Source organism: Trachypithecus francoisi, unplaced genomic scaffold (assembly GCF_009764315.1).
Source record: "Trachypithecus francoisi isolate TF-2019V2 unplaced genomic scaffold, Tfra_2.0 Lachesis_group8, whole genome shotgun sequence".
NCBI lineage: Eukaryota > Metazoa > Chordata > Mammalia > Primates > Cercopithecidae > Trachypithecus > Trachypithecus francoisi.
In genome coordinates, this window is record NW_022681473.1 from 77,446,069 (window position 1) to 77,518,157 (window position 72,089).

A 72,089-nucleotide genomic window follows, 5' to 3' on the forward strand; every position below is an offset into this window, starting at 1 on the left:
CAGAAGAATTTCTGATAATTTACAAGTAATAAAAGCAACCTTTTATTCTGTGCTCACTATGGTCCCAGGACTATGCTAAGTGGTTTACATCAGCACAACAACCCTATAAGGAATAATTGGCTGACAGATGAGAAAATTGAATCCCAGATAGGTTGAATTAGATGTTCATAACTGCATAGTTACTGAGAGGCAGATTGGTGTTTGCATCCAAGTGTATTTCCCTTCAAAGATAAAGCTTTTAACCAATGTAGTATATGATTTTCTTTTTCATAAGACCTATGAATGACAAGTTACATATACATATACATGCATGTTATGTTTTTATATTATTTTATATATATGCATGTTATTAGATATATATTTTTATTTTTTAAAAAGATGAGGTTTAAGTTAAATAATACTAGCATTATAGAGAAGTTCTTTTAGAAATTACCATTTTCTTCCAGTTTAGAATTTTCCTTCTTTCTATTCTTTTTGTCAAAAATCCTGAAAGTGTATGTAGTACACATTTTGGAGGTAATGTAGGCAATAAAGGGAGTCATAAGATCACTAAAATTAAAGTTGAGAGGTTGATGATCTTTCTTATCTCTGTGTGACTTTGGTCTTGTTACAGGAAGTATAGGCCAATTTGTATGGATTTAACATGCATAGTGAGAGTAGAGCTTTTTGGACTCAGACCTAAATTCAAATCCTAGGTCTTGTATTTACTTGCTATGCGACTTTATGCAAATTATTTAACTTCTCTGATCTATAGTTTCCTCATCTATAAAAAGGAAATAATGTTATCTATCTCATAGTTCATTGTACAGATTAAATGGGATAATGTATATGAATGCCAAAAGTAACAGATTAGTGTCAATTCAAATGAACTATTTTTCCTATAAAAATAATTTAACATGATGTCCTTCAGGTTCATCCAGGTTGTCTCAAATGACAGGATTTCATTATTTTTAATGACTGAATATGATTCTATTGTGTATATATACCCAATTTTCTTTATCCATTCATCCATTGTTGAATGCTTAGGTTGATTTTACGTATTGGCTATTGTGAATAGTACTCCAATAAACATCAGAATGCAATTATCTCTTCAACATGATTTTCATTTTCTTTGGATATGTACTGAGTAGGGGATTATTGGATGGTATGAGAGTGCTATTTTTAGTTTCTTGAGAAACCTCCATACTGTTTTTCAAAATGGCTGTACTTATTTACATTCCCACTAGCAGTGTGTAAGGGTTTCCTTTTCTCCACATCCATGCCAACACTAGCTATCTTTTGATTTTTCAATCATTGCCAGTCTGACTAGAGTGAGGTAATATCTCCTTGTGGTTTTGATTTGCATTTCCTCAATGATTTTGATATGAGCACCTTTCAAATCTCTGTTGGCCATTTTTATATCTTCTTTCAAGAAATATCTGTTCAGGTCTTTTGCCCATTTTTTCATTGGGCTCTTTTGTTGTTGTTGTTATATAAGTTTCTTATATATTTTGGACACTAACCCCTTATCAAATGTATAGTTTGCAAATATATTCTCCCATTCTGTAAGTTGTTTGCTCTGTTGATTGTTTGCTCTGCAGAAGCTTTTTAGTTCGATATAATCTCATTTGTCTGTATTTGCTTTCATTGCTCGAGATTTTGAGGCTTCATTCAAAAAATCCTTGCCTAGACTCATGGAGCTTTCCCACAATTTTTTCTTCTAGGAGTTCTGAATCTTACATTTAAGAATTTAACCATTTTTGGCTGGGAATGGTGGCTCACACCTGTAATCCTAGCACTTTGGGAAGCCAAGGTGGGTGAATCACGAGGTCAGTGGATTGAGTCCATCCTGGCCAACATGGTGAAACCCCATCTCTACTAAAAATACAAAAATTAGCTGGGCATGGCAATGTGTGCCTGTAGTCCCAGCTACTCAGGTGGCTGAGGCAGGAGAATCCCTTGAACCTGGGAGGTGGAGGTTGCAGTGAGCCAAGATTGTGCCGCTGCACTCACTCCAGCCTGGCGACAGAGCAAGACTCCGTCTTAAAACAAAACAAAACAAACAAAAAAAAAGGTTTAACCATTTTGATTTGATTTTTGTAAATAGTGGGAGGTAGGGATCTAATTTCATTCTTCTGCATAGGATATCCAGTTTTTCCAGCATCATTTGTTGAAGAAGCTGTCATTTCCCCATTGTGTTAAGTAAAATAAGCCAGGCACAGAAAGTCAAATATTGCATGATCTCATTCACATGTGGAGTCTAAAATTTTGTTCTCATAGAAGTAAAGAGTAGAATAGTGGTTATCAGATGTTGGGGAGGGTACTAAAGAGGAAGGGAGGGTGAGAAATTTTGTCACTGATTACAAAACCACGGCAAGATAGGAGGAATAAGTTATGCTGTCCTATTGCCCAATAAGATGATTAGCGTTAACATATTGTGTATTCAAAATAACTAGAAGGGAGGTTTCTGAACGTTCTCATCTCAAAGAAATGATAGATGTTTAAAATGATGAATTAGCTAATTACTCTGATCATTACACAATTTATATATGTATTGAAACATCACATTGTACCCTATAAATAGGTTTAATAATTGTCAATCAAGCCTGTAATCCCAGCACTTTGGGAGGCCGAGATGGGCGGATCACGAGTTCAGGAGATCGAGACCATCCTGGCTAACACGGTGAAACCCCGTCTCTACTAAAAAATACAAAAAAAACTAGCCGGGCGAGGTGGCGGGCGCCTGTAGTCCCAGCTACTCGGGAGGCTGAGGCAGGAGAATGGCGTACACCCGGGAGGCGGAGCTTGCAGTGAGCTGAGATCTGGCCACTGCACTCCAGCCTGGGCGACAGAGCGAGACTCCGTCTCAAAAAAAAAAAAAAAAAAAATTGTCAATCATAAAAAGTCAAATTCAAAGAAATTCAGACCTATTTTATGCTTCTCAAAAATAACCTCTAAGTATTAGAGTGGTGGTGAAGTATATCCTTAGAACACAGGAAAATACCTTAAAAATCCCTTTCATTACTGATACTGTCAAAATCTGCCACCTAACAAAGAGCTGTTCCTCAAAATTCTCACTCTCTTGATACTAGAGAATATTTTACCTTTTTCTCCTGAGAGTTTCCTCTCTTTTTTAGTGTCATATCCCTTCCTCCTTCTCCCCTGCACGTTGCTTTAGTCTGAATCCTTTTCATAACAAAACTCATTTTCCCATTATCTGGATCAGCACAACAAGGCAGCATATTGGAGTGGTCAACAGCCTGAACTCTGGAACTGTTAAATTAATAATTTCTGGATTTAATTTCAAATCCTGTATGTTACCAGCTATGACTCATTTGTTCCTCTGTAAATTGGATAATAGCACCTACCTCATAGGGCTATGGTAAAAAATTCATATATTAAAAGTGACTGAGACTGAAACTTGTCATACAGTAGGAACCAATTAGGTATTATATTTATTTTCCAAAGGCACCTACTAATAATAAATGAGAAAGAAAAAATTTCAAAACATTTGCTGTGGTATGGCAATATCAAATGTAGAGGAAACCAGACACGATCTCCTTATTTCCCTGGTACCCTGTGTTAGAGTGCAAAGCTTGTGATGGAGTTTGAGCAGCGTTTCTTTCTTCTTCCCCTAATATGAGAAGTGAGTAATGGCTTATGCCAAGGAGATGGAGGTCAGTCTTTTGTCCTGATTCTCTTACAGCAGGCACAGTATTTCAATAGTCTGTCCAACAATTTGGCATTCCTCACACCCTTTCCTGCATTCACTGCAATAAGTTGTTTTACCTCTTTATCATGCAGCAATTAGTAGTCACTAATCTATCTTGTCATTTCCAAGATCTGTAATCATAGTATAGGAAAACCAGAAAAATTTACTTCTGCCAAGTTATTCAACTTATTTATTAATACATTCCATATACATTGATTGAGTACCTACCATGTGCCAGGCATTAAAGATACATGAAAGAGCAAATTCAACACTGTCGTTACTTTATGGAGTTGATAGGGTTTAGGATACATTTCCCCCAAATACGGTACATTGGCATAGTGAGCATTTTAGGCTGAAGGAATCTGAGAAAATGGCAGAAGCAGAAAGGTCACTTAGACCTCTTCCCTGCCCTTCCTCCCAGCTGGTCATAAAATCTAGGAAGGGTTTTCTGACCCTCACCTAAAGTACGCCTTAAAATACTCATGTGAGAGGTACCCTCCCTCTTAGAAGGAAAGGAGAATCCTTATCTCTGAAGACACAGGGACACAGAGTAGAATCTGAACATACAGTCCTTGCTAAGTTTCCCCAGTTTATTACCATTAGATCATACTTTTTACCCTACAATATTGCTCCATAACTAGTCAACTCTTCATCAAACTTACTATTAAAAACACCAAGGTTTAACAGTTTCTTCAGGTCTTCATTTCCTTATGGAGGCTCCTGGGTCACATAAAACTTAAAATTGAATGCTTTTGTTTTTTAAATTTATTTTTATTTTTTATTTTTACTTTTTATTTTTCCATAGGTTATTGGGGTACAGGTGGTGTTTGGTTACATGAGTAAGTTCTTTAGTGGTGATTTGTGAGATTTTGGTGCACCCATCACCCGAGCAGTATACACTGTACCTTATTTGTAGTCTTTTACCTCCACTTCCACCTTTCCCCCCAAGTCTCCAAAGTCCATTGTATCATTCTTATGCCTTTGTGTTCTTATAGCTTAGCTCCCACAAATCAGTGAGAACATACAATGTTTGGTTTTCCATTTCTGAGTTACTTCACTTAGAAAAGTAGTCTCCAGTCTCATCCAGGTCGCTGTGAATGCCATTAATTCATTCCTTTATATGGTTAAGTAGTATTCCATCGTATATGCACTCATTGATTGATGGGCATCTGGGTTGGTTCCATGATTTTGCAATTGCAAATTGTGCTGCTATAAACATGTGCAAGTATCTTTTTTGTATAATGACTTCTTTTCCTCTGGGTAGATACCCAGTAGTGGGATTACTGTATCAAATGGTAGTTCTACCTTTAGTTCTTTGAGGAATCTCTGCATTGTTTTCCTCAGTGGCTGTACTAGCTCACATTCCCACCAGCGGTGTAGAAGTATTCCCTGATCACTGCATCCACACCAACATCTATTTTGTGACATTTTTATTATGGCTATTCTTGCAGGAGTAAGGTGGTATCACATGGTGGTTTTCATTTGCATTTCCCTGATCATTAGTGATATTGAGCATTTTTTCATATGTTGCTGGCCATGTGTATATCTTCTTTTGAGAATTGTCTATTCATGTTCTTAGCCCACTTTCTTGATGGGATTGCTTTTTTTTTTTTTTTTTTTTTGTTGTTGTTTTTGTTTCGTTTTATTTTGGCTGATTTTTTGTTTGTTGTAGATTCTGGAAATTAGTCCTTTGTCTGATGTATAGATTGTGGAGATTTTTTTTCCCCACTCTATGGGTTGTCTGTTCACTTTGCCGACTGTTCCTTTTGCCATGCAAAGCTCTTTAAGTTCTGATGTTTATATTTGCTTTTATTGCATTTGCTTTTGGGTTCTTGGTCATGAAATCCTTGCCTAAGCCAATGTCTAGAAGGTTTTTTCCAGTGTGATTTTCTAGAATTTTTATAGTTTCAGGTCTTAGATTGAAGCCCTTAATCCATCTTGAGTTGATTTTTTTTTTTTTTTTTTTTGAGATGGATGATTCTCACTCTGTCACCCAGGCTGGAGTGCAATGGTGTGATCTATGCTCACTGCAACCTCCACCTCCCAGGTTCAAGTGATTCTTCTGCCTCAGTCTCATGAGTAGCTAGGTTAATAGGCACCTACCACTTGTCAGACTAATTTTTGTATTTTTTTTAGTAGAGATGAGATTTCACCATGTTGGCCAGGCTGATCTCGAACTCCTGACTTCAGGTAATCTGCCTGCCTTGGCCTTCCAAATTCCGGATTACAGGTGTGAGCCATGGTGCCCAGCTTGAGTTGATTTTTGTATAAGGTGAGAGAGGAGGATCCAGTTTCATTCTCCTACCTATGGCTAGCCAATTATCTCAGCACCATTTGTTGAAAAGGGCATTCTTTTCCCACTTTATACTTTTGTTTGCTTTGTTGAAGATCAGTTGGCTGTAAGTATTTGGATTCATTTCTGGGTTCTCTATTCTGTTCCATTGGTCTATATGCCTGTTTTTATACCAATACCATGTTGTTTTGATGACTATGGCCTTATAGTATAGTTTGAAATCAGGTAGTGTGATGCCTCCAGTTTTGTTCTTGTTGCTTAGTCTTGCTTTGGCTATGTGGGCTCCTTTTTTGGTTCCATATGAATTTTAGAATTGTTTTTTCTAATTCTGTGGAGAATGATGGTGGTATTTTGATGGGATTGCATTGAATTTGTAGATTGCTTTTGGCAGTATGATCATTTTCACAATATTGATTCTACCTATCCATGAGAATGGGATATGTTTCCATTTGTTTGTGTCATGTATGATTTCTTTCATCAGTGTTTCGTAGGTTTTCTTGTAGAGGTCTTTCACCTTCTTGGTTAGGTATATTCCAAAGTATTTTTTTTTCCAGCTATTGTAAAAGGGGTTGAGTTCTTGATTTTATTCTCAGCTTGGTAGCTGTTGGTGTATAGAAAAGCTACTGATTTGTGTACATTAATCTTGTATCTGGAAACTTTGCTGAATTCTTTTACCAGTTCTAAAAGCTTTCTGGAGGAGTCTAGGGTTTTCAAGGTTAACAATCATATATCAGCAGCAAACAGTGACTGTTTGACTTCCTCTTTACTGATTTGGATGCCGTTTATTTCTTTCCCTTGTCTGACTGCTCTGGCTAAGACTTCTAGTACTACGTTGAAGAGAAGTCATGAGAGTGGGCATCCTTGTCTTGTTCCAGTTCTCAGAGGGAATGCTTTAAACTTTTCCCCAGTATTATGTTGGCTGTGGGTTTGTCTTAGACAGCTTTCATCCTATAGAGTTATGTCCCTTGTATGCCAATTTTGCTAGGAGTTTTAATCATAAAGGGATGTTAAATTTTGTTGAATGCTTTTTCTGCATCTGAATGCTTTTGTTTTGTATTGTTTGTCTTTTATTATAAGAGCCAGGTATGAGTCCAGGATAGGTCAAGGGGAAGACATTTTTTTCTCCCCTATGAGTTTATACTGTGGAGAAGGAGATAAGACATTAATTAAATTATCTCCCAAATAAATGCATATTTACAATTTTGAATAAGAGCTGATACAAAGAAAACTATGTGATAAATGAATGTCAACATTAAGAGGACTTGAGCCACAGATATAGCAGTAGTAGAGTCTGACCTTTAAATTGAGCTGAGAAGAATGAATGATCCTGGGTCCAAGGTGAGGTTTGGTGCTCCTTTCTGGGCTATTTTGGGGTTTCCTGGTAATGGAGCAATACTTACAAGGAACAGTAGCCACATTGTGGATGACATACTACTTCTGCTGGTCACTGGATACTTACCCAGTACTCCCCAGTGCAAGACTTCTCTTGTACACTGTGTTATAGCACAAAGCTTATGATAGAAAATCTGAGCAGAGCTTCCCATTTCTTCCCCCAGTATAATATATGAGTTATGGCAAATACTGTCTTCACTACCCAAGTTAGACATATATGTGAGCTGCTAGAACTGGGAGCATAAATGAGTCATGAGCAGCCTCTGGAAGGCAGACCCTACCCACAACAGCTGATGCTATGAGACTTGGTAGCAGAAACAGAAGTAGGAATGAGTCTGCTATACTCGGGTGCAGTGAGTAAAAGATGAAAATGGCAGTCTCTGCTACAGTCAAATGCAGGAAGTGAAATGGGAGACAGTATGCTCACATCATCTGTATCCCTACCTCTCTTAAGAAAAACATGGCCACTTGCACCTCATTAGCCAGATTAGTCGTGTCTCTGGGATGGGGCTCTGAAGGCAATAAGTAGGAGTAGAAATGTGGGCAGTTTTCTGTATTCTAAGATGAGAGAATCTTTACTTCCCTCTCTAGCAACTAGAAGTTAACAAGGTAAAGTTGGAAGGGGATCAGGGAGCACTCTAGAGTGCTAGGCAGAAGAGCACATACAAAAGGCTGAGATGACGAATGTATGGACATTTAAGGAATGGAGAGAAAACCAGTGTACCTCGAGTGCAAAGGATGAAAGTGAGTGACAGTGGTGGACACAGGGCTGGAGAACAGACAGGGGTAGACCATGCAGGGCCTTCATGGCCAAGCTAAGGAGGTTAGTGTCCTATAAACAATGGGAATCTCTGCATAGATTTGACTTAGTTTTCTCATTTTATACAAGCAGACAAAAATGTCTGTGATTCATTTATGCTCTTAAAGGCATTATGCTATTAAAAAGGCAGTACAGGGACAGGGCCAAGATAGCTGCTAGAAGCAGTGCTGCTCGGAGGCGCCCATCAAAAAAACCATAATAAGCATGTGAATCCTTTACCGGCAACCAAGGTATCCAGGTTGTCTCATCAAAATTGAATAGAAGGCTGGCATGACCCACGGAAAGAAAGAAGAGCAGTGTGGTACAGTGGTCCACCTGAGGGCCACACAGGGAAGGGGAATCCCCTCCGCCCAGCCAAGGGAGGTGGTGAGTGAGCGTGCTATCCAGTCAGGGAAACTGAGCTTTTTCCACGGAACTGTGTAACACATGGAGTGGAAGGTTCCACTTGCGAACCCACACCACCAAAGCCTAGTGCCCCAACCCTGGAACGTGTGGATTCTTACAGCCTCTCAGCTGGAATCTTCTTAAGCCTACCAAACTCCTAGGGGGAGGGGCAAATAGCACCAGCTGCCACTGCCTGCTGTCTAAGCCTTTTGAACTCCTTGGGGGAGGAGCAGCAACCAGCAATGGGATTCGCAATTGCCTAACATGCTAAGCTCCCTGGGTTGGGGAAAGGCAGCACCCATTTCTATAGTTCCAGGCTGTGCTTTTCCCCTGCCAGAGCCAGGAAGACTGGATGACTTGGTCCCAAGGCTTGTCCCCACAGCCCAACACACCGGCTGTGGCAGTCTGTGGCCAGAGTGTCTCTTCATCCCCAACCCTGACCCATCCTTCCTCAGTGGGTGGGGCTTCCCTGCAGGATCTCCAATAATTCCAACCAGAGGCTCATGGACAGACTTTGGATCTCGTTGGGCCTGAGCCCCTAGGGAGAGGGGTGGCTGCAGTCTCTGTGGACCAGCAGTCTTAAGCTTCTCCTCCTAGTAGTTCTGAGAATCCAGGCAGCCCAGACAAATGAGTTTCCCTCCAGTGAAACACACCCTCTCCACCAAAGGACAAAATGCTTCGTTAAATGGGTCCTGCTTCCTTTGCCACCCAACTGTGTGAGACCCTTCAACATGGGTTGTCAGACACCCTATAAAGGAATGATCCTACTGGCATCAGGTTGGTGCCCCTTGAGATCAGAGGTCTCAGAAGAAGGAGCAGGCATCCATCTTTGCTGCTCTCCAGCCTCCTTGAGTGACATCTCTAGGCACGGGAGTGAATCAGATGAATAAGGCTTTAAGTGAACCCCCAGCAAACTGCAGCAGTCCTACAGGAGAGGGACCTGACTATTGAAAGAAAAAGAAATAGGCAGAAAGCAACAACAACAGCATTAGCAACAATAACAACAAAAAGGCCCCCATAAAAACCCCATCCAAGGATCAGCAGTCTCAAAGCTGATGGAGCTGAAAAACACAGCTTGAGAACTTCGTGAAGCATACACACGTCAACAGCCAAATTGACCAAGCTGAAGAAAGGATATCAGAGTTTGAAGAACACTTTACTGAAATAAGACATGCATACAAGAATAGAGAAAAAAGAATGAAAAGGAATAAACAAATTCTCCCAGAAATATGGGACTATGTGAAAAGACCAAATCTACAATAGATTGGTGTAGCTGAAAGTGTACCTGAAAGTGACAGGGAAAATGCAACCAAGTTGGAAAACACACTTCAGGATATTATCCAGGAGAATGTCCCCAAGCTAACAAGACAGGCCAATATGCAAATTCAGGAAATACAGAGAAAACCACTGAAATACCCCACAAGAAGATCAATCCCAAGACACGTAATCAACAGATTCTAAGGTTGAAATGAAGGAAAAACTGTTAAGGGCAGCCGGAGAGAAAAGTCAGGTTACCTACAAAGGGGGAAGCCCATCAGACCTACAGTGGACCTCTGAACAGAAACTCTACAAGCCAGAAGAGATTGAGGACCAATATTCAATGTTCTTAAAAGAATTTTCAACCCAGAATTTCATATCCAGCCAAACCAAGCTTCATAAGTGAAGGAGAAATAAAATTCTTTCTAGGCAAGCAAATGCTGAGGGATTTCATTACCATCAGGCCTGCCCCTGCAAGAGCTCCTGAAAGAAGCACTAGATATGGAAAAGAAAAACTGGTACCAGCCACAGCAAAAACACACCAAAATATAAAGACCAATGACACCATGAAGAAATTATATCAACTAGTGTGTGAAATAACCAAATAGCATCATGATGACAGGATCACATTTGCACATAACAATATGAACCTTAAATGTAAATAGGCTAAATGCCCCAATTAAAAGACACAGACTGACAAATTGGATAAGGCATCAAGACCTATCAGCATGCTGTATTCAGGAGACCCATTGTATATACAAAGACACACAAAGGCTCAAAATAAAAGGATGGAGGAATATTTACCAAGCAAATGGAAAGCAAAACAAAAAACAAAAAACAAAAACAAAAAACAAAACAAACACAAAAACAGAAAAAAGAAAAAAAGGGAGGGGTTACAATCCTACTCTCTGACAAGTTTAAACCAACAAAGATCAAAAAAACACAAAGAAGGGCATTACATAATGGTAAAGGGAACAATTCAACAAGAAGGGCTAACTATTCTGAATATATATATACACCCAATACAGAAGCACTTAGATTCATAAAACAAGTGCTTAGAGACTTATGAAGAGACTTAGACTCCCACACAATAATAGTGGGGGACATTAACACCCCAATGTCAATATTAGACAGATCAATGAGACAGAAAATTAACAAGGATATTCAGGACTTGAACTCATCTCTGGATCAAGTTGACCTAGTAGATATCTACAGAACTCTCTAACCCAAATAAACAGAATATACATTCTTCTCAGTGCCACATGGCACTTATTTTACAATTGACCACATAGTTAAAAGTAAAACACTACTCAGCAAATGCAAAAGAACTGAAATAGTAACAACCAGTCTCTCAGACTACAGTGCAATCAAATTAGAACTCAGGATTAAGAAACTCACTCAAAACTACACAATTTCATGGAAATTGAACAACCTGCTCCTGAATGACTCCTGGGTAAATAATGAAATTAAGGCAGAAATCCAGAAGTTCTTTGAAACCAATGAGAACAAAGAGACAATGTAACAGAATCTTTGGGACACAGCTAAAGCAGTGTTAAGAGGGAAATTTATAGCACTAAATGCCCACATCAGAAAGCTAGAAAGGTGTCAAATCAACACCGTAACATCACAACTAAGAGAGCTAGAGAGGCAAGAGCAAACTAATCCAAAGACTAGCAAAGACAAGAAATGACTAAGATCCGAGAAGAGCTGAAGGAGATAGAGACATGACAGACCTTCCAAAAAATTACTGAATCAAGGATCTGTTTTTTTTGAAAAATTAACAAAATAGATAGACCACTAGATAGACTAACAAGGAAGAAGAGATATATAATATATAATAACGAAATAGACACAATAAAAATGATAAAGGGGATATCACTACTGACCCCACAGGAATACAAACTACCATTAGAGAATACTATAAACACCTCTATGCAAATAAACTAGAAAATCTAGAAGAAATGGATAAATTCCTGGAAACATATAACCTACCAAGACTAAACCAGGAAGAAATTGAATCCCTGAATAGACCAATAATAAGCTCTGAAATTGAGGCAGTAATTAATAGCCTACCAACCAAAAAAGAAAGCCCGGGACCAGATGGATTCACAGCTGAATGATACCACAAATTCAAAGAAGAGCTGGTACCATTCCTTCTGAAACTATTCCAAACAATTGAAAAGGAGGAACTCCTCCCTAACCCATTTTATGAAGCTAGCATCATCCTGATACCAAAACCAGGAAGAGACACAACAAAAGAAGAAAACTTCAAGCCAATATCCCTGATGAACATTGATGTGAAAATTCTCAATAAATAAAATACTGGCAAAGTGAATCCAGCAGCACATCAAAAAACTTATCCACCACGATCAAGTCAGCTTCATGCCTGGGATACAAGGCTGGTTCAACACATGCAAGTCAAAAAACGTAATACATCACATAAACAGAACCGAAGAGAAAAACCACATGATTATCTCAATAGAAGCAGAAAAGGCCTTCAATATAATTCAACATCCCTTCATGTTAAAAACTCTCAACAAACTAGATATTGATGGAACATATCTCAAAATAACCAGAGCTATTTATGACAAACCCACAGACAATATCATACTGAATGGTCAAAAGATAGAATCACTCCTTTTGAAAACCAGCACAAGACAAAGATGCCCTCTCTCACCACTCTTATTTAAAATAATGTTGGAAGTTCTGGCCAGGGCAATCAGGCAAGAGAAAGAAAGTGTATTCAAATAGGAAGAGAGGAAGTCAAGTTGTCTCTATTAGCAGATGACATGATTTTATATTAAGAAAACCCTATCATCTCAGCTCAGAAACTTCTTGAACTGATAAGCTACTTCAGCAAAGTCTCAGGATACAAAATTAATGTGCAAAAACCACAAGCATTACTTTACACCAACAATAGGCCAGAAGAGGGACAAATCATGAATGAACTCTCATTCACAATTGCTACAAAGAGAATGAAATACCTAGGAATACCGCTAACAAGGGATGTGAAAGATCTCTTCAAGGAGAACTACAAACCACTGCTGAATAAAATAAGAGAGGACACAAACAAATGGAAAAACATTCCATCCTCACAGATAGGAAGAATCGATATTATGAAAACAGCCATACTGCCCAAAGTAATTTACAGATTCAACGCTATTCCCATCAAACTACCATTGACATTCTTCACAGAATTAGAAAAAAAAATGTTAAATTTCATATGGAATCATAGAAGACCCTGTATAGCCAAGACAATCCTAAGCAAAAAGAACAAAGCTGGAGGCATCATGCTCTCTGACTTCAAACTATACTACAAGGCAACAGTAACCAAAACAGCATGGCACTGGTACCAAAACAGACATATAGACCAATGGAGCAGGACAGAGACCTCAGAAATAGCATCACACATCTACAACCATCTGATCTTTGACAAATCTGACAAAAGCAATGGGGAAAGGATCTCCTATCTAGTAAATGATGCTGGGAAAACTGGCTAGCCATATGCAGAAAACAGAAACTGGACTCTTTCTTTACACCTTATACAAAAATTAAATCAAGATGGATTAAAGAGTTAAATGTAAAACCCCAAACCATAAAAACCCGAGAAGAAAACCTAGGCAATACCAGTCAGGACATAGGCAAGGGCAAAAACTTCATGACAAAAATGCCAAAAGCAATTGTAACAAAAGTTAAAATTGACACATGGGAACTAATTACACTAAAGATCTTCTGCACAACAAAAGAAACTATCATCGGAGTGAATACTCAGCCTACAGAATAGGAAAAAATTTTTGCAATCTACCCATCTGACAACGGTATAATATCCAGAATTTACAAGGAACTTAAACGTATTTACAAGAAAAAGACAACTCCATCAAAGTTTACTGACACTTCTCAAAAGAAGACATTTACGCACCCAACAAACATGAAAAAAAGCTCAATATCACTGAGCATCAGAGAAATGTAAATCAAAACCACAGTGAGATACTATCTCATGCCAGCCAGAATGGCAATTATTAAAAAGGAAACAATAGATGCTGGTGAGGCTGTGGAGAAATAGGAACACTTTTACACTGTTGGTAGGAATGTAAATTAGTTCAACTATTGTGGAAGACAGTGTGGTGATTCCTCAAGGATCTAGAACCAGAAATACCATTTGACCCAGCAATCCCATTACTGGGTGTATACCCAAAGGAATATAAATCATTCTAATATAAAGACACGTGCACATGTATGTTTATTGCAGCACTATTTACAATAGCGAAGACATGGAACTGACCCAAATGTCCATCAATGATAGACTGGATAAAGAAAATAAGGCATAAATACACCATGGAATACTATGAGGCTATAAAAAGGAATGAGATCATGTCCTTTGCAGGGACATGGATGAAGCTGGAAGCCATCCTTCTCAGCAAACACAGGAACAGAAAACCAAACAACACATGTTCTCACTCATAAGTGGGAATTCAACATTGAGAACACATGGACACAGAAAGGGGAACAATACACACCAGGGCCTGTTGCAGGGTGGGGAGTGAGGGGAGAGAACTCAGAGGATGGGTCAATAGGTGCAGCAAACCACCATGGCATACATATACCTATGTAGCATGTTCTGCACATGTATCCCTTTTATTTTTTTTTAGAAATAAAAAAAAGGCAATAGAGCTAGAATGACCACATGTCCTTGTTTGCCTGTGAACAAAGTTTCTGCCTGTTTTCCTAGCTTGAAAATATCTTGCTTTGGATGGTAAATTATGTGGCCACTACATGTGCCTCAGTGTTGTGATCACAAAAGCCTTTTAGATTTGTGACCTTTAGATCTGGAACTACATTGACTAAGTCAGTATCCAACTCTGACATTTCTTATTGGTGTGACATTGGGCAATCATTCTGTTCCTTAGTTATATCATCTCTAAAACGAGTTAATACTGTACCAACATTTACAGTTGTATAAAAATTGAATTATTGATATATATAAAACAGTGCCTGGAACACCATAGATGCTTAATAAATGTTAACTATCATTATTGTTGCATGTTTATTTACTTTCTCTTATTCTAATGGTGTTTTGAATAAGCATTTAGAAAATTCTTATTGCTTTCCACTGAGTTTGCATTTTACAATGGGATGGCAGGCTTGGTTCAGATGCCCCACGGTTATAATGTGGAATGTCAATTAAGAGAAGCCATCACCACTTCAGTGCATGCTGGGTGTCGGGCCCCGTGCTAAGTAGTTTACAGATGGTTTTTTACTTACTCTTCCCCAACAATCTCTGAGGGGTATGCATCATGGGTCTGGTTTATAGATGGGAAACTGGGTTCAGGGAGGTTAACAATTTCTCCAGTTGAACAAAGTGGCAAAGTAGAGATTTGATTCCATCTTCCAGATCCGTGATCCAGTCTCGAAACCATTTCATTCCATGCCCCTCTGATGCCAACCTTAGAGGCAAGGCAGTGTTAAGCTCTTCTTAGAAGCCAGCCAACACTTCTAATCCATTTGCCCAAACTTCCCCTCATTCAAACATATTTGTATTTTTAGTCTGTAGCATTCCCAGGGGCAAGAAGGGAGAAATACATTCTTTAAGTTTCCTATTCACTGTTTTACAGTAGGAAAGGCCTAGCTTAACTGACTCAAAACTACTTACTCTCACTTTCCTCAGGGGTCTTCTTGTCCTTTTTAATGAGAATTTGGTGAACCAGTTTGGGTTCTGTTTATGAAGAATAGTCACAATGTTATTGGTTTTGAGCATGTCCTCTGTTGACCTCCTCCTTTGCTTACTGAAGAGCTGAACCTTTTCCTTCTGTCCTTACGCGTCAGTCCCAGATTCTCAGCCCTATTTCTGTTCATGTTGGGAGTATAAAGTGTGTAGTTTACAAAGTACAAGACTGAACAGATGCACTTTATGTTTTATGCTCAAAAGGTTACGTACATGAGAGTATTAAGAGGTTATATCTTATGAACTCAGCTTGAGAATCACAAAATCACATTTCTTTTGCAGTGGCTCTTTAATCTATTTCCACTGAGCAATGGTGTCATTGTTCTTGGATCCAAGCAGACCGGAGGTGAACTCTTGGTTCTAGCATTTACTTACTGTATGTACTTTGTCAAGTCCTTCTACTCTCAGAGCCCTGGTTTCCCCATCTGGACACCCAGAGATGGGAAAGGGATGCCTTGTACCTGTAAAGTATCATTTAAAGCCACTTCACAGCCACTCTCTCAGTAGCCTGAGCTGTTGGGTAGGAAAACTGGGAAGCTAACTCAGCATTTCTGTTTCCATGTCCACAACCAGCTGGTACAAAGAGCATGGGTTTTACAAGACCAACCTAAATTTGGAACCCACCTCTAGCATATTTAGCTTTTTTAACCACTCCAAGCCAGTTCCTTAGTGTAAAATCTCCATACAAATATATTAGTCTTCAGAATAATGTTCGGCCAAATACATCTACATCTTAATTCCTAGAACCTGTGAATATGTTAACTTACATGGCAAAAGCAAGTTTGCAGATGTGATTAAGGGATGGATCCTGAGATGGGAAGATCATTGTGAATTATTCTCTTAAGTCTGATATAATCACAAAGATTCTTATAAGAATGGGGTAGGCAGGTCAGAGTCAGAAAGGAAGATGTGATAATGGAAGCAGAAATTGGAGTAATGCAAGGAAGTGGCATGAGCCAAAGAATGCAGGTGGAAAAGACAAGGAAACGAATCCTCCCTGGGGCTTCCTGAAGGAAAACAGCTCTGCTGGTACCTTCAGACTTCTGACTCCAGAGCTGTAAGATAATCAGTCTGTGCTGTTTTAAGTCACTAAGTTACAGCAACAATAGGAAACGAATACAGGACATTTATAATAATGATAATGCTGATAATGACAGTCATAATTGATAATAATACTTCATATGGTATATATGTCCCAGGAATTTTTCTAAGTTTTATAGATGTGTGTTTTACATAATATACACTATATATTATATACAGTTACATTTTATACATTTCTATTTTACTTTGATATATGTTTCATATGTGTATAGATGAGGAAACAGGCACAGAGAGGCTAAGTAACATTCTCAAGGCCACATAGCCAGGAATGGATGAAGCAGACATTTGAATCTCGTCAATTTATAAAGCATCTACAGAAGGCCTGGCACACAGTGCTCCCCAATATATGGAGGGCACTATTACTGTTATTCAATCTACTACATGACATTGCTTCTAAATCTGTAAGAATGCTCATATTGCAGCAATGACTGGCTATGCTAAAGTTTCTTCTCATGCTTACAGACACAGACTCCAGAGCTACGGGCCCTTCTAATCCCAGGCTCAGGTGAAACCAGTCCTGCCCTTTCTCTGTGAGGGCCCACCCAGGATAGAGGAGATGTGGGAAGGTAATTGTCCTCATCCTATGTCAGCTATTGTATTGCACTTGCATTCCTACCTCTGCATTCTTCCTCCTTTGGAAACCACAAATTACGCAGCAGAGTCCTAGTGACAGAATGATGGAACTGGGCTCGTGCCTGCAGCTGGGCTAAGTCAATAAAGGTGATAATGAACAGTAAGCAGAATTTAAAGAATGACTAGGAAAATTGCTGCTATTGATATTTCTGGCAGCCATCTGCTGTAAAACCAGACTGAAGTGGGTTGTTCCACATGGCAAATCCCTTTGAGACAAATGATGGCAATAATGATGAAAGTTCATATTTGTGCAACTTCTAAAAGTGTTTTAATATATATTACCTAATTTTATTTCTCAAAACCCCAGTGACATAGGACACGTTTCTTAGATTAAAAAAAAAAAAAAGACACTCAGAGGGGTTAAGTTCATTGACCCTGACTGCCTGGTCTGGTTGTGGCTACAGAAATAAAGTAATTTTTGAATTTTTAAGTAAGGACATACTTTGGGTAACCTTCATCAATATGCTTGGCTTGGGACTGTATGGCCAGTAGATGTTCCCTTTACCCCTCACCAGGATAGAGACCAAGATGGCTTTGGCTCCACTTCTGACAACCCCAGGTCAGAGCAAAACAGAGCTGTGTTTATTGGGAATTGTTCCTTCTCATAAAATTAGATACCAACATCCTACTCTGCACCTTTAACCTCCTCTCACTGCTCAGCTTACTTGTGCTGGCTCCAAGTTCAAGTCCTCCGCTGCACACAGCTGTGTATGCCCTACGCTCTTCATAGTTCCCCCACTGCTGGCTTTGTGCCCTGGCTGCCTCACCAGCTTCTAGACCTGTGTGCCACATGTGGTGGATACCTGATAAACATTTTTTGAATGACCAAATGGTCTGGAAGAAAAGAGCTCCAGAGATACAATTTTCTACTTATGATCCTGTTTAACATTTTTATGGAGAGCTATTTTCAAATCACTGCCCCTTTGTTTTAGTCCTGATTTGTAAGTTTTATTTCACAGTTACATAAGAAACTTGAATTTAGTTATCAACCTCGTGATGCAGCCATGATGTTCATCCTTTTAAAATCATAGCTTATTATAAGGGAAGGAAATCATAGCACTCAGCTTAGAAAACAAGCGCAGAAAAGATAAGTTCAAGGTCAAGCAATTAGTTATTGGTAGAGCCAGGACAGGAAACAATACATGTTTCTTACACAAAAAAGAAACTACCTTCACAGATCATATACACATACATGATTTTGTTTAATCTTCAACAAGCCTGTGAAGCTTAGAAAGGTTAAGTAACTTGTCTACAATACACGGTTCATAAGAGGAAGACAAAATGGGGGCTAGACTTGGGCCTTTGTGAGCTCAGAGTCTCGTTTGTTGGGGAACCAACACTCCTGATTTTTCCTCATACTTTTAATTATTTATAATTTGTTCTAGCTTCCCCCTACATCTTCAGGAATCACTCTTTAATTTATACATCCTGTTGTAACAGAACCACTCTCTTACTGTTTTGTTAAAAATATGATTTCTAGCTAGCAAATATGATTTTGAGCTACTTACCCCCTACCCTGTATATTCAGAAGTTTAAAATAAATTGCTAAGTTATTTGTTTGAGGTAATAAATAGAAAGAGTGAGGAAAAGCGAGGTGGTTTTGTTTGTTTGTTTGTTTGTTCTGAGAGTTCCACTCAGCCACCCAGGCTGGAGTGCAGTGGCGCGATCTTGTCTCACTGCAACCTCCGCCTCCCGGATTCAAGTGATTCCCCAGTCTCAACCTCCTGAGTAGCTGGGATTACAGGCACCCACCATCATGCCCGGCTAATTTTTGTATTTTAGTAGAGACAGGGTTTCATCATGTTGGCCAGATTGGTCTTGAATGAAAGAGCTAGTTTTATAAACTTCTACTATCAGAACCTTGCTACACTTGTTATTATTTCCTAGTTTATCTGTTTGTTTTGTACTCTACATTATAGATAACACTTTCATATATAGTGCTCTTTTGGATCCTTGTAACCCTTAGAGGTAGGTATCATATTATTATTCATATCATCCAGATAATAACACTGAGGTCCAAAGAACTTCACTGGCCAAGGTCATAGTGCCTGAGGTCATGATGCTAGGAAAGTGCAGGGCCAGGGCCTGCTATACCAGAGTTCCACTCTCCATCCTTTCTTGTAATGCCTGTGTTTCCGCATTGGCTCCTGATGCAGGTGTGAGCAAGGGGGATGGCAGCAAGTGTACATTCTAGGTATGGAGAAACAGTATGTGCATGCCAGGAATATGCATCTTGGTGCCTCAATTTACCCCAGTGCTGATGGAGATGCTGTATTCTCCCTAAACCCTTTAAGAAACACCAAGCACAGTAATCCACAAAGGGTACTGGGTGGGTGGGTATGTTCGTCACAGCTTGGGTTGTCATAACAAAATTCCACAGACTGGATAACTTAAACAACAGAAATGCATTTTCTTATAGTTCTGGAGGTTGGAAGTCCTAGATCAAAGTGTTGGCAAGGTTAATTTTCCTTCACTTGAAGATGATTGCCTTCTCATTGTGTCTTTACATGGTCTTTTCTCTGTGCATGTACAACACTTTTGTCTCTTCTTTTTCGTATAAGGACATCAATGCTAGCTCCAAATACAGGCACATTCTGGGTTAGGGCTCACCATATGAATTTTGAGAGGACACAAGTCAGTCCACAATAGTGGTCACACATGGTTGAAATGCATAATGTTCAGAAAGAGTACATCCTTCTTTGTCAATGCCTGTTTAAACATCTACAGCTGCCAAATTTATGGGCTTGGATGAGTTGTTTTTGAAGCCTCTAAGTCCCTTTACTTTTCCTCCCTAAATATTGTGCTTAAAAGCATACTATCTTCAAATTGAAAAGAGAGAGAAAGAAGAAAGAAATGCTGCCATACATCTCCAAGCAAAGGAAAAAAAATGGTCTATGGAGAAATGAAAATAAGTAAGCTAAGAATTCTCTCAGAGCTGGAAAAATCAATTGTTACCACATCGCCCCTGACAGTGATCTAGTTGAGATCAATTCAGTTAAAGTTAATAACACCTGCATGAGTTCCACTGTAGCAGATTGTCAGTTTTATTACCAGTCCTGTGAGCTATGGGTGCCAACTTCCAAGATGAATATAAATGAATGCTGGGATTTCAACCATTACAAGGAGATTTGTTAAAAAAAAAAATAATTCTCAAGTTCTTTAAACTGCTGAAGACAGTAGTCAGCTTCATGAGTCGAATCGCTCCCAGAGGCAGCTTATTAGAGTCCACATGGAATGTACTGCTTCCCCAGAGGTTAAACACACAGCACAGAAGGAGGCAGCATGGGCACTGTCTGACTTTGATGAATGATTCCAGCATGGTTTCACTGTTGTCATCTTATTTTATTTTTGTAGTTTACTGAGGACATGTTCCAAGTGGTAGAGCTTTTGTTGAGCCTATTTGGGCAGGTGTTTGAGTTGTACTCTTGTACCCAAAGTTGAAGTCCAGTGTTCCAGGTCAGGCTGCCTCAGCGTCCTAATTTTGTTCATTTCTTACTACGCATAGACTGCTACTTGTTTAACAAAATTCTTACTCTCTTCTTCTTGGGAAACAACTAGACTACACTTTCCAGCTTCCTTTATAATTTAATTATATGTAGACCTGTAATTGAGTTTTTGCCAATGGGTTGTACTCATAGAGTTGCCAGATAAAATACAGGATACTCAGTTAAATTTAAGTTTTAGATAAAAAGCATATTTCTAGTATAAATATGTCCTAAGTACTGCATAAGACATACTTGTATTAAAAGAAATTATGTTGTTTATCTGGAATTCAAGTTTAACTGGACAAAGTACAGGATGCCTGTACTGCATTTTTATTTGCTAAATCTGACAGTCCTGAATAGGAGTGAAAGTAACAGGCTCTACTCCCAGGTATGGCCCGTGCAAACCTTCTGTGTGTTCTCCTCATCTTTCTCCATTAAACCTGGCTGGATGGAGACAATATTCAGGAAAACTTCATAAGTTATATATTTGAAGATGGAAGGACACTATCAATCACTTTGGGTTTCTTCCAGAATGGGATCCTTTAGTTTGGTGCATTCATGACTACATGAAGGAGAGGCACCCACTAACTCTCTCTCTTCTATGAGCAAGAAAGAAGCATCTACTGTATCTGAGTGATAAATGTTGGATTCTCTTTTCTTCAGCAGCTAGCCTACCCAGCTGATACATTTAGTATATGACAAGAACCATGTGTGTAAAACAGCAATTAATCTTCCCTACAACTTCTTCAAGCTGGTATTGTCCTTGTTTTATCCATGGGGTTAATAAGACCCAGAAATATTAAACAACTCACCAATTTATCAATTGATTTGTTATCAGTTATCAATTTATCATTGATTTATTCTAAATATAATAATTATAAAACAGGTTACCTTTAGAGATTATTTGTGATTATTTGTGAATTTGAATAATAAATATTCCTTATAATCTGTAAGTCTTCACATTTAAGTGAGCCTCAAATTTTATTTTTAAATTAATTATTTGATCTGAGAGGACCATTCAAAAGATTCAAAAGGGAATACATTGAAAAATCAATCTCGCTGTTACCCCCATTCCCGAGCCAACCAACTTTCTATCTAGGAAGTGACATTTCTGGTGTGTGTGTATGTGTATTTTCATAGTCTGTGCATATATAAACATTACACACATACACACTCTTCTGTTTCAACACAAATAATTATATCCTATTGTGGAAATAATGAAAAAAATCCCACTATATTAGATAAAACAGAAGCTATTTATTCAGAGCTTGGAAATCGGTCACCATCATTGTGTTTGACAGAATCTCAAAGGCAGGGTAGTGAGAAAACTTTATAGTGAAAAAAGGGCAAAAAAAAAAAAAAAAAAAGGGCAAGGCTTCAGGTGTGCTCTGAATGGGGGCTGTTGACATGAGAAAGTTGGAGGTGAGGTAACTAGAGGCTAGGGTATCATCTGTGATTGGTTTGGAGAGCATATTTGACCTACTCTGGTTGGTCCTAAGTTGGAAGTCAGGATGAAAGTTTGGGAAAGCTGGTAGTCATTGACCAAGCTATGACTGTTCTAGGACTATTGCTACAGGAATTATGGTTTGGCTTCCTGGGATGAAGGTTGTAGGTAAGATTTTTAATTATCATATGTAGTCTGGCCATTGTCTATTTGTATATTCAGTATCTCACTATGCATGTTATCTGGATGTTGATTTTAAAAAATTTTTATTCGGCAGTAATACCTTGTTGGTGTATAATTCTATGATTTTTAATACAAGGATTGATTCATGTAACTATTATCTCAGTCAGGATATGGATCAGTTCTATCACCCAGACACACTCCCTCTTGCTAGTATAAACAAACTATTACTGAATTTTCTAGCTCAGCTACCTACTGAATCTGTTATACCATATGATGTCAGTATTAATTTATTTCAATTCAACAATGAACATATTTTTCTATCTGATTACATAGTTGTGACAAATGAAAAACCTGTTACTAAATAGTACCAAATAGAGATAAAAATATTACATGTTGTGACTCTGGAAGCTTGGGTGGGGAAGAAGCTCTCATGATTACTATAAAGGTGTAAGGAGTGATGAATGTGTGTAATCTGAAGAGAATCAAGTGCCTTCAAATATACATCTCATTGCATGCGTATAAATAGATCTGTGTGATTCTGTTTATTTTGCAATGATATCAAAACTCTGTGTCATGCCTTGCACTAATGATGGCATGTGGAAATTAAGGTAACATTTTTACCTTCTACAATTTACATTACTGGAGAAGCTTACCAACCAACCAACTAACCACACAGACAAACAGTGTGTTCAATGCTATGACAGACACATGAAAACAGTATACTGAATCTAGAAGGTGGGCACAGGTAGAGCAGGGGAAAACTTGATCTAAACCAAGGAGATCACCCTCTCTTATCTCCTCATAGCAACTATAATTTGGCAATCATCCATAGATAAAAGTGCCATTGTGGGAGCTTTGAAAGTCAGACAGGAGATTGTAAAACCTCCATGGAGTCCAAGACAGAGGACGGCTGTCCAACTGTGGTTCTGGCTATCACTAGATATGGCCTTGTCCCCCTGTAGACTCAGCTACATCCTTGTTAGGCCTTGGTCTTATCACTAGAGTCATCTGGCAAAGGCTCTGGGAAAAGTCACACTCACCTGTGCCAAGGGAGACAGCCCCCTGACCTCATTCCTGGCTGTAGATCCTGAAGCAGCCCTGTAATTTGGCTCCAGCTCCTCTCAGGAGTGATCTGAGAGCAATCCTGTCCATAGGGACCTGTTGACAAACACTCCTGCTCATTGCCCCAGGGACAAGCCAGCCCACCTTGATTCTACCGTAAGTCTTGAAGTGATCTTCCAACCTAGCTCCATCTTCTTTCAGCTATACTCCAGGAGCAGTCCTGCCCACTCAGTGACCCTCTGGGAGACAAGCCCATCTGTGCCTCCAGAGTCAGGCCTGCTGAATTTGGTCTGACAGTATATCTTGAAGCAGCCTTATTTTTCAGCTTCAGTCATATTTTGCCTCAGTCCAGGGAGAGTTCTGCCTTCCAAGGAACCTGGCAAGAGGCATGCCCATTCATGTCCCTGGAAGTAGGCCTGCTGACTCTAGTCTCAGTTGTGGACCCTGATGCAGCCCTGTGACTCAATTCCAACCCCTCTCAGTCTGGAGCCAGTCCTGCCTGCCCAGAGATCTACCCAGTGACCCAGTAGGAGACCTTCCAGTGACTTGGAGGAAGCCACATTTATCCACAGTAACAGGTCTTTCAGCTGTGGACTCCACTGCAGAACAGGCTAAAGTGCTATTTGATCATGATCCTAAAAGCAATACCATCACATGAGGACCCACCAGGAGAAAGTTTTTACCTGTTGAAATCAGTTCTATAAAGACTGAAAGAGATATTTGTTCCTTCAAATGTACAGACACCAACACAAGGTTACATGTACACTCCAGAATCAGGCAAGCATGACACCACCAAAGGAAACTAATAGACCTTGCACAACCAACCCCAAGGAAATGGTTAACTATTAGTTGGATGAAAAATAATCCAAAGTAGTCATGTTAAGGAAGCTAACTGAGATGCAAGAGAACACAGAAAACAAAATCAGGGAAACAATGCATTAATAAAATGAGTAGTTTAATAAAAAAATAAAAAGTATGAAAACAACCAAACAGAAATCTTGAAGCAGAATGATAAAATGACAATAAAAAATACAATACAGATCTTTGGTAGCACGGTCAATCATGCAGAAGAAAGAACCAGTAAACTCAAGGCAGGACATTTGAAATTAGCCAATTAGAGAAACAAAAAGAAAAAAATAAAGTGAAGAAGACGTAAGAGTCCTATGAAACACCTTTAAGTGAATAAATTATGAGTTTTGGGAATTCAAGAAGGAGAGCGAGAGAGAGAGAAAGGGGCAGAAATCTTATTTAAAGCTACAAACTTCCCAAATTTTGGAAGAGATATGGATATTCAGATACATAAAGCTTAAAGAACCCAAGCCAAGCAAGATCAACCTAAAGAATAATACCCCAAGGCACAGTATAATTAAATTGTCAAAAGTGAAAGCCAGAAAAAGTTTGAAAGCATCAAGAGAAGAGTTCATCATACACAATGGAACCCCCATAAGTCTATCAGTGAACTTCTTAGCAGAAATTTTACAGGCCAGAAGGGAGTGGGTTGATATATTCAAAGTGCCAAAAGACTCAAACTAACTGCTAAGAATAATATATCTGGCAAAACTGTCATTTAGAAATAAAGGTGAGATAAAGATATTTCCAGATAAACAAGAGCTAAGGGATTTCATCACTACTAGATTTGACTTACAAAAATAATAGTCTTTTTTCAAGTTGAAATGAAAGTTTGCTAAGTAACAACATGAAACACATGAAAGTGCAAAATTTACTGGTAAAGGTAAATATATAGTTAAAATCAGAATATTCTGATGCTGTAATGATATGTAAGTCGCTTTTAACTCTAGAATAAAAGTTAAAAGGTCAAAGTTTTAAAACTAACTATAGTTCCAATAATTTTTAATAGATACACAATATAAAAATATGCAAAGTGGGACATCAATAGCATAAAATGTGTGAGGGAGAAGAAAAACTGAAGAGCTTTAAATGCAGTTGAATTCAAGGTGTTATCAGTTTTAAATAGAATGTTATAAGATGTTTTATGTAAGGTCTATGCTAATTACAAAGAAAAAGAAACTCTGGTGTATACACGAAAGACAGAAAGAAATGAAAGCATACCACCACAAAATGTCAACAAATCACAAGGGAAGATAGCAAGAGTGAAAGAAAGAAACAAAGACATTACAAAACAGTGAGAAAACAATTACAAATGACAATGATAAATTATTTACCATCAATAATTACATTAAATACAAATAAATTAAATTATTTAATCAGAAGACACAGAGTGACTACATGGATTAAAAAGCAAGCTCCAACAACATACTGTCTACAACCAACTCATGTTAGTCTTAAGGACACAAATAGGATGATAGCAAAGGGATAGAAAAAAAATATTTCATACAAATAAAAACCAAGAGAGCAGAGGTATCTATTCTTATATAACACAAAATAGACTTTAAATCAAAAACTGTCATAAGAGACAAAGAAAGTCATTATATAATGATGGAGGCATCAATTTACTAAAAGGATACAATGGTAAACATATATACACCCAACAGGAAAACACTGAAGTATTCAAGAAAATATTAACATAACTAAAGGAAGAAATAGACAATAGTTAGAATACAATAATAGTAGCAGATGTCAACATCCCACTTTCAACAATGAATGTATCATACAGACAGAAAATCCATAAGGAAATGGCAGTGCTCACTTTGGCAGCATATACACTAAAATTGGAATGATACAGAGATTAGCATGGACCCTGCACAAAGATGACATGCAAACTGGTGAAGCATTTCATATTTTTTTATTATCAGAGCAATGCAAATCAAAACTACAGGGAAATATTATCTCACCCCAGTTAAAATGGATTATATCCAAAAGATGGGCAACAACAAATGCTGTCAAGAATGTGGAGAAAAGGGAACCACTGTACACTATTGGTGGGAAAGTAAATTACCACAACCACTAAGAAGAATATTTCAGAGGTTCGTTAAAAAACTAAAAATAGAGATATCGTACTATCCAGTCATCCCACTGCTGGGTATATTCCCCAAAAAAGGAAATCAAGATATCAAAGAGATATCTGCACTCTCAAGTTTGTTGTAGCTCTGTTCACAGTAGCCAAGAATTGGAAGTGACCTAAGTGTCCATCAACAGATGAATGGATAAGGAAAATGTGGTACTTATACACAATGGAGTACTATTCAGCCATAGAAAGAATGAGATTCACTCATTTGCAACAGCATAGATGTAACTAGAGGATATTATGTTAAATGAAACAAGCCAGGGGCAGAAAAACATATTCTGTCTGTTCTCACTTGTTTGTGAGATCTGAAAATCAAAACAATTGAATTCATGAAGATAGATAGTAGAAGGATGATTACCAGAGGCTAAGGGTAGTTGCAGGGTGGTGTATATGTGGGAGGAGGGGATGGTTAATGGGTATGAAAGTTAAAATTAGTAAATAAGGCCTAGTTTCATACAATAGGGTGACTATAGTTAATAATAATTTAATTGTATATTATCAAATAACTAAAAGATGCCAGGTACAGTGTCTCATGCCTATAATCCCAGCACTTTGGGAGGCTGAGGCTGGCAGATCACTTGAGGTCAGGAGTTTGAGACCAGCCTGGCCAACATGGCAAAATCCCGTCTGTATTAAAAGTACAAAAATTAGCTGGGGATGGTGGCACATGCCTGCAGTCCCAGCTACTCGGGAGGCTGAGGCAGGCAGATCACTTGAACCCAGGAGATGGAGGTTGCAGTGAGCTGAGATCACACCACTGCACTCCAGCCTAGACAACAGAGTGAGACTCTGTCTCAAAAACTTAATTAAATAACTCAAAGAGTGTAATTGGATTGTTTGTAACACAAAGAATGCTTGAGGGGATGGATACCCCATCTTCCATGATGTTATTATTATGCAATTCTTTAAGTGCCTATATAAAAACATTTCATTTATCTTAAATATATGCACCTACTATGTACTCATAAAAATTAAAAAACCCAAATTATGATGAAAATAAAAATAAAATATAAGGAAACAGCAGACTTGAATAACAATACAGGCTAAATGGGCCTAACAGACACACACAGAGCATTCCATCTAATAGTGGCAGAGTATACATTCTTTTCAAGCACACATGAAAAAACTGTCCAGGATAGAGATCATCTGTTGGGACACAAAACAAATCTTAAAAATATAAGATTAAAATCATGTCAAGTATTTTTTCTATCCACAATGGTATGAAACTAGAAATAACAAAGAATCTTAGAACATTGACCAATATGTGGAAATTATGTAATGCACTCTTGAACAACTAGTGGGTCAAAGAAGAAATCAAAAGGGAAACAAAAATTATCTTGAGACAAATTAAGAGGGAACCACAACATATCAAAACTTATGAGAAAGGTGCAAAAGTAAACAAAATACTAGCAAGCTGTCTTCAACAGCACATTAAAAAGATCAAATGCTATAATCAAGTGGCATTCATCCCTAGGGTGTAAGGATGTTTCAGTATATGCAAAGTGATCAATGTGACAGTACATAAACAGAACAAATTTTAAAAATCATATAATTATCTCAATAGATGCAGAATAAGTATTTGACAAAATTCAACATCTTTTTTTTTATGATAAAAACCCTCAACAAATTAGGTGTAGAAAGACTGTACTTCACATAAGAAAGGTCATATATGACAAGCCCTCAGCTAACATCATGGTCAGTGGTGAAAACTGAAAAGCTTTTCCTCTAAGATCAGGAACAAGATAAGGATGCCCAGTCTCAGAACTTCTCTTCAACAGAGTGTTGGAAGTCTTAGCCAGAGTTAGCCTATAAAAGAAAAAAGAAAGAAAAGGCATCCAAATCAGAAAGAAAAAAGCTAAATTATCTGTTTAAGATAGCATAATTGTACATACAGAAAACCCTAAGACTCTACCAAAGCCTGTTAGAATTGATAAACAAATTTAGTAAAGTAGCAGAATACAAAATCAATATACAAATATCAGTTGCATTTCTATACCCTAACAACACACTGTCCAAAAAAAATTAAGAAAATAATTCAATTTTCAATAGAATTAAAAATAAGATACTTAGGAATAAGTTTAACCAAAGAAGTGAAATATATATAATATATACACTGAAAATATATACACTGAAAACTATGGCATTGATGAAAGAAATTGAAGAAGTCACAAATAAATGAAAAGATATCATTCATGGAGTGGAAGAAGTAATATCATTAAAATGTGCATACTACTCAAAGGAACCCACAAATTCAATTTAATACCTATAAAAATTCTGGTAAAATTTTTCACAGAAATAGAAAAAAACAATTCTGAAATTCATGTGGAATCACAAAAGGCCATGAATAGCCAAAGTAGTCTTAAGAAGAGCAAAGCTGAAAGGTATCACACTACTTGATTTCAAAATCTACGAAGGCATAGTAATCAAAAAGTGTGTCACTGGTATCAAAATAAATACACAGAATAATGAATAAGCCCAGAAATTAACTCACATATACACATCATATGTGTGAGTTATAATATATATAATATAATCTTTGACAAGAGTACCAATAATGCACAATGTGGAAAGGATAGTTTCTTCAATAAGGGGCATTGTGAAAAGTGGATATCGACACATAAAAGAGTGAAATTGGATCCTTATCTTACACCATATACAAAAATTTACCAGAAATGGATTAAAGACTTAAACATAAGACCTGAAACTCTAAAACTTCTAGAAGAAAACATGGAAAAATCTCTTTGGCATTCATCTCGACAATGATTTTTTTGGATATAGCACCCAAAGCACAGGCAACAATCACAAAGATAAACAAATGGGAGCACATCAAACTGAAAAGCTTCTGCAGAGCAAATGAAATAATAAACAAAATGAAAAGGCAATCTACAGATTGGGAGAAAATATTTGCACACTATCTGACCTATTAACCTCTTATCTGTTAAGAGGTTAACATCCAAAATATATAAAGAACTCATACAACTCAATAACAAAAAAGATAACCTAATTAAAAAATTGCTGGCCGGGCACGGTGGCTCACTCCTGTAATCCCAGCACTTTGGGAGGCCAAAGTGGGTGGGTCACCTGAGGTCAGGAGTTGGAGACCAGCCTGACCAACACGGCAAAACTCTGTCTCTACTACAAATTCAAAATTAGCTGGGTGTGGTGGGGGGTGCCTGTAATCCCAGCTACTCCAGAGGCTGAGGCAGGAGAATCACTTGAACTCAGGAGGCAGAGGCTGCAGTAAGCCGAGATCATGCCACTGCACTCAAGCCTGGGCAACAAAAGTGAAAAGTCATCTCAACAGTAATAGTAGTAGTAGTAGTAGTAGTAGTAGTAGTAGTAATAATAATAATAATAATAATAAATGATAAAAAATTGCCAAAGGACCAGAATAGGCATTTTTACAAGGAAGACATACAAATGACCAAGAAGTATGTGAAAAGTTACTCGATGTCACTAATCTTCAGGCAAATGCATGTCAAAACCACAGCGAGATTTCACCTTACATTTGTTAGAATGTCTATTATCAAAAAAAAAAAAAAAAAAAGAAAGGGAGGGGGGCAAGGAGTGCTGCTGAGGGTGTAGAGAAAGGGAGCCCTTGTACACTATTGGTGGGAATGTAAATTAGTACAGCCATTATGGGAAACAGTATTCCTCGAAAAATTAAAATAAGAGCTAATCTTAAGATCCAAGAATCCTTCTTTTAAGTATACATCCAAAGGAAATAAAATCAGTATCCGGAAGAGACACATACCTTCCATGTTTAAGGCAGCATTATTCACAGTAGCTGAGTAATGGAAACAACTTAAGTGTTCATGAATGGATGAATGGATAAGGAAAATGCTGTATATACTGTGGAACACGATTTAGCTTTAAAAAGAAGTCCTGACATTTTGACAACATGAATCAATTTCAAGGATGTTATACTACATGAAATAAGCCAGATACAGAAAGACAAACACTGCATGATCTTACTTAAATGTAGAATCTAAAACATTTGAACTAATAGAAGCAGAGAATAAAATGGTGGTTACCAGGGGATGCAGGGTGAGGAAAATGGGGAGATGTTTATAGAATCCAAATTTTCAGTTGTAAGATATATAAACTTTGAGGACCTAATGTATAGCATGGTGACTGTATTGTTTACTTGAAATGTTCTAATAGAGCAGATCTTAAGTGTCTTTATCGCCTTTCACCCACAAGTGGCAACTATGTGTGTTGAAGGATGTATTATTTAGTTTGATTGTGGTAATCATTACATAGTGTATACATATACGAAGTGTATATCTTGAATATATGCAAATTTTATCAGTTATACCTCACCAAAGCTAGAACACAATAAAGTTGTAGAAACAAATAGAATTTTGCCAAAGAGAAAAGTGGTGTGTGGAGAAAGATGTGTAAAGGATACCAGGAGAGGAAGTGTAGAATGTTCAACACAAAGCATAGAGTGAACAGGACTATCAGGCAGTATGTTAGGTGTTTTGCTAATTAATATTCAGGATGCCTTTTCCCTATTGAAGGCCATAATGATTTCAAACAGAAGATCATAATAACCATTGTGAAGTCATCCCTGACTTACCCAGGCAGAGTTAGGGATGCCTTTTCCTGTGCCCTCACTGAATGTTCTACAAACCTTTTCTACAGCAACTATCTTACAGGGTTGTCTTTGAAACCAGAAGGCAGAAGAACACATGGGAATTGATGTCAGACAGACAAGGGTTCAAATGCCCATTCCGGCATTTAGTAGCCTTTGTTTCCTTGGGCAAACTACTTAATCTGCAGAATTTACTCATTGCCACATTGTAAAGTCAGAGTGAAGACTAAATGACATAATTAATGCAGAGTGCTTTACACTTAGTAGGCCTTCAGCAAATAGGAACTATTCTGGTCTGTAATCTCATCTCCCTAGCTGACTAAATTCATTGGGGCAAGTACAGACTCATTGCATGTTAGTAACCCACCTCAATCAAGTATCTGTCACAAAGGATGGGCTCAGTAGTATTTGTGGAATGACTCCATAAATCAGATTCAGAGTTTAGAAAGACCAATTTTGGCTTTGGTTACTAGGTTTTTGGGATGTAAGTTTAGAAGTTAGTTTACCCAGCAAAAAAAGAATCACACTTTGTTTTAAGCAAAAAGACTAGTTAGTTAATTTTATGTGTCAACTTGGCTAAGCTATGATGCCCAAATACTTGGTCAAATACAAGTCTAGATGTTGCTGTGAAGCTATTTTTAGATGTGATTAATATTTAAGTCAGTAGATACTGAATAAAGCAGGTTACCCTTCATAATGTGGGATGACCTCACCCCATTAGTTGAAGGTGTTAAGAGAAAAAGACTGAGGTCCCCCAAGGAAGAAGACAATCTGCCTCTAGACCACCTTCACACTTGAGCTGTGACATCAAGTCTTCTTTGGGTTTCCAGCCCATCTACCTGCCCTGTATATTTTAGACTTCTTAGCCCACACAATCACATGAGCCAATTCCTTAAAATAAATCTTTCTCTCTGTATATATGCACATCATCTATGTACAGCCTATTGGTTCTGTTCCTCTGAAGAACTCTGGCTAATGCAGATATGATTACCCCATTTACAGATGAGGAAACTGAAGCTTTGGGTCCCTTCGCTAATGAAGAGTAGAGCTTATATCTCAAAATTATTTCTTTGTGATTTCAAATCTGGGTCATATCACTGATTTCTATGTGATGCTCCCTTCTCTCCTCCACTTATTTTTGGAAGAAAATCTGGACCAGACTAAAGACAGACCAAAATCAGCAAGCAGTGCTGAAGGCAGCTTCTAGTTGCCCTTGCTGCCCATCTGTGCAAGATGCTCCCACCAGTGCTGATATGGTTTGGCTCTGTGTCTCCACTCAAATCTCATCTCAAATTATAATCCTCATGTGTTGGGGGCGGACTTCCCTCTTGCTGTTCTCGAGATAGTGGATGAATTCTCATGAGATTTGGTTGTTTAAAAGTGTGTGGCACTGCACATATACACCATGGAATACTATGCAGCCATAAAAAGGATGAGTTTGTGTCCTTTGTAGGGACATGGATGCAGCTGGAAACCATCATTCTCAGCAAACTATCACAAGAACAGAAAACCAAACACCGCATGTTCTCACTCATAGGTGGGAACTGAACAATGAGATCACTTGGACTCAGGAAGGGGAACATCACACACCAGGGCCTATTATGGGGAGGGGGGAGGGATTGCATTGGGAGTTATACCTGATGTAAATGACGAGCTGATGGGTGCTGACGAGTTGATGGGTGCAGCACACCAACATGGCACAAGTATACATGTGTAACAAACCTGCACGTTATGCACATGTACCCTAGAACTTAAAGTATAATAATAATAAAAAAAAAAGTGTGTGGCACTTCCTCCTTCTTCTCAGTCCAGCTGCACCATGGTAAGATGTGCTTGCTTCCCCTTCGCCTTCTACCGTAATTGAAAGTTTCCTGCAGCCTCCCAGTCATGCTTTCTGTTAAGCCTGCAGAACTGTGAGTCATTTAAACCTTTTTTCTTCATAAATTACCCAGTCTCAGGTAGTTCTTTATAGCAGTATGAAAACGGATTGGTACAAGCACTATGACAGTTTACCAATGTCATGGCAATACCCAGAAATTACTACCCATTTCCATGGCAACAACCAGAAGTTACCATGCATTTTCCACCAATTTCTGAATATCCTGTCCCTTTATTTGCATGTCATCAAACGTGTGTTTAAATACAACTGCCAACCACCCATAGGCTGCTACTCTCAGCACACTACCTATGGATTAGCCCTGCTCTACAAGGAGCAGTCACAGAGCTGTAACACTGCCACTTCAATAAAGCTGCTTTCTTCTACCACCTGCTCACTGTTGAATTATTTCCTAAACAAAGCCAAGGACTTGCCTTGCATTATTAGTAGAGAAGGGGAAAGAATCATGAGGTAAAAGAAAAAGGATAGGCAGTACAGACAACCTTAAAATGAACAACCTCAGTTTCCTAAAGAAGTCAAAGTCACCTGCCTGGGTTTCTAGGGTGACTACAATTTGACATGTCCATTGCTATAGAACCACATTACATGGAAATCCATAGGTCCTCTTTAATAATCCTATCAGACATATCTCCTTCCAGCCCACATTCTAGTTTTTCCCCATTATAGCACCTTGCTTATTTTCTTTATATTGTTTATAATGACTTCTTATAATCTTGCTTAATTACTTGATTTGTTTTATTGTCTTCCTCCCCACCTATAATGTACATTCCATGAAGGCAGGAATCTTTTCTGTTTTCACCCACTGCTTATCTTCAGCATCTAGCTCAAGCTGAATAAATGAATACTATGTTCATCCTTACTTTCTTATCTTCAACCCCTGTTTTTTTTTCATTCCCTTCCTAATCTTACCCATTCTTCAGAACTCACCCTAAGCTCCCATACCTCTCAAAGCCTTCCTTGATTATGCTCTGTACCAGCCACACCTGCCTTTGTTTGGTGCCTGTGGTACATTGCTCTTCATGCTTCTGAGCTTTTATTAAGACTCTTCCCTTTACCTAGAATGCTCTCCAACTTCTGTTCTCTCCTTGTTAAGCTGAATCAACTTGAACATCCCTTCTTTTCCAGGAACCTTCTCCTGACTTTTAATATTAAGTTAATTGCCCTAGTTACACACTGTAGTAGATATCCTCCCATCCCTTTCTATGTCTCCCTGATCCTTTCTCCTTTGCAATAGCTGATACACTTAAAATAACTTTCTATTACTCATCACTTTGAAATAACTTGTTCATTGTACACCTCACCCACTATATTTTAAATTCTATAAAGTAGTTCTGTTTCTTTTCTTTTGCTGCTATATCTACAGTAACAATTTTCAGTGCCTGAAATAAAGATGATTTAAAGAAATATCTATTGGTTGAATAACTGGAAAATGTTCATTGATGTCACCATTACAGAACTCTAAGAACTTCTATGTGCTTGGTGATTCAATGTAAAAATAGCTATCAATTATTAAGTGGTTTCTCTGTACCAGGCAATTTCCACATGGTTTTTGTGTCCTAATTTATTTTTTCGGCCCAAATATTGTTGTCATTCTTATCTCACAAAGGAGGAAACTGAGGGACAAGAAGTTATGGAGCTTACGTTGTCTAGGTGATGAATGGCAGAGCCAGGATTCCAGCCCAGGCATCTGCTGCAGAACTTAACTGTAACCCCACGCACTAGTGCTTACAATCTTGTTGGGAGGCAGGCAAGAGATTAAGGAGTTAATTTACAGTCTGAAGACTCATTATCTTAGTTCATATATTCACTCAACAATTATTTGTTAAATGTCCAGTTCTGCGTTAGGCACCAGAGATACAGCGGTAAAACAATCTGATATGGTCCCTACCTGCACCAGTATACTTCATTACTACTTGCTATGGTTCTCAAACTTGGCTCACATTAGAACCACCCGGGGAGCTCTAATTGACTTTATTTAATTATCTGGCCTGGAGCCTGGGCCCGTATGTTTCAAAAACTTTGTGATGGATTCTAATATGCAGCCAATGCTGAGAACTATTTCTTTAGTACTTTCTGTGAAACCAATCTAATATCATAATCATCTGGGAAAATTTTTAAAATCCAGAGTCCTGTCCTGCCCCTACCTCCTCCTACTTCCCTGACCAAATGACCCCAGAACCCCTGAGAGTAGGACCCAGGAATCTGTATTTTTAAAAGCTCCCTTTGTTATTCTGGTGCGGCTAACCAGCAGACACATATTTCAGGATTTTTAGAACAGTTGCCAACATATAAAACAAAGGGTTTTAGAAGAAAGAGCTTACAAAGGGCTATGGTCGTCTGGGCTGTATTTATAAACCATATCACTTGAACAGGTCTTGAAGGGAGGGTAGGATTTAGGTATGTGGAAAGAAATAGAAGCTTTCACTCGTGGTAAGTATCATACATGTAACTATCGTATGGTGTTTGATTTTAAACATGTTTGTTTTATAGCCTTCCTACTGAAAATATCATCTGAGGACCGGTATCATCTGCTTTGAATTCTATCCCAGAAGCTGCATTTTTAACAGGATACCCAGGTGATTTGAATGTATATTAAAATTAAAATTTGAGAATCACAGTTCTCTATGTCAGCATTGGTCTTTCCCACTCACACAATAAACTGTATGGTCCTTGAGGGCTGGAGCATGACTTATTAGAAGATTTATAGAAGTAGTGTCCTGTGAAGTACATTATTATTATACTCATTTTTCAGGAATGGAAACTGAGGCTTATGGAAGTCAAATGATACTTGTTGCTTCCTGGTGCTCCTTCTACTATAAGATACGGATTTCTTTTCTTCACTGTTCTCTCTAACATCCAACATTATGATAAACATAAGATTTCAGGTTCAGAAAATTCCTGAAAATCATAGATTCTTGAAATAAGTTGGAAGTAACCTTGGAAGTAATATTGCCATACCCTTAAAATTGAAGACATTCTGGACTAGAAGTTTAAGGACCCTGCTTGAGCTCACAGAACTAGTTTGTGAATGATACAGTGAAACTAGTGTTCATATCTCTGACTGTGCACCTTGGTGCCTACCATCTCATTTTTACTCCTGCTAATACTTTGTATTTCCTGTTACAAAGGTAGTTTCTTAGAATAGCCTAATTTTCAAACCCATTCTGAGACAGAGTAAAATAAGCACATTGGGTGGAAAACAGTTTTAAAATATACCTGGGTGGAAAATTACCTTCAATGAACTGTACTTAGAGTCACTGTATGGTTTCTAGTTATTCCACAAATGCAAAAAGAGAGGGGCCTCCCTTATATAAGTATGTCCTATTCTGAGCTTCCTGCTTAGCCCATCTGTTTGATGAGCTCAGCTACCTGGATTCTTTCTGGCCTTTTCACTTTTCATCAGAATGTCTTCCAGCCCCAAACATGTGGTGAGTCTTTGGCCTCTTGCTAGCATGTAGAAAACTGTGGTAATGACTATTTTTTTGGAGAACAGACCATGCTGCCATTTTTGCTCACCTTTGAATCTGACCTGTCGACATCACATATGCATCAAAGAGGGTAAATTGCCTGTTATAACAAAGGCTGCTCCAGCAGGCTGTACAAAACCAAGTGTTAGACCCAGTCTTCAAAAACATTAAAGGAATTGTCCTTCAAATCAGAGCCTGATTCTCAGCTTGTAAGAACTCTTTCATTCCAAATTTGTTTCTCCATCTTTCTTGCTTTTCCTTAATGCATTTTGAAAGCATGCAATCAACTTGAAAGGGCGAATTGCTCAAATCCAAGACAGAAAAGAGAGCTGTTGCTCTCTCATTTGCTTTGTACTTGTGAAATTCCCTATACAAGTCTCTTATTTGCTTTGATGTTCCTCCACAGCCAGCAAAACTCTTCCTAGGTTTACAGTGAGTACTTTGACTCCCCACTACTTCCCTTTAACCAAAAGTGGAAGTAATTATTATTATTCTAATTGGATAAAATTTTAAAAGGGGGAGAATAACTTTGTTAGTAAACAGGGAAGAAGGTCATTACCACTGTACCCAGGCTTGATTGATCTGCTAACAGTGCCATTCAACTGCTTGATGCCTTTGGTATCAGTCTTTTTAGAATAAAACTCCATTTATCCAAGGAAGTCTTCTCTAGTTCTCCTGTTCTTCTGAATAGAACATGGAGAGAAGTAGATTCTTGCATGTATTACTGAATACCTAAAAATAGTGAAAATTAAAAAGGATGTTGAAACCCTAAAGATTAGGTCCACCATTTTGGTGGGTTTGCTGCTCAAGGGAAGGAAGGAAAATTCCTCTTAGCTGGTAAGTTGATAGAATACCAATCTTCACGAACAAAAAAGATGGAGAAGGAGAAAAAGGAGAAAGAAAAGGAAAAGAAGAAGCAAAGCAGTTGGCAGAAGTGGGATGACGGTGGTTGGTCTCAGGATACTAGAGGTCATTTGTTCTAACTTAGAAGAATCCTCTGGGGCTCACTTGGCACATGTCAGTCTGACTTGACACTCAATCCAAACAGCTTGGTTATCTAGTTTCCCAGTCTTCAGGAGATTTAAAGCAACAAACTGGAAAGCATGAAAGAGGCTGTTAGAGGCAGGAACATTGACAGTAGCCAGAAAGGACACTGCCAACTCTAAAGGCAGAAAGTGGAAATCTGTGACATGCAGGCTGAGGAATTTAAAAAGCACAGAAGTTGACAGTCAGCCAGCATTAGAAGAAAGTACAATAACTAAGCTTCCCAATAATGACCCTCAGTCTTCTATAAATATTGAATTATTTCCAGTACACTTTAGGATAGAGTAAAATGTAATATTTTAAGAAATGTTTAAAAATGAAGTATTTTGATGCATAATGAAAGCTTCTTTATTGATTTGGAGAAGTCACTTTCATTTTTTCTTCCTGACATTTTATTTCTATCTTTAACACATATGTTTTGGGCTCATAGTCTGTGCCAGGTCGTGAGCAAGTGAATGTGTAGAGAGACGTTGTAATTCAAGTGAGTGATGGTAGTAATTTGTACTAGATCATGGGTAAGACTGAAAGAACTGGACAGATTCTAAGGATACCATACAAGGAAAATGTGTGATTGATTTTGTATGGGGAATAAGGGTGAGAGAGAACCTAAAGATGACTCCTAGGTTTCAGTTCTGCCCAAGGAAGAACTCTTAGAAGATGAAGTTTGGAGATACGAGCCTCTTGAGTTTGAGAGGTCTTTAAGACACCTTTCTCAGCCCTCAGGTCTCGATCATTTGTCACCAGTTTGTCTTCTTTTCATTTTCAGACTGTATCAGACTATATATATATAAAATTGAAAATAATTTCAACTTTTAGATTGAGAGCAGTCACCACTTCTTGAATTCTTTCTCTAAGTGCTCATCATCCTTGTTCTGGCCCAATTGTTGCCAAGTTCCTAGGTGCTTATCTCTATTTTTTACATGATGTGAAGGCATGATAGACTTTTTTATTTCTGCACAAAGTAGAGGCTTAACAATTATGCCATGAATGCATAATAAGGAACAAATAACTCCTGGTGAGCTCTTCTAGTGATGTTTCAGAGATGATGTTCTGATAACCCCTCTCAGGATGGCATTAGGATTTGAATATCAGGTCTATCAAATCAACTCTAACAGTCTTGATTCAAATTCACAGGCAAGGCTGCATCAGCCAGGGTCCAAACAGGAGAGGAACACATTTAAATCAGGGTTTAAATCAGGACTATTTACAAATACGTGGGAGAATGTAGGAAAACACAAGGGACAGTGCAGTGAAGCAGCAAGCAGCAGGAGAGCTGTTTCCTCTCTCGGCTCTGAAGGGTGGTGGATTCTAGCAGAGATGTTAGCCTTGAGGAGAATCCTGATCTTTCTTGGTGGGAATAACTGGCCTGAGGTGACCTTACAGCAAGGGAACCAGGTGCCCTGACCCCACTCTTTCTTCTCCCTCTGCTTCCCCATTGGGGATCCCCACTTAGCTAAATCCAATAGGAAGCCAGAGGGACTTCTTGATGTAATCCCTACACGTTGGCCTTCATGGTGGAGAAGGCTGGCAAGTGACTTAGAGGGCAAATGGAGGACGTCTAGTTCAGCACAAAAGGTAGCATTTAGGCTTGACCTGGAGGACTGAATATAGTGTTGCCCAGTGAATCCAGACAAGAACTAGAGTTTAATAAGCTTATATTAATAGACAATACTAGGGAGTTTTGATGAAAAATTCCTAGATGAGAGACAACAAGTTGTTAAGGATAGAGCACTAGAGTAAGAAAGTATTTTTTTTTGATGACTCGGTGGCTATGGACTGCAATCTCTTTTCATAGCAAGTGGGAATATTATTTTCTTCATATGACTGGGGAAAGGATAAAAGTAGAAAATATACATAAAATTCTCTTCTAAGTTATAAAGCCTTGCGTACAATTCATTATGTAAAGCAGAAAAGACACTGGAAGTGCCAGTTACTAGCTGATCATGCAAATTATAATTTGACATGAGATTTGGGCAGGTACAAAAATCCAAACCATATAAATATTGAATTATGTACAAAGAAGAAATTAGAACGCTGGTCTCCTGTACAGAATCCTTTGCAACTTTTCAGTATTCTAAAAAAGAAACAAAGTCTTAAAACTCATACTATTCTAAAAATTGCAGTATAAATTTTACAACTAGAAATATAAATCTGGGAAGAACATTCAACACTGGATGATCAGAGAGGCACAGAATAGATATAGGCCCAAATGAAATAAAAATTAGTAGTAAAGTGTATTCACATTTTAAAACTTCTCTTCATGAACAAATAATTATGCTTATTTGCAATTACTAATATCTATATAAGAAAAGTATAACTTGCAGTTCTTATAATCATACTTATAATTGCATATGGTTCTTAAAAGTGTGATGTCTTTGCCCCAGTTTACTTATCAGCAAAATAAGATAATATACACATTATGAAGCTTTTTATGAGGATTAAATAATATAATACATATAATACAAACTCTAACACAAAATACTCACACAATAAAAGATTATTATTTTGTACCCATTTCTTTTTCATCCCCTCTGTCACTAAGTTCCCTGAATGTAACTAATATACACATCTCTGTATTTCCCCTAGAACCTGTTGTAAGACTCCCTCTACCCCATCATGGCCTTTAGAAAAAAAGTGACCTTATCTGGCACTTACAAAATGTTGGGACCTAGGGGACACTTGGATTATGCTTGTAAGCACCGTAGACATTGTGGATATATTTTATAGAAAACTTCTAGGACCTCCTACTGCTCGAGTTAACTGGGGCAAGGGCAAGACCATTAAGGTTTGAGATATTCCTATAAATGTCATCATGTCTGTAATTAATGAATTATATAGCTAGGGGTAAGAATTCTTCATGCTAAGGAGAGAACAACAAGGTAGCAGAGGAGTTTGACAGGGATAAAGAGGAGAGAGATCACATGGATTTTTCTCACAGAAATTGAAAAAGGCAAGTAATAAATTGCTAAGAAATAGTGAAGCAGAACCAAACCTGGACCAGATGAAGCGAGTAAGGAATTCATTTAAGGTGCAAAATTTAATGTGCCAAAAAACTAAGTAATAAATAATATTTTAATGCAATATTTTAAAGAAGGAAATCAACACATTATGACCCAGTGGCTGGCTCCTGTGTTTGTAAATAAAATTCTTCTGTAAACAGGGCCAGGATTAGGATGAGGCAAGTGAGCCAGGGTTGTAAAGTACAGGGCAGATTCTGCCTTTATTTAAAATTTTGATATTTTTGTTCATCATATAGTTGTTTGCATTAATTTCAATTTTTAGTGTATTATATTAAAGTATTATTTATCTTGATTACTGAGTTTTTGGTGGGCCTTAAATTTTGTACCCACGGTGAGTGCCTCCCATGCCTCACCCTAGTTCTGGTCCAGAGCAGAACAGAACTGTCCTTTATTAAGTGTCTTTTATATGCCAGGAATTTAGCATATGCTATCTTATTTAGTCCTCTCTATACCCCATGAGATACCTGTTGTTATCTTCATTCTTTCCATGAGAAAACAAGCCATGAGACTTCTCATGAGAGTCACTTGTCAAAGGCCTCACAGCTAAAATGGCATGTCTGTCTCCAAAGCTCATTCTCTCCCCACTCCTAAAGCATGATTGCCTCTAAATGCTTCTCTCACATTAAAGCCACTCACACCCGAGCTTGGGTCTCCGCAAAGGTGGTATCTGTAACTGACAACTTTCACACTTTTCCCTGTGTACCTTTGCCAGACAATACCACATGGCCAGAGAAGACTTTATAAGCTTTACACTGCTTCCTACTTTTCAGCAGCTAGAAGGAAAATACCAGATCCTTTTAGCTGCAATATCCTGCCTGCCAAAGGGGGAAAAGCGAAGCAGCTGTTCGTGCAAGTACATGCTGTGCCTGTTATCCAAATGGGCATCAGCAGGCTCTGTGCTGGAGCTCAACAGGAATGTGGGTTTTATGGATTGAAAGCAGATTAGACTCTGAGGAGGCCTATCTTATAGTTGGTCCATTTAACTTTTTCAGAGTTCAGTGGTGCTTCAGTGCCCACATTAGTCCCAGTGGTTAGAATACGGCTGAAGGATCTGCTTTTGCCCAGGGATATACCAAACTCCCTGCAGTGGCAATAGCAAGAAAAGTATGGATGACTTCCAGTTTAAAATTTAATTATCCCCTTAAAAAAAGGGACTGGAAAAACAAAGTGTGTGAGAGAGTGAGAGACATCTTATGGTAAGAATATAGGAGCAATTTTAAGTTTTACTACTATTAAGAGTGATAAACTGATTAATAATTGCCATAATTATGTGTCACCTTATAAAACAGAACAGTGTCAGTGATTTGAAAGAGGTGGAACCCTACCTTAATTTCTGTTTCATTCTGGATCAGAGACCCAGGTCTCTATGAACCATAAAATTATGTTCCGCCCTTCTATATCTTCTATATGGGTGCTGTTTTGAGGTAGTACAAAGACTGTGCCCTTCTGCTCTCATTTTTTGACCACTCTTTCTAAACTAACAATATTCAAAAAAACATTTTCTTAGAAAATAAGGAGAGACTGATCCTGAAAGCAGTGCACACATTAGGTATCCAGTAAATATTTATTGAATGAATGAATAAATTATTCCAAGAGAGGATGTTAGCACTGCAGTAAAGCACAGCAGACAGAGGCAGGGACAGGCAGAACACTCATGGTAACACAAGTTGAATGTGTATGTTTTGTATATAAATATATATACAAAAATATATAAATATATTCCAAGTTATGGGTATAGAAGGAATGTAGATTTGATCCCATCTTAGTTCAACAGAACACTAGAATTAAGCAGACCAAAAACAAGAATTGTGATTGGATCTGTGATCCTGATAATAATGTAAGAAGTAGATTCCACTAGCACTTAAGTGGTTATGAATGAAGCCAAGCACCATTCAGGCATCTTGTCCAGAGGTAAACACAAATCTGTGCAAAAAGCAACAACAAAAACCAAGAAACAAACAAGCAACCCTCCCTCCATGTTTATAAAAACAGGGAAAGAGGAAATGAACCCAAATACTCGGAGGAAGAGTATACCACTGTAAATGACTTATTACAGAAACCCCTAAAATGTTTGAAAAACTTGAAAAGGTCGGTGTGATGTAGGAAGACAAGACCTTTATGAAACAGAAGCAGAAAGCTGAAAGGAAGAATCTGTTAAGATGCCACGTAAGATAAGAGTGACTTCTAGTGGCAACGGAGAGGGATGAAGAAGATAAATAATAAAAATAAAAGTAAAATTAGGTCAAAAAATTAAAGTGCACACTGAAGGGATGTATATTTCTTAAAGAAGTATGAAAGAAAGATGCAAGCAAAAATTAAGGAATTGCATAAGAGAACAGAATTGAGCCTATGAAATATTTTAAAAATACTTAAAGTTCAACTTTTCAAAGGCTGAAAAGCAAAAGGGAAAACACAAATGGACAAGTTTTTAATGAAAAAGACAGAAGGGTTCAAATTTTAGGAAAAAAGCACTATATAAAACTTCATGACAATAAATTGGAAAGCATCGGTGAAATAGATGAATTTTGCCTGAGAAAAATGTATTGTCTTGACTCAAAAACAAGTAGAAAACTCGAGTAGATCATTAACCAAGATCTAAATGAACAAGAGTTATCAAAAAATTATATCCAAAAAGGTTTATTTGAAAAAAATACTCTTTTGCAATATACTTTTATTAGATAAACTGTTTAAAAGCTTAGAAAAATATGAAAAGATATCCAAATCATTTTATAAAGGTTGCATATGCTTATTCACAAGTCTGGCAAACATAACACATGCAAAAAAGATAAAAACTTTTTTGAAAGAACTTAATAAAAATGAACCGGTTGAATTTGAATGTATATTTAGCAAATCTGTCAGTAGCATTATCTCAAAAATGCAAGATTATTTAATTGTAGAGCAATTATAAGTAAATTCTTCATATTAATATTTGATAGAACAAAGTATGTGATAATTTCAACAAATGCAGAGATGGCACTGATAAAATTTAACATCTAAAACTTTAAAAACAGAGGATGTAAGAAAGCTATCAGCAATAGACAAAAATTACCTATCTTAAACCAACAATAGGTTTCACTCTTTGACGATTTATTAAGCAAATATTTATTGAGCAACTACTATGTAGGAGATACTTTTTAGCTGCTGGGGATATACCAGTGAAAATAACAGATAAACACTCTGTCTTAAATTGAAACCTAAATTGGAATGAGATGACATTTAACACAAAAGAAAAATCAGTAAAATATATAGCATGTTTATATTTTAAGTGTAACAGTAAAAGTAAAACATGAAAAGTGAAATTGGGAATGTCTGGACATTGCAATTTTAGATTTGGTGGCTGAGGAAGACCTCATTGAAAGCTTTATTGGAGTAAAACTTACAGGAGGTGAGGGAGTGAGCCTTTTGAGCATCTGAGGAAAATGCATTTGAGGCAGAAGGACTAAAATATGTGATAACTGGAGCTGAGCAAGCTGTGGTGACAGCAGAATGAAATGACATCAGAAAAGTAATGGAGATGGTAGGGAACAGATCATGTGTGGACTTGTAGACCATTGGAATGATTTTGACTCCTCCTTTCAGTTAAATAGACACTGCAGAAGGCTGAGACAGGGTAACTCTGACAGCTGTGTGGAGGTTAGACTAATGGGGGCATGGGCAAGAACAGGGCAACTCATAGGGACTTTTGCAGAGATCTAGGCAATGTAGGACATGGACTTGGACTGGGTGGTAGCAATGGTGATGGTGACAAGCCATTAGATTTGAGATATATTTTGAAGGGAAGGCCAAAAAGAATTTCTGAAGGATGGGGTATGGGGTAGGAGAAGAGGCATTGAGAATGATTGTAAAGTTTGTACAACTAGAGGGCTGGAATTAATTGCTGTTTTCTAAGATGAGGAAAGAAATGGGTGGAACTTGTTTAGGGGAGAACATCCAGAACTGCATTTTGGAAACCTTAGGTATCGTTATTAGACCTTGAAAGAGGCATGTGTGGTCAGTTAATCATACACAACTGGAGTTCAGAAGAGAGGTCTGGGTTAGAGGTTAAAAATATTGAATTATCAGCATATTGGTGTCACTTAAACTATGACATGATATAGTCAAAGTAGGATGAAGCTTTAGAGAAATATCCATTTCAATTCTGGTTTTACAGAGACAAAATAAGCATGTCCTCACAATTTTATTAGTAGGATTTTGGAAGTAGTCTTGAAAGACTTTAAAGGTATAACTATTGGTTAGCAATAAAAAATTCTGAAGAATACAATTTGTTTCTGTCACAGCCGATACTCTTGGACTCTTTTTTTAAGCCTCTCTATCTCTTCAATCTCCTTTGAGACTCTCGTTGGTGTATTGAATATATATACAAGGGTTTCTCAGGATTTTCATTCAATTTTCTCTGTTTTCAGAGATGTATAGTAGGGTTGCATTGAGGTGGTGGAGTCATTACTACTTTTTCCACACAAGGAACTATGAGGTTGAAAATTAGGCAGTTCCAGGTCAAAAGTCCAACTCTGCAATCTGTGAGTTTTGAGCGTAGTTATTCTCTTAGCCCTACGTTCCTGATCTGAATCATAACATATCTGTAGTGGCAGTAATGCTATATATCTCTCAGGGGTGTTTTGAAGATTAAATAAGACAGTGCATGGAAAGTAAATAGGTAGGCTCTGGGTAAAAGATCTGTACATATTTATTAAGCAAGTGTATAAATGGCAAATGGTCTTAAACTTGAAGGAGATAGTCCTGTTGTTATATACTTATGTGTTTACAGGATGATAACGGAGTATACTACTTAAGATATAATACGGAAAATCTCAAGCCTGTGTTCTCTATTTAAAATAGAGTCTTTTCTCTTTCTCCTAGAGCATCTGCCTTCCTTTTTTGAATTTTAGAGCTTACATTTGTAGTGAGGGTTTCCTAGACATCTCTGTCTGCTGGGACAGATAGTCAAAGCCTGGAAACAAAAGAAGAAATCTCTGGAGAGAAAAGGAGCTGTTGAGCCTGCTGCCTGAGGGAAACCTTGCCTTTTTCTTGACATGTTATGGTTAACAATGCCTGTGAGTCTCATTTCATATTGTGAGTCCCCTGAGCAGTAGCAGTTTCTCTTAGTCTTTCAGGATTTAAATTGGGCTGTCTGCCTCACATGGTTTATAGATGAGTCCATGGTTTATAACACAAAGACATAATTGGAAACAGAACAATTTGAATCTTATTGGTTGACTTTTTGCCCAGGCTCTGATAGTGTTGAGGATGGAGGGAGGTAGCAAAGTCTCACTGGAAATGGAGGCTGCACATTCATTTATTCATCTGGCAAACACCATCTGGCCAAGAGCAGATTACCAAACTATTACTCTCAATACAGCCTGTGGCTTCAAGGGCTTTAGAAGACAGATTTCCTTTGGCACATTCAGCCTGAGCCTTATGGTTGGGGATAGCAGAAGTATTTGCTGTTCTCTGGCATTGCTGTCCCATTCCTGCCTGAGCACTGACAATGGCATAGTCAGTGCTTGCCCCTTGCCCTCATTCCTACAACTCTAAGTAGAGACATTAGCAAGTTCATCAGTATATAATATGCTTGCTATTCAGCCCAAATTACAAATTACATAGTGATGTCTCTATCTTAGTATTCATTCCACGTGCTAATATTAGTGACTTGGATTTGGAGCAGCGATGAATTTGCAGTGATGAATTTGGAGCAGTGATGAAGAAAAATGGGCACTTAGCTTCATATGTATGAATCTGTGTGCATAGTTCTGCTTGTTTCTTTTTTTTAGATTTCACATATGAATATCTCTGTAATCTCAAGTAGATAGATGCTTTTCATGAACCTGAGTCATTTCCTTAAAATTTTTGGTACTTCCTATAGTTACCTACTGTGTTTGAGTACCTTCAGCTGCATGCTTCATACATGGTATATACAGAATGCCAATTTAATGAACGTCGTCAATATTTAAGATCAAATATTGATCAAATAAGAAAAGAGAGAAGGGAAAGAGAAGGAAATAAGATGTGTATAGGGAATTAGGTAGATAGGATGGGAGGAAGTGATGGCAGAAACTCTCAATTAGTGGGTGAGTGGGTAGAGAAGGAGATTGATTCTCCTAGTATTTCTCCGTCGTATCTGAGACTGCTAAGGTTATGAAACTCAGTACTGTGGAAGAGAGGTATATTTCTCAAGGATCTGAGATTCTTATACACCAATCATTTCTACTCAAAGTTTAGGATTCTAAGATTCTTGGATATTAAGAGGCCATGTTACATAATTTTAAGACGAGACTTTCAAGAGGACATTGTCTGTCCCCATTAAAGTTCCAATAATGGTGTTCTGAGCATCTAAAAAGGTCTATAGCCCCTGGGGAGTTTTGAGCATCTGGAATGGTCTGTATCCCCTGGTGCATGAATGATGTTCAGCAGTTCTTTTTGGATGGGTGGTCAGGGGTTCTGAAGGAGTGGTGGTGGATGTTAAAATGCTTTAAAACAACTTTAAGTGTTACATTGAACCAGGTGACTTAGGTAGTTACCAGTGCTTAGTGATAGCCCACTACTATTTGCTGAACACCCATCACTATGTGCCAAGCGCTACCTATCACACAGACACCACCCATCACTATGTGCCAACCGCTACCTATCACACAAGTGTTCCATGTAAATGCTACAACAACCTGATCAGTTAAGACAGTTTCTAGATGAGGAATATGATGTTTAGTAAAGTTAAGTAGCCAGTGTCAGAAATGCAGTAAATTATAGAGCTAGGAAGACTCTTCTATACAGTGCCATCTCTTATATTTACTTAGCCTGGGAATCACATCAATCTGCCTCTGTGCTTGTTAATCACCCAGAATGGACTATGGGTTAGGGACAGATTTAAAGACATTTCCTGGCACACTTCCATCATCTTTCTGCTGCATTAAACTAGCTCTCATTGATGTACTAGACAGTATGCTAAGGACTTAATATGAATTATTGCATTTTATCCTCATAAGTGCTACTTCTACATTCATTATATGGGGAAGAAAAACCTACAACTTTATGCTGAGAGGGAAGTAAATTTTGATTTTTTAATTATAGCTAATAAGTGAAATAAAACCTGTTGGGAGACAATTATCCATGGAGCTTATGTTTCTGTTCATACAGTAAGCAGTGGCATGGCTGCCTTTGTTCTGGACCATCTTGTCAAGGATGTTTGTATGGTGAACAGCTTTAGAAGATAGAGATCGTATTTACCTCTGGAGCAAAGGCAGGAATACTTAATGTTTAGGATAAGAAAAGAAGAAGATAGAGTCTCCCTTTGGAGCATAGTGCAGGCACACTTACTATGTAAAAGATTTGGGTTCCCTAAAGCTCAGAGTTCCTCTCCTATAACACAACCCACCGTATGTACAGGTGTCCAGAGACCTCAGCCCTTGAGCACTGGCACTTGGAAAACTGACAGAAGATGTTGATATTCTGTCTACTGCTATAGCTGTAATAAACTCTCCTTGGTCTCTGATATTTTGTCTTACATATTATGCCAGCATCCATAAAACTGGCAAGCTAACTTACTAGCTTGCAAGTAGGGTAAAAATCTCAGCTCCTTTATAGCTCCTGACAGAACCTAGAATCAAATTCAAGTCAGTCTAACTTCCAAACCCATATTCTTTACCACAGTATTTTTATGCTAGAAGTTGTGTGTTTGGAGGTAAACTTACAGAAGTGGAATAAAATCATCTTGCCTCCTCCCTCCTCATGGAACCACCTTTAAAGTCAAATTATTTTTTTGGCTAGGTTTGGGGAGAAAGGCAATTTAAACTTTTATCTTAAAGCCATCTCTGTTTCTGTTTTTCTGTTCTTATGCCATTTTTAGTTCTGGATTCTGACAGTGAGTTCCCCTTCAATAACTAGATGAGGTGTGGAGAAAGGAGTCTGTGTCTGCTGGCTCTGTATGGATAAGATAGGGACTTTATCTGGGGTCAGGGAAGAAAAAAAAAATAGATAACCTTTCACTTTGTTGTCAATTTCACATTTCTTCATAACACAAAGGGAGGGATGGGTCTAAATTAAAGTCATTGGCTTCTAATGCCCATTACTTTACAGTCTGATAAACCGGTGGTAGTTAAAGTCTAAACTTGTCCTTTTAGCAGAATTTACCAGTGATACCTTCCATACATAGAATTTTTTTTTTTTTTTTTTACAATTTACAAATTACAAAAAAGCAATAGTTGTCTACTTATAGTAATCATTTTAAGAGATAGAAAAATGATGCTCTAAGGTTAAGTAATTTGCCCAGAGTTATACAGTGCCAGAATTATAACTTATGTCTAAATCTACTGAATTTCTGCTCAGTGTCTTCTCTGTAACAATCTCTTACTGAATTCTTTAATACTAGCCCTCATGCCCTTTATAAGGTTGTCCATGCTTTACTAAGAAATCAGCCCTTGAATAACTTCAAATGAGTAGCAATGAAGATAATTTTATTCTAAAGAGAATTGATTGAAACCTCACCTCTTTAATGGCCCAAACTAAAGGACAGCATGGAGGTACAACTTGGAGGTCAAGGACCCCACAGTAAGCATTGCATATATACTCATGGAACCACATATTAATTACATTTCTATCTATAGAGTGATGTATACCATCTGTGTCTCCTATCTTCATATTGTTAAGATTGGCACATATTTTATTGGCAATTCCTACCACATTATAATGTTGTCAGATAATTTTCAGAACAAAAGTATCTCTAGATGTATATCTTGAGAAGCTTTCTTTTTTCATCTTTAACTTCCTCAAACATTTACTACATATGATGTGAAAAATACTGTGTTAGTGGTTGAGGGAACTGTAATGATGAATAACAAGTAATCCCTTTCCTTGAGTATTTTACATTTCAAAGGCAATTTCAGATACATACTCAACCAGCAACAACTCAAGAAAGAATGAAATAGTGTTGTAGAGAAAAGTGTAAATCACTGTATCTGTGCAGAGAAATGTTAAATGATGTCCAATTAGTGTTACTGGTAACCGCTTTGTGAAGCAGATGCTTTTGAACTGAATTTTCTTGGAAGAGTAGAATTTTTGTAATTACAGAAAGAGAAGAGCTTATTCCTGGCAGAAGAAACAGGATGGATGTGTGGATGGAAAATGAAAGAGAATGTTATGTTTTAGGGAAAGGCAGAAGTACAGGATTCATGGGAAATTATAATGGGTAATGAAGGTGGAGGAGTAGGATAGAGCTAGAGTGAAGAGCTTTGTTGTGATTGTTGTTTATTTGTTTGTTTTGAGACAGAGTCTTGCTCTGTCACCCAAGCTGGAGTGCAGTGGCGTGATGATGGCTCACAGCAGCTTCAGCCTCCTGGATTCAGGAGGTTGAATCCTCGCCTCAGCCTCCCAAGTAGTTGGGAGTACAGGTGTGCACTACCATGCCTAACTTTAAAAAAAATTTTTTTTGTAGATACAGGGTCTCCTTATGATGCCCAAGCAATTCTCCTGCATTGGCCTCCCAAAGTGCTGGGATTACAGGTGTGAGCCACTACGCCTGGCGTTAGAATGAAGAGCTTTGAATGCCCTTTAAAGACACTAGATACTAACTTGTAGGCTATGAGGAGTCATTAAAATTTTTTTTGGATGAGGTATAGCATGATTCATACTCTTTATTTTGTGTCTGCCTCTTAACACTGTGACACTATTAATTATGTGAATTGGCCTCATTCTGCAGAAGCAGAAACTGAAACTTAGAAAACATAAGTTATTTTTCTCATGTCATAATAGTGGTGACAAAGTAAAGCTTCTAGCCCAAGTCATCTTCCTCCTACCCTGCAGTTACCCAACATAGAAAATGACAACCTTAATAGGATTTTTCATTACTATTAAAACATAAAAACAGAGTGTTGAAGATGAATTACTTAGTATAATTGCAGAAGGAATTACTAGCAGCCTCTTTTTCTAATTCAGGGTTTCTGAAATTTTAGGGTTCAAATAAAACCTTGGAATTTTGATTCAGTAGGTCTGGAAAGGCACCTGAGATTCTGAATTTCTAATAAGCTTTCTAGTGATCCTGATGCCTTTCATCTTTGAACCAAATTTTTGTAGCAAGGTTTTATAAAATGTTTTTTGTTCCTTAGCCCTACTTTAAAGATACACATGAACTTAAAATTTAACATATTGTCCTCAAATATACTCAATATCATTTCCCTTTTGTGTGTTACTCCAGCTGGCTTGTGTCTCTGAATTGTGAAGGATAATCAAAGTTGAATATTTTGGAAAAGCAACTAACAGTGTCTGATCCATTCTAGGGACACAAGATTTCTTAGTTATGATCATTCTTCTCCTCTACAACTTCTATAACCCACTCTGTTCTTTCACTGGCTCTTTCCCATTGGAAATATGAATTAAGTATTTTAGCAGCAAAAACAGTAAAAAATTAGAATATCTTTTTCTTTAAAGAAAGTTAAAATTTAAAGAATCTTATGAATTGCCATTTCTAAGCTAAGCTCAGTTGGTGATTTGTAAGTTCAGAAATTAAGCTATGATGCTTCAGGCAGTTTCTACCTTGTAAGATCTATGTCCTCTCAAAGCAACCCCCAGCCCTCTACAGGTTTCTTCTCCCTGTATCATCTCTATGAATTCTGATGGGCAGGGCTGTCAGCTGACGGTGCTGACAACATCATAGGTCTCAGCCTAGTGTGCTCTTTACCACTAGCTTTCAGTTGCTTTCCATTCCCTTCTCCTTTTCCTCTTTGTGCTTTGAAGCCTGCCTTATTATTTTTCTTTGATCTCTTGTTTCCCTAACTTCTTTCTATTGCCTTTTTGTTAGTTGTCATGGGAATAGTATTAGCTGGGAGGGCTGAGTCGGTGAGGCTGTAGGCAGACCTAGTTAGTATTCACAGACCTATAGAATGTTTGTTGTACCGAAAGAAATCTGAGTGATCTCTTGGTCAATTCCTCATGAGACAAAGAACAAAAAATCCTGAGACTCAGAGAGAGGCATACTTTTCCAGAGAATCCAAGCCTCCTGGTTTTATTAGACACATAAACCTTTCCCTCTTCATAGCCATTTTTACTCACTGATGTGGATAAGGGAACGAACCCACGGTCTTAGAGCCCTTACTATGGTTCACACAACTAGATATTTTACATTTGCCATTCTAAGGCTAACAAAAACCCTATAAAAGGAAATTAATGCCTCTATTTCACAGGTGAAGAAACTAAGTTTCAGAGAGGGCAAATACATTTTTAAAGCCCATTCAGCTCATCAGTGGAGAACCAAAATTAAATGCAAGATTATTTAGTAGAAAACCCATGTCCTTTCCACCTTGGTGGACTATAAAGCAGGTTATAATATTTTCAGTAGCCTAATCTTTTTTGCTTAATATATTAAATAATTCTCTTGACTTCTGTATTCTTTTGGGAAATTGGGCCAAAAATTTTGGTGTGTTTCATTTTTGGCACCTGTCAAGATGTACTGATATTCAAATCCGTAGAACTCATTACTCTCATTCCTCTGTCACATTACACCCCAAACCAACACATTTTGGCAAGACAAACTTATTCTGAGCCTAGCAGGAAGTGTTGTGTTGAAGAAGGACTTGGTGTTTGTTAGAGAAGGCCTCTGCCTTCAAACATTATATACTCTAGTTGAGTCAAGAAAATTAAAACACAAGAGAATATATGTTGGTGTGCACTCTCCTATAACCCGTATATACTTTGATGGGGAAACGTTGTGCCTGGGAAGCAATGATGTCTGTGTGTTTGGCCTATAATGATCTCCTAATTGGTCTTTCTCCTGATCAGCATAAGACTGTGAAGCCTGACAGAGAACTGGTACTAGGGAGGCTAACAGCCAAATGAAGGTTCTGTAGGTCAAACAGTGCTGGTAGGGTTCCTGCCAGATATTCAGCTGTGACCCTACAGAAAGTACACCTTACAAATAGACGTTAAACAAGAACTACTATATATCTGCCCTAACAAAGGCTAAAAACAAGACTTTCCAGGACAAAACTGATCAGGCTGTGAATGAATTACTTTCTAAAACAAAACTCAACACTCTACAGGAAGACAAACAAACAAAATGCATATTCTTAGCATTGTAGATGCTGCAAACAACAAGTTACTATGTATGTGAGGAATAAGGAAATGTGTCCCAAGATTAGGAGAAAAATGTTAATATAAGAGACTCAGATATAACACACACATTTAAAAGTAAACATCATTTTAAAATAACTGTTATAAATATATTCAAGGACTTAAAATATAGACAACAAAGTGTGTGAATTGTGGGACTGTCCACAGAGCCATATCTGGAAATTAAAAATTGAAATAGTCTGAATACTACCAAAGGGTGAAAACAAAATATTAAAGAGCAAATTAAGTTCCAAATGTGTGAAGGAGGGAAATGGTAAAGATAAGAGTGGAGATTAATGAAGAAGAAAATGAATGAACCGTAGAAAATATTAGCAAAAGCAAAAGTTGAGCCATTAAAAAGATCAATAAAATTGACAAGTTTCCAGCCAGCTGAATCATGAAAAAATGAGAAAATAAACAAATTTGGTAATTTAGTACATCTAAATGAAGGTTGTAGGCATCACTAGAAATTCCGTACAGGCAATGAGTAGATAGTAAGGTACTAGTATAAATAGAATGAACAACTGTAGGCCAATAATCGGATAATTTGGATAAAACTGATGAATCTTTGAAAGACACAAAGCCCATAACTGGCATGAAAAGAAATTTAAAATTTGCCTTACATATCATTAAATAAGTTGATTTATAGTTAATAAACTTCCCACCAAGATAATGCTAGGGTGATACAGATTCACTAGTAAACTGTATCTAACGTATTAGAAAAAATAACACCAATCTTTAATATTAATCAATTGTTTAAATTATTCAGCATTCAGTAATGATAAAACTAGCAAACTAGAAACTAAAGGAAGCTTCCTTAACTAGATAAAAGTTATCTAGTATGTATATGTAAAACCTACAGCTAATATAATATTTAATGATGAAATATGTAAAACTTTGAAAATGTAAGGATGTTTACTATTTTTATTGATATATAATAATTACACATATTTTGATACAGCATATAATGCATAATGTTTAAATCAGGATAATTAGGATATCCATCATCTCAAACATTTATCATCTCATGTTGGAAACATTTCAAATATTCTGATCTAGCTCTTTTGAGATATACACTAGATGATCGTTAACTACAGTCACCCTACTGTGCTATTGAACACTAGAATTTATTCCTTCTAATTAACTGTATGCTTGCACCCATTAACCAATCTGCAATTCCACTCCTCTTTCTCAGCCCCTTGTAACTATCATTCTAATCTTTATCTCCATGAGACCAAGTATTTTATATTCCTCATGTGAGCAAGAACATGAGATATTTGTCTTTCTGTGCCTGACTTATTTCACTTAATGTAATGACCTCCAGTTCCATCCATGTTGCTGCAAATGACAGGATTTCATTCTTTTTAATGGTTAAATAGTATTCCATTGTGTATATCTACCAAATTTTCTTTATTCATTTTTCTGTTGATGGATACTTAGGTTGATTCCATATCTTGGCAAAAGTGCTATAATAAACATGGGCATGCAAATATCTCTTTGATATATCAATTTTCTTTCTTTTGGATATGTACCAAGCAGGGGGATTGGTAGATCATATGGTAGACCCATTTTTAGTTTTTTGAAGACTCTCCATACTGTTTTTCATAGTAGCCGTACTAATTTACATTCCTACCAGCAATGTATTAGTGTTCCCATTTCTCTGCATATTTACTAGCATCTTTTATTTATTTGTCTTTTTAATGGTAGCATGTTAACTGAGGTGAGATATTTCATTTTGGCTTTGATTTGTGTTTCTCTAATGATTAGTGGTGTTGAGCATTTTTTTCATATGACTGTTGACAATCTGTATGTCTTCTTTTGAGAAATGTCTATTCAGATACTTGCCCATTTTAAATTCAGATTATGATGATTATTTGCTATTGAGTTTGAATTCCTTATACATTCTGGTTATTAACCCCTTGTCAGATGGTTTAATTTGCAAATATTTTCTCCCATTCTGTAGGATGTCTTTTCACTCTGTTGATTGTCTCTTTTGTTGTATAGAAGTTTTTGGCTTGATATGATCTCATTTGCCTATTTTTTTTGTTGTTATTGCCTGTGCTTTTGAAGTTTTACCTCAAAAATCTTTTCCCAGATCAATATCTTGTAGTACTTCTCCAGTTTTTTTTCAGTAGCTTCATAGTTTCAGGTGCTATGTTTTTATTTGATTTTTGGATATTGTGAAAGATAGGGACCTAGTTTCATTGTTTTTGTATATGGATATTCAGTTTTACCAGAACCATTTATTGAAGAGACTGTTCTTTCCCAACTAAATATTTTTGTGTTTTTTTGGTCAAAAATCAATTTGCTGTAAATATATAGATTTATATCTGGGTTCTCTATTCTGTTCTATTGGTGTATGTGTCTGTTTTTGTACCAGTATCATACCGTTTTAGTTAGTATAGCTTGTATATTTTAGGGTTAGGTAGTGAAAAGCCTCTAGCTTTGTCCTTTTGCTCAGGATTACCTTGGCTATTTGGGTCTTCTGTGGTTCTATATAAATTTAGAATTGTTTTTCTATTTCTTTGAAGATTGTCATTGGTATTCTGTTAGGGATTGCATTGGATCTGTAGATTGCTTTCGGTAGTCTAACCATTTTCCCATTCTTTAATTTATGAATGTGGGATGTCTTTTCATTTTTTGGTGACCTCTTCAATTTCTTTCATCAATGTTTTATAGTTTTCCTATAAACTATAGATCTTTCACTTCCTTGGTTAAATTTAATTTCTAGGTATTTTTTCTGTAGCTATTGTAAATGGGATTGCTTTCTTGATTTCCTTTTCACCTAGTCATTGTTAGTGTATAGAAATGCTACTGATTTTTGCATGTTAATTTTATATTTTGCCATTTTACTGAATTTGTTTATCAGTTCTAAGAGTTTTTTGGTGAGGCTTTTAGGGTATATATAAGATCATGTCTGCTAACAGAACAGTTTAACTTATTCCTTTCCCATTTGGATGTCATTTATTATATCCTTTTGTTTTATTGCCCTAGCTAGAACTTACCATATTATGTTCTATGTTGAATACGTGTGGTGAGAGTGGGCATTCTTATTTCATTCCTTTATTGTGTTGATGAACACTCCTTCTATACTTAGTTTTTTGAAGATTTTTAAAAAATTATGAATGCATGTGAAATTTTGTCAAAGACCTTTTCTGCATCTATTGAGATGATCACATGGTTTTATTCTTTGTTTTGTTGATATGATACATTACATTTATAGATTTGCATAAACCAAATTATCCTTGTTTCCTTGGTTTAAATCCCACTTGATCATGGTGAATAATCTTTTTAATTTGCTGATAGATTCAGTTTGCTAGTATTTTGTTGAGAATTTTTAGATCTATGTTCATCTGGGATATTGGCCTATAATTTTCTTTTCTTGTTTTTGGGTTTGTTTTCTTTTCTGGTTTTGGTATCAGCATAACATGAGCCTTTTAGAATGATTTCGAAGAATTTCCTCCTTTTCTACTTTCTGGAAGAGTTTGTGAAGAATTGGTACTCATTTTCCTTTAAGTGTTTAGTAGAATTCAGTAGTGAACTCATCAGGTTCCACACTTTTCTTTGATGGAAGGCTTTCTTTCTTTTCTTTTTTTGTTCTTTTTCTTTTTCTTTCTTTCTTTTTTTTTTTTTTTAAGACAGGGTCTCATTCTGTTGTCCAGACTGGAGTTCAGGGGTGTGATCATAATTCACTGCAACCTCAAACTCCTGGGCCCAAGTGATTCTCCTGCTTTGGATCAATTTCATTACTCATAATTGGTTTGTTAAGATGTTCTGTTTCTTCTTGGCCTAATTTTGGTAGGTTGTATGTGACCAGGAATTTGTCTATTTTTACTAGGTTTTCCTATCTGTTAGTGTATAGTTGTCCATAGCACTCTCTAATGATCCATTGTATATCTGTGGTATTAGTTGTAAGGTCTCCTGTTTATTTATAATTTTATTTATTTGGATATTTTCTCTTTTTTTCTTGGTTAGTCTGGCTAAGGGTTTGTCAAATTGGTTTACCTTTTCATGAAACCAACTTTTCACTTTGTTGATGTTTTGTGTTGTTTTTTAAGTCTCACTTTTGTTTATTTCTACTCTGATCTTTATTATTTCTTTCCTACTACTAATTTTGGTTTTGGCTTGCTCTTGTTTTTCTTGCTCTTTGAGAGGAATTATTAGGTTGTTTATGTAAGTCTTTTTACTTTTTTGATATAGGCATTTATTGCTATAAACTTTCCCCTTAATACCACTTTTGCTGTATTCTACATGTTGTGGTATGTTGTGTTTCTATTTTCTCCCCCTTCCCCTTCCCCTTCCCTTCCTTTCCCTTCTCCCTTCCCCCTGCCCCCTTCCCCTCCCCCTCCTCTCCCCCTCCCGCCCCCCTCCCCTCACCTCCTTTCCTCCTTCCCCTCCCCTCCCTTTCCCCTTCCCTCCCCTTCCCCTTCCCTCTCCCCTCCCCTTCCCCTTCCCTTTCCCCTTTCCCTCTCCCCTCCCCTCCCCTCCCCTTCTTTCTTCTTTGATGCAGGTTCTAACTTTGTCATCCAGGCCAGAGTGCAGTGGCACAATCATGGCTCACTGCAGCCTCAACTTCCTGGGATCAAGTGATCCTCTTAGCTGAACCTCCCTAGTAGCTAGGACTACTGGTGTATGTCACCATGCCCAGCTAATTTTTGTATTTTTTCATAACAGGTGTTTGCCATGTTGCCCAGGCTGGTCTCAAACTCCTGGGCTCAAGCAGTCTGCTCATCTTAGCCTCCCAAGGTGCTGGGATTATAGGCATGAGCCACTGCAGTCAGTCTACTTTCATTATTTCAAGACATTTAAAAATTTTTTTCTTAATTTCTTCATTGACCCATTGATTGTTCAGGAGCCTGTTGTTTAATTTCCATGTATTTTGTACAGATTCCAAAGTTCCTTTGTTATTGATTTCTAGTTTTATTCCGTTATGGTCAGAAAAGATACTTGATATAATTTCAATTCTTTTAAATTTTTTGAGATTTGTTTTGTGACCTAACACATGGTGTACCCTGGAGAATATTCCATGTGCTGAAGAGAGAAATGTATATTCTGCAGCTGTTGGAAAAAATGTTCTGTAAATGTATGTTAGATTTATTTTGTCTAAAGTGCAGTTTAAATCCAATATTTCTGTGTTGATTTTCTGTCCAGGTTATCTGTCCAATGCTGAGAGTGGGGTGTTTAGGTCCCTAACTATTACTGTATTGGACTCTAGCCCTCTCTTTAGATTTAATAATATTTGCTTTACATATCTGGATGCTTTGATGTTAGTTGAATATATGTTTATAATTGTTATATTATCTTGCTGAATTGATCCATTTATTTTTATATAACAACCATTATTTATCTCTTTTTATACTTATTGACTTAAAATCTGTTTTATCTGATATAAGTATAGCCACTCCTTCTTGCTTTTGATTTCCATTTGTGTGGAATATCTTTCTCTATCCCTTCACTTTCAATCTATATGTCTTTAAAGGTGAAGTGAGTTTCTTGTAGGCAGCATACAGTTGGATTTTTAAAAAATATATTCAACCAGTCTATATCTTTTATTGAGGAATGTAATCTGTTTATACTTGTTATTGAGGATGAGGATGTAGTCCTGTTATTTTGTTAATTGTTTTCTTGTTGTTTCTATCTTCTCTTGCTTATTTTTCCATCTCATTTATCTTTTTGGTTTGCTGGTTTTCTGTAGTGATGAACTTTGATTCTTTCCTCTTTATCATTTGTGTATCTGCTCTACCAGTGAGTTTTATACTTTTGTGTGTTATCATGATACTGATTATCATCTTTTTGCTTCCGGATGCAGAACTTTCTTAAACATTTTTTATAAGGCCAGTCTAGTGACAATTTTACTCAGTTTTTGCTTGCCTGAGAAAGAGTTTATGAAGGATAGCTTTTCTAGGTATGGCATTCTTGGCTTGCAATTGTTTTCTTTTAGTACTTTTAATATATCATCCCGTTCTCTCCTTGCCTGTAAGGTTTCTACTGAGAAATCTATTGTTATTCTAATGGGGATACCTTTATATTGACTTAATACATTTCTCTTGTTTTTTTTTTTTTTTTTTTTTTAATTCTCTTTGCCTTTGACTATAATATGCCTCAGGGAGGACCTTTTTGGGTTGAATCTACTTGGAGCTTTTCAGCTTCCTGGATGTGGACATCCATATTTCTTCTCAGAATTGGAAAGTTTTCAGGTATTATTGCAGTAAATAGATCTTCTATGCCTTTGCCTATCTCTTTTCCTTCTGGAATTACTATAAAATTAATGTTTGCTACTTAATGATGTACTACAATTCTTGTAGGTTTTCTTTACTCTTTTTTATTTTTGTTTATTCTAACTGGATAATTTTAAATGACCTATCTTCAAGTTTAGAGATTCTTTCTTCTGCTTTATCAAGTCTGCTTTTGAAGGTCTTGATTGTATTTTTTTAAAAATTCATTTAATTCTTTAACTGCAGAATTTCTGTTTGGTTCTACATTATGGTATCTATCTTTTTGTGGAATTTCACATTTATATAAGATTTTGGAATGTTTTACAAATTTGCATGTCATTCTCATGCAGGATCCATGCTAATCTGCTAATCTCCTCTTTTTTATTCCAGTTTTAATATTTGTGCTGTTGAAGTGAGCACAGGATGTTTACTCTTATCATGACAAGTCAGTACTTTACTAAAGGTAGTAGCCAGTGCAGTAAGTCACAGAAAATAAATAAAAGGCATGTGGAAGAAAAAGGCAAACAAACATTCGGGCAACATGCTTGTGTGTGTTAAAAATTCTGAGTTTAAAATGTGTGCACTAGAACTAATAAAGAAATTTAGCAAAGTCACAATACACAAACTGAATAGACAAAATCAACTGTTTTATAAACTATCAACAATTTGAATATGAAATTAAATAATACAGTGTGTCATAAAAATATGAAATATTTAGTAAAAGATATGCAATAACTCTACGTTTAAAACTATAGAACACTGCTTAAAAAATTCAGAAAGACCTAAAAATGTGGAACAATGTATTCTACTGGGATTGGGAGACTTAGTACTACATTGTTAATTTGGTAATTCTTCCTAAACTGATGTATAGATTCACTGTGACCACACTCAAAAGCTCATGTGGCTGTTTTGGTAGAAATTGCTGGTTTTATTTTGAAATTTATATGCAATGCAAATAATCCAGAATAGACAAAACAATTATGAAAAAGAAGAACAGAGTTGGGTAACTTAAGTTTATTGACTTTAAGACTAACGATACAGTTACAGTAATCAGAGTTTAGAGATATATGATTCACACTTATATGGTTATATAATTTTTGACAAAGTTACCAAGGTAATTCAGTGGGGGTAGAGGTAGTCTTTTTAACAAATGGTTCTGAAATAAGTGGATATTTTTATAGATAAAATAAACTTTGTCTTTTACCTTTTATAGCACATAATAATTTATATAAAAGTAACTATAGACTTCAATATAAATATTAAAATTATGAAATATCTAGAAGAAAACATAGAAAAATGTTATTATTCCGAAGGAATGGGCAGACATTTCTTGTCTAGTACTCAAGAAACAAAAAAGTAAATAATTTTAGTAAATTGTATTTTATCAAAATTAAAACTTCTATTCTTAAACACCACCACTAGGTAAACAAAAACACAAATTTCAGGCGGGTAGAGTATATTCTTAGTTCATACTATTGAAAAATGATTTATCTAGAATGTACAAAGATTCCTACAACTAAATAATTTTAAAATTAAAGTCAAGAAAACTGGATGAAAAACAGATATTTCACACAGGAATATTTTTAAATGGTGAATACACTCATGAAAATGTGTTTGACATTAATTGTCATCTGAGATATGCAAAGATATTGAAAATATAATGAGAAACCAGTAAACATCTACTAAAATGGCTAAAATTACAAGGGGTGATAGCATCAGATGTTAATGGCAATATAGAGCAAGCAGAGCTTTTATACATTGCTATTTGGAAGTATATTAGTCTATTTTCACACTATTGATAAAGACATCTGAGACTGGACAATTTATAAAAGAAAGAGGTTTAATTGGACTTAACAGTTCCACATGGCTGGGGAAGCCTCAAAATCACAGTAGAAGTCTAGGAGGAGCAAGTCATATATTATGTGGATGGTAGCAGGCACAAGTCATATATTATGTGGATGGTGGCAGGGAAACTCCCCTTTTTATAACCATCAGATCTCACGAGACTTGTTCACTATCATGAGAACAGCATGGAGAAGACCTGCCCCATGATTCAGTTACCTCCCACTGGGTACCTTCCACAACACATGGGAATTCAAGATGAGATTTGGATGTGGGCACAGCCAAACCATATCATTCTGACCCAGCCCCTCCCAAATCTCATGTCCTTATATTTCAAAACCAATCATGCCTTCCCAAGAGTCCCTCAAAGTCTTAACTCATTTCAGCATTCACTCAGAAGTCCACAATACAAAGTCCCATTCGAGATGAGGCAAGTCCCTTCCACCTATGAGCCTGTAAAACCAAAAGCTGGTTAGTTACTTCTTAGGTACAATAAGGGTACAGGCATTGGGTAAATAAAGCCATTCCAAATGGGAGAAATTGGCCAAAACAAAGGGGCTACACGACCCATGTGAGTATGAAATCTAGCAGGGCAGTCAAACCTTAAAGTTCCAAAATGATCTTATTTGACTTCATGTCTCACATCCAGGTCATGCTGATGCAAGAGGTGGGTTCCCATGGTCTTGGGCTGCTCTGACCCTGTGGCTTTGCAGGGTCCAGCCTCCCTCCCACCTGATTTCACAGGCTGGCATTGAGTGTCTATGGATTTTCCGGGCACATGGTGCATGCTGTCAGTGGATCTACCATTCTGGGGCCTGGAGGACAGTAGCCCTCTTCTCACAGATCCACTAGACAGTACCCCAGTAGGGACTCTGTGTGGGGGCACTGACCCCACATTTCCCTTCTGCACTACCCTAGCCAAAATTCTCCATGAGAACCCCACACCTGCAGCAAACTTCTGTCTGGACATCCAGGCATTTCCCTACATAGTCTGAAATTTAGATGGAGATTCCCAAACCTCAATTCTTGACTTCTGTGCATCTGCAGGCTCAACACCACATGGAAACTGTGAAAGCTTGAAGCTTTCAACCTCTGAAGCCATGGCCCGAGCTGTACATTGGCCCCTTTTAGCCATGGCTGGAGCAGTTGGAATGAGGGTACCAAGTACCTAGGTTGCACACAGGACTGAAACCCCAGGCCTGGCCCATGAAACCGCTTTTTCCTCCTAGACCTCTGGGCCTGTGATGGGAGGGGCTGCTGTGAAGACCTCTGACATACCCTGGAGACATTTTCCCCATTGTCTTGGGGATTAACATTTGGCTCCTTGTTACTTATGCAAATGTCTACAGCCAGCTTGAATTTCTGCTCAGAAAATGGGTTTTTCTTTTCTATTACATTGTCAGGCTGAAAATTTTCTGAATTTTTATGCTCTGCTTCCCTTATAAAACTGAATGCCTTTAACGGCACCCAAAACATCTCTTGAATGCTTTGCTGCTTAGAAATTTCTTCTGCTAGATACCCTAAATCATCTCTCTCAAGTTCAAAGTTCCACAAATCTCTAGGGCCAGGGCAAAATGCCCACCAGTCTCTTTGCTAACACATAAGAAGAGTGACTTTTGCTTCAGTTCCCAACAAATTATTTATCTCCATCTGAGAACACCTCAGCCTGGATTCCATTGTTGATATAATTTTCAGTATTTTTGTCAAAGCCATTCAACAAGTCTCTAGGAAGTTCCAAACTTTCCTAAATTTTCCTATCTTCTTCTGAGTCCCCCAAAACCTCTATTGTTACCCAGTTCCAAAGTCACTTCCACATTTTTGGGTGGCAACGCCCACTCTACTGCTACCAATTTACTGTATTCATTTTCATGCAGCTGATGAAGACCTACCCAAGACTGGGCAATTTACGAAAGAAAGAGATTTAATTGGACTTACAGTTCCACATGGTTGAGGAAGCCTCACAATCATGGAAGAAGGCAAGGAGAAGCAAGTCACGTCTTACTTGGTTGGTGGCAGGCAAAGAGAGGAGCGTTTGTGCAGGGAAACTCTCCTTTTTATAACCATCAGATCTTGTGAGACTTATTCACTGTCACCAGAACAGCATGGGAAAGACCTGTCCCCATGATACAATTACCTCCCACTGGTTCCCTCCCACAGCATGTGGGAATTCCAGATGAGATTTGTGTGGGGACACAGCCAAACCATATCAGGAGGGTAAAATAATTCAGTTACTTTTAGTTAGGCAATTTCTTATAAAGTTAGACCTAGATGTACTCTATCACTCTGCATTTCCACTCCTAAGTGTTTATCCAAGAAAAATAAAAACACACAAGTCACCCTCTCCCCACACAAAAGGCAAAAGACTTGCACACACACAAAATATTTGCATATGTGTGTTGAAAATAGCTTTATTCATAATAGCTGAAATCTATAAAGGATATAAATGTTCATCAATAAGTGAATGGATAAGCAAATTATGGCATATTCTTACAATAAAATACTACTCAGCAATAGAATAAAGTAATTTTTGATAAATGATGAGTGAATCTCAAAATATCCTGATCAAGAAGAGCCAGGCAAAATATGCAAAAATTGTATATTAGTGTAAAATTCCTGAGTAGACAAAAACAATGAATGTTGATAGAAACAAGATCAATGGTTGCTTCTGGAAAGGTATAGTGATTTGCCTACAAGGGATCATTCTGAGGTAACGAAAATGTTCTATGTCTTGATAGGTGTGTATGTCACACAAATGTATATTTCTATCAAAACCTTCTATTCATATATTTCAGGTCAATATCTTTTACTATAGGTAATTTATACCTCAATAAAAAATATCATGCTAGTGTCAGCTAAAACATCTCACTAGTTAAGCAGAAAGTTTCAAGCCTGCTAGAGAATTCTTTACTTGCTTCAGGGATGAACTATGAAATATAATCACTTTTATACTGGTCAATTGAGACTACTACTTCCAAAGTTATAAATAATGTAGATGGAATGAAAGAATTAAGGGAGTGAGGAAGAGATAGACATGGACAGAGGGAGATGAAAAGATGGTAAATGTGGTTTAGTGAGGGTAAACATAGCTCTAGTGGAATTTAATATTCCTCCCAACATGTGTTTATTTTCTTCTCTTTAGGAATCTGTGTCCTTTTTATAAAAATAGAATGCTAAACCGGGTGAACTTTCTGTTTCTTCCATCTATCTCATGGTGAGGAAGGAAAGGGATGATTCATGGAATGCCTCTTGCTCTTTAGGCTTGGAGGATCCTTTCCACGCATTTTGTTAGTTGTCAATGCATATTATTTAGGAGAACATTTATTAATGTAATAGATATCTGTTGTGCTGCTGTTACATGCATCGGCTCGTTTGTTATTCTAAGGATACAACAAATCAGGCAAAGTCCTTGTTCTTTTGAAGTTTAAACTCCATTGCAAATCAAAAGACATTAGTGAACAAACATGCTAATATATACTATGTATGTGGTGTTAGTGCTTGCAGAAAATAAACTAGAATGAGGGGAATAGGAAGTGATGGGATCAGGCAAGTGGCTTTTTATAGAAGGTGGTCAGGATGCCTTTGCTTAACATGTCTTTTGAGAAGAGGTCTTAAGTAAATGATGGAGTATGTGACATGGCCTCTGATGGGAAGAATACCAGGGGGAGAGAACAACAAGTACAAAGACCATGAGGTGGGAATATGTTTGGTAGTTTGAGGAACACCAAAGTGGTCAGTGTGGCTGGAGAAGAGTGAATAGTAGAGCGGTAGGAGGTGAGGTCATTGGAAGGACTTTGGAGGAGCCTTGGTTTTGTTTTTCAGCAGATAGGATTTGACTTGGGTTTTAATGAATAACTCTGGCTACTGTGTGTGTAATATACGATACAGAGCAACGATAGAATTAGTGAGATCAGTTAGAAGATTACTGCTTCTCTTTTTTTTTTTTTTTTTTTTTTTTTTTTTGAGACGGAGTCTCGCTCTGCCGCCCAGGCTGGAGTGCAGTGGCGGATCTCAGCTCACTGCAAGCTCCGCCTCCCGGGTTCACGCCATTCTCCTGCCTCAGCCTCCCGAGTAGCTGGGACTACAGGCGCCCGCCACGTCGCCCGGCTAGTTTTTTTGTATTTTTAGTAGAGACGGGTTTCACCATGTTAGCCAGGATGGTCTTGATCTTCTGACCTCGTGATCCGCCCGTCTCGGCCTCCCAAAGTGCTGGGATTACAGGCTTGAGCCACCGCGCCCGGCCGATTACTGCTTCTCTAGACAGACGGTGATGGTGTCTTGGGCCAGGCTGGGACTTGGGCAGGTGAGGGATGTCTAAAGTATACTTGCCTATATGATGGGTCATAGTCTGCTAGGCACCTTGTTGAGAGCCATCTTGCCCCAACTGTTTCCCTTCCCAAAGCAATCTTTCCTTCTCATAGCTTATGTCTAGCAAGAGAAATTCCACTGCAGGTGGACTCCTGAGGACCTAGCTCAGTGTCTGCAGAGGGTTCACAGTGTAATGGCCATACACAGCACAAGGATGATTCAGGAGCTGGGAAGACAGTGAGACATGAGGACACATGCTTTCCCTGGTCTGTCCTTTCTGCCACTAGCCTGGGTTTCTGCTTTGCCACTTGATGGCACTCATACTGTTCAAATTTCTTACTTTTCTGTGAAACAAATGTGATGAACTCTCATTATAAAAGTTCAGCCTCATTTCTCTGAAGGAGGATAGTTTGCATGAATGAAAGGTTAAAAGATCCACACAAGATTCATTGCTTCTCTGGAATGTAATAAATGAGCAGCTCCTGAGGGGTCCTGTGGGACTGAAATATAACATAAACATTAAACAGTCTGAGCTTGATAAGATACAAGCAGAGAATGGTTTTATGTTTCACTGCTGTCTTAAGCGTATTCTGGCTCATCTTTCTCTCAAAGTTCTTGATACCATCTTTAGAGGTTATGAAGTTTCTTGATCACATTCAACTCCAAGAGTAGGCCCACTTTGGCTATTAAGCCTCATTCTGTTGTAAAGAGATCCTTCCTAGTCTAAATAAATTTTTCAATCTCATACCCAATTCAGATCTTCCCCTGTCTTTCCACCCGCTTTCTTTTCCCACTCCAGCTCAGGCCTGATCTATGGCTCAGCTGCAGCAGTGTGTTGGAGATAGACAAAGTCTCAGCAAGCGCCAACTGTTAGCATCTCTTTGCAATTCCAAGTTCAGTGTTGTCAGGTTGGTGGATTAAATCAGCCATGGTGGGAGTATTTGCACCATGGAAATTGGCAACCACTACAAACCAGGGTGTTTTCCGCCGAGAGAGCCAGCAGCATACCACTGCTCAGAGGCGAGTAGTGGGGAAAGAACATTTTAAAAAATTCTCCTTTCCATCCTTCTCATCCTTTTCTGGCTCTTTCTTGTTCTGGGTAGGGAAGGGGATGAGATTTAAAACACAAAGAAGATGTCGTTTAACTGGTGCTACTGAAGTCTGGCTGTTGATGTTCTCTGAGTGGCAGACATCCATTGCTGGCTTTCTCTTGGATAACCAGTGTGGGCTCTTAGAAAGGACTTGCAGGATCTCCACATACACAGTTCTCTGGCATGGGTAATGGGTTCCTTGGCTGACCTTTTGAGACTCCTCAGCTTTTGACCCACTGCAGTAAAAAATGTAGCCTCTTTCTAACAATTTCTTCATCTAAAAGACCTTCTTAAGTGTATAGATTACATGTAAGATAGCCTAAGTTCTGCTTCCCTTTATAGCACCAGTCTGGTCTATAAGAAACACATGCCTCCTGGTTACAAGGCAGGACAGGAGCCAAGGATACCTCACTGCTGCCCTCTCTATTTTCTTCCTGACATCCAGGACCACCCCTACCATCTTCCTATGCTTAAGATTCTCCAGGTCACAAGCAGGTGCCATCTCTATGTTCCCATATATCCCAAGTGATGGGGCTTTGTTGTGGTCCTGTGACCTTCCTCACTATGCTCCTGCTTGCTCTGATGGCAGCCCCAGGCTGAGCCCAGAGATCCTGCATCTCAGCAGGCCTCTAGCCAGGCAGTGACAGCAGTCTCCCCTCTTCAGGTACCTCAGTGTCTATAGAAGATTGTCATAGAGCTGACCTCACACTTGGCCTGGGACATATGGGGTGTCACTGCTTTCACAGCCCTCTAGTCCAGCAACACACACTCAAATTTCTTTTCTATTTTTATTCTTCTGCTTATATATTGGCTCCAGAAGCTTTCTGCCTGTTTACCATGCAAGGACTTTATTTCAAAACAAAAAACAAAAACCAAATAAACCTACCTTTCCAAAAGCAAATTTAAGAGTTATCTACCGTCAGTGAAATGGGGACTCCAGACATAAGTTTGGCTGACCCCAAGTGCACTCTTGCTCCCTAGACAGCCTTGCGTCTCAGTCTGACTTTGCGGCAGCTGTGTCTTAGGTGAGCAGAACAGTTTGTCATAACTTAACCCAGAGAGGTTCAACTTTAAAGCATCCTGGGACTTCAAGGGTCCAGTCTAGGAAAAAGAAGAAAGGCTGAACAAGGGCAGGAGGAACACATTCCTTCTGGAGTGTGCCTAGGGATGTCTGGCAGCAGTCCCTGGTGTGCTGGCAATAGTAACAACAGCAGACTTATCTGTCACCCACAGATTTAGGGAATACCTTGCCATGCTTCAGGCAGTGGATTAAGCTCTTTTCTGCCGTTATATTTTTTTCTTCGTTCAATTCCAAAGCCAATGTGCTTTTTTATGATAGTAAGATGTTCAAACGCAAGGCTTCGATTTGTTTGTTCATTTTTGTTCCTGTTATTATTCTAAGGGGTTGTGTTGGACAGAGAGCAGAAAGAGGAAGGGGTCTCTAACAGGTAAGGTCTCCATTAGCGCAGACAAGATAGAAAAATATCCAGGGAGGCTGTCCAAATACAAAAGGTGAGTATAAAAGATGACAAGCTCCCAAGCCTTTGCCACGCACTGATGAGAGGTGGGTGCAGAATTCAAGGGAAGGTGAGTCCCCCAAGTCATCCCTGTCTTTGCTGAATCACTATCTGCCCGGGCCCAACAAGAGGGAGAGAAAGGCTGCAAGGAGGTCAGACTTCTCAAGGTTTCCTGATGTCTGCAGGCAGAGCTCTCAACTGGCAGGGATGCATTTTGCAGTGCTCTGTGGATGCTGAGAAGTGGGCATGAGGCAGAATTATAATCCTTTTCTACTGTCACATGGGATTTAAGTGGAAAGAAGTGGGAAAAGTGTCCAGGACAATCGCCCTTCCAGCACCTAGCATCCAGACTGGAAACTTGATTGGAGACTAGAGGTTTATGTTGCCGTAAGGACATTTCTCAAAGTCACAGGGCTTCTCAGGCAAGGTGAGGAGGCTTTTTCATAGGACAGCAGAATACATCAACTAAACCCCTCATCAGAGAAGCTGAGGGCCTCAACCAGAGGGCCACATGGGAAAACAACTCCTCTGTTGCCTTCCTACCTCCTTTCACTCAGTTTTCTCCTGTGGTGCCTTGCCCAGCCAAGGCCTTCTCAACAGAGCACTGTTTTTCCAACTGTGCTCTGGGCACTTCCCCAAGTTGTCTCCATGGCCACAGGAGTGGCAACTGAAGGGAGAAGAGAGGAGCCAGCAGGGCCCAGCCAACACCTATAGCTCAACAGAGACACTCATTCTTTTGGTTTACATATTATAGGCTTTGGTCTAAGGTTTTGTTGGAGGAAAGCCTTTTATTATCCAACATTCCCCACCAACAGTAAATCTAGATCAATAATGTGTGTTTTTTGTGCCTTTCTTAGGGCCTGATACGTAGCAGGTACAGGCATGCACCGCATAATGATGTTTTAGTCAAAAATGGACCACCTATACAATGGTGGTCCCATAAGATTATAATGCCATGTTTTTACTGAACGTTTTCTATGTTTAGATACACAAATACTTGCCATTGTGTTATAATTGTCTACAGTATTCGGTTAAGTAACATGCCTGTAGTCTAGGAACAATAGGTTATTCCATGTAGCCTAGGTGTGTAGTAGGCTATACCACCTACATTTGCATAAGTACACTGTATGATGTTCACACAATGATGAAGTCATCTAGTGATGCATCTCTTGGAATGTATCCCTGTTGTTAACTGACATGACTGTACTTGCTAAATAGTAGCCATCATTAATAGTAGTGCTACATGACACCTGCCCTCAAAGAGCTTACAGATGTCAGAAAGTACAGATGTATTCCTCTTGTTCTTTCATGAGAAGCCATTTTAGGCTGTTTGCTCCTTGCACTCTTTATTCTCCTTCCAGAAGTTGTAATTCATCTCTGCTTGCCCTCTGTAATCTGGAATCCAAATGGAATCTCTCCTATTCAAGTAACAACCTGTGATAAGATAAAGATGAGACCATGGATGGCAAAGTGCTTGGTGAATTGTAAAAGGCTGTACAAATATTTGATGTTGGCCCAGCGCCATGGCTCACGCCTGTAATCCCAGCACTTTGGGAGGTGGAGGCGGGCAGATCATGAGGTCAGGAGCTCGAGACCAGCCTGATCAACATGATGAAACCCTGTCTCTAGTAAAAATACAAAAATTAGCCGGGCATGGTGACCTGTAATCCCAGCTACTCAGGAGGTTGAGGCAGGAGAACTGCTTGAATCCAGGAAGCAGAGGCTGCAGCAAGCCGAGATTGTGCCACTGCGTTCCAGCCTGGGCAACAGAGCAAGACTCGATCTCAGAAACAAAAAAACAAAAATTGATATTGTTACCCTTATTGTATTTTCAAGAGGAAACTGAGTCACAGTGAACACTCATAGTGGAAATTTGGAAAAATTCCTTGGAGCAGATGGACTGTAGTCCTCAAAAGCAGCACCAGTTCCTCAAGCATTTAGTCTGAGACACTGATGGAGATGCTAAGAAGTCAGTGTTGTGAGGTCTTTGTCTAAAGGGGGGTATATTAGTCTGTTCTTGCATTGCTGAAAAAAATACGTGAGACTGGATAATTAATAAAGAAAAGAGGTTTAGCTGGCTCATGATACTGTAGGATCTAAAGGAAGCATAGTCACTTCTGCTTCTGGGGAGGCTTCAGGAGGCTTCCAATCATGGAAGAAGGCAAAGGGGGAGCAAGTGTCTTACATGGCAGGAAGAGGAGCAGGAGAGAGAGAGCAGGAGTGAGGAAGTATACAGGTTTACATGACCAGTTCTTTTTTTTTTTTTTTTTGAGGCGGTGTCTCGCTCTGTCGCCCGGACTGGAGTGCAGTGGCCAGATCTCAGCTCACTGCAAGCTCCGCCTCCCGGGTTTACGCCATTCTCCTGCCTCAGCCTCCCGAGTAGCTGGGACTACAGGCGCCCGCCACCTCGCCCGGCTCGTTTTTTTGTATTTTTAGTAGAGACGGGGTTTCACCGTGTTAGCCAGGATGGTCTCGATCTCCTGACCTCGTGATCCGCCCGTCTCGGCCTCCCAAAGTGCTGGGATTACAGGCTTGAGCCACCGCGCCCGGCCTGATGACCAGTTCTTTTAAGAACGCACTCACCATCTCGAGAACAGCACCAAGGGGATGGTGCTAAACCATTCATGAGAATCCACTCCTGTGATCCAGTCACCTCCTACCAGGGCCCATCTTCAACATTGGGGATTATAATTTGACATGAGATTTGTGGGGGACACAGATCCAAATCATATTAGGGAGCTTGCCATGAAGTCCTAAATCACCCAACTCTACTTGCTCAAGGCTTCAACTCAGTAGAATGACTTCTTTTTCTTCCCTCTTGTACTTCTATGAGAAAGATAAATGGCAAAAGACAAGATTGTATCAAATATTTATGTATTATTTTCATTTTTGCAAGCATTTATTTTGCAAGGGTAGTTTTAGGATATACCTCATGATAGTTCATTCGGTGCACATTTATGAGATGGTGCCAGCTTCTCTCCAGGCCATGGGATGCATGCTGGAGGAAGATGAAAGGGGAAAGTCAACTCAGACCCAGGTACTGTTGTAGGAGCAACCACAAACATATAGGAAGATGATTCCAGTGCAAAGGGATGGCCAGTGACACATGGGAAGTACAGAGCTCCTAGGGAAGCTGGAGGAAGCAGCTTCCTCGTGGCTCCTTACTGAAACATATTTTCACTAGTACCAGTTGCCTTCCCAGGCAAAACTGTGAGATGAGATAAGTTTTTTTTTTTTTTTTAAATCCCTTTCCCTTCCCTCTTTTTCATTTCTTACAAATGCCAGTGCCCTTGTGCTTTCTCTCCATTCCCCTCTAACTCAAAGATACTCTCGGGTTCTTTGGGCACATGCCATTTATTAATTAATTAAATCAAATAACCATCAAGTACCTGCTCTGTGCTGGGTACTGGGCACTGTTCTCACCATGTAGGAAACAGCAGTGAATGTGATAAACAGGTTTCTCTGCCTACTTGAAATGTATCCCCCAGGAGAGTGAGGTGGAAAATAAACTAATAAAAACAAATTAAATTGCATGCTAACAATATTGAAGTAGGAGTAAAGGCCATGCTGAGCATGACTGCAGGATGTTGTAGCAGTGAGAGATGAAATGGCCACTTCAGAGTGATCAGGAAAGGCCTCTCTGAAGAGGGAACATTTGAGCAAAGACCTGAATACAAGGATCTAGGAACCCAGTGTTCTAGAAGCAGAAGATGTATGAAGACTGCGAGGCAGAAGTGAGTTTTAAGTGTTTGAGGAATGGAGAAAAAGACGGTGTGTTACCGAGAGAGAAAGCACACAGGGATGAAGTCAGAGAGGTAGATGGTAATTTGAGTGTGACAAAGTGCGGTGAAAAGCCATTGGAGGGTTCAATGCCTGCAGCAGTGCAATGTTTCCCCTTTTAGGACATTTGTCTTTATGTATTTATGTATCTTACTTCCTAAACAAAGTGTGCCTGAGTACTTTTTGAATGCTACCCCAGATCCCAGTACAGTGCCAGGCACATAGCAAATGCTCAATGAATAGTTGTTCATCGACTGAGCAAGGATCAACCCAAAAACTAAAGCCACAAATTCCTGATGGTAGAATATCAGGCATTTCACCCAGGATAGAATACCTGGGGGGATTGTAGTCCTTCAGGTGTCTCAGGGGGCACACTGTGAACAGCCATTGCCCATGGATCACAAAAGCTGGCTCTCATTTCCTTTTTCTAAGACCTTAGGCATTCAGCCTTCTCTTTCTTCTCTTTCTAGCTTCCCCCCATCATTTGGGGCCCCCTCCCCACATCGCTGGCTGCAGAGTCTCCCCTGCTCCTCCTACTTCTGCTGACCCCATAGAAAGACATAGGCCTGCCTCATTGAATAGTAGAACTATTAAGAACTGAAAGGAAAATAACACAAACAGCAAACATGGAAACATGTTGTGAAGAGTCTTTCCAAAACGTTTCTTCTCTTTTCCCTTGGTAGATTTGGGGAGGCTGTCTTCATTTCTTCCTTCGGTAATTGTCCTGGTTACTCAACGATGATAAACTGGGGAAACTAGTCTTTTTAATTC

The 72,089-nt window shown here is 38.2% G+C and overlaps 1 non-coding gene and 1 pseudogene across 1 annotated transcript; one reads left to right on the forward strand and one right to left on the reverse strand.

Moving 5' to 3' along the window:
- The first annotated feature begins 26,127 nt into the window (after nucleotides 1–26,127).
- Nucleotides 26,128–26,231, forward strand: LOC117081807. The gene has a single exon (XR_004436292.1). It is a non-coding gene; the product is annotated as a U6 spliceosomal RNA (small nuclear RNA).
- A 32,857-nt stretch (nucleotides 26,232–59,088) lies between these two features.
- Nucleotides 59,089–59,203, reverse strand: LOC117081828 (annotated as a pseudogene).
- Nucleotides 59,204–72,089: the final 12,886 nt, after the last annotated feature.